Here is a 72089-nt window from a genome sequence, read left to right on the forward strand (position 1 = left end):
TGCAATCACATAAAATAACAAGTTTGTTATTTTGCATTAAACTTCGAGCTTTATGCATCAAAAAGTCATTTAAAAATATCCATAGTTTTTAAAAGGTTCTTTCCTTTTTAAAATGTATTCATTTTGTTACTATTAACGAATGCGGAAAATCTTTATCCACCTTTATATTTTGAAAAGTCTATTATTATTTTCACAATTCATTTGTTATGAAAATAAGAATCTTTTTATTAAAGAAAATATAAGTTTCCTTTGAGTCCCTTCTCATGTTTTTTTTTTTAATTTGGGGGTAGGACATCGTTTGATTTTAATGCTTGCAAGCCTAGTTTTTCAGGCTGTCTGTGACAATCTATCTCTTGGTCTTCTTTTATTTATCCCTTTTTCGTTGAGCCTTAAGAAAAGGGTTTGACACTTTCTTTGGATATAACCGAAGAAGTCGATAGTATATTTAGACTTACAGGATTTTTTGTCAGAATCTGAGTTGATGAACCAACAGTGCTTATGTTGGAGAAAGCCATTAATCTAAAAGGAAAACCTAAGCAATCATTTATGAGATTTCGAGGAATTTGCGGCTTGTCTCTTCTGAATATATTAAAATATATCCTCGTTCGTTACAGTTGAAGGCACAAACCCTCACTTGCAGAAATATTCTCATTAAATGGAACAAAGCTTATAACATTGAATCGCTTCATGATAATATTTGGAATCATAGATTTAAAAAAAAAAGTTCCAGCTAATTTGGCTACATCATATATGATGATTGGTTTACTGCTGTTATCTAAGGTAATCAATTAGTTGTTCATTACCAAGTTGTAATACATTTGGAAGGGACGATATATGCACCTGCAAGCAGTTTTATTCTATGAATAGGTAAGGATGAAATATCAGGATAATAAACCCTTTTTTCCTGTTTGAATAACAGTCATGTGGTTATCACGGAGTAGTGGTGCAGGTGATTCAGGACTTTTTTGAATGTAATCAATAAAGTGATTAAAAAATTAGGAAGTATTTTCATGAAAAAAGTTTCTTAGAATTAGTATATTACACAAGATCTTATATCAAATTATATAATGAAATATGTTTAAAATCTGAAAACATTTCAGACCATTGTTCCATTGCAAAGACAAATGAAAAGAGAATATTTGTTCCTAACATATTTACCTTACCCACTAGGGATTGCAATACCGGACCAAAATTTCAATACCGGTATTCGGTATTTTTTAAATCTTAATATCGGGATACCGGTTTTAATACCGGTATTAGAAATTTTATAAAAAGAAAGAAAACACAGGTGTTTCTTTGTTTTATTTGCTAGTTTTGCTAAAGAGTGTAAATATCACAAAAAATAATTTGTAACTTATAAATTATAACAGTATATAATCACAAAAAAATAAAGAAGCATCTTATTTATTTAAATCACAAAAAAATATAAATGTCACTATTCAGTCCGTGGTACTATTACAAATTTTTGAAATGTGACCTTAAAAAACATAATGCATCAATTGTACTGTCATTAAGCCTGAAAAGTAATTTTGTGCAAAAATTAACAGCTGTCGAAAACGCTCTTTAAGTATCTACGCTAGTAGGCGATACTGCTAGCAATGCGTGATATACTTTTTCCAAGTATGTACAGTACACTCCCGATTATCCGCGGAATTGGGTGGCGCGGTCGCCGCGGATAACAAAAATCACGGATAATCCGAAAAATGCTAAAAACGGGTATAGCAAAAGAGAAAACAGTCATTCCAACTTGGAAAAATCGTTTTATGTACAATAAAACGTAAAATAAATAGCAGGAAAGGTTTAACTAACTCTTAATATTTTAGTATATCACTCAAAACTGACATAAAATGCATTTTGTTAATGAAAACAAAAAAGTGCTTTGTACTTACGAGAGGCGTCAAGGATACACAGAAAAATTAATACATATGTACTGTTTTAATACTGTAATGTATTATGTAATTACAAAAGCATAACTGTAAAACTACACCTTTTTGAAGAAATCAGTCATTTGTGTTTGCTTCTTGCTTTGGAAACATTTTCTCTTTGCTTGGAAGCAAAAAAAAAAAAAAAAAACACTTAGTGCGGCAGGTGCGGATAACCCGCCCACGGATAATCGGGAGTTTACTGTACCTCTAAATCCCTCATCTTCAAATAAATCGATTTCTCGTCGGATGGTTTTAATTATAGCTGATTTCTGTATTGTATTTTGGTTCGTTGAATTTTTTTATTTATCGCTAATTCTAATTTTTGTTTAAGAGACAATTCCTTTTCACTATCGACAGTAGTGACATCATAATCTTCGATAATTGAACCGAATTCTTTTCAATGTGGATAGGATTGTGGGTAAAAAATTTTAAGAAAATTAACTCTAAATTTAATCAGATTTGAATTGGTTATTTTCTTTTCTTCTTTTTCATTTTAATTTTTAAAATCATTATAATTATGTAAATACCAAAAGGCATTTTCTATTTCGGTATGCCTTTCTTCTGTGCGATTTTTCAATGTAATATATAATTCTTCAGATAGTGATATGTGCTGTTCTTTCAGTGACTACAACATGAAACTTATTGTTGCATTAGCTGTTAATAAATTAGAATCTCTTCGACATAATGCCTCAATAGTCAGTTTTATTGGAAATACAGCTGATATAGTTCTGGATATTAAGTCGAATTCACTATCTGAAAAATTAATTTACAGGTTTAAGTCGATTATTGCTTTTTGGATTGTATTTCTCAGTTTCAAAAATCGTTCCATCAATAGGAATAAACTGTTCCAACGTGTTTTAGAATCTAATATTAACATATATTCTGTTTTATTTTCATTTAGTATATATTTTAGTAATATATCCTTTTTATAGGGGAACGTTTAAATATCGTAACAATTTTTCGAACTTTATAAATTATAGGAAGCAATTCTTGATGGGTCAATATTTCATCCTCATTAGCAATATCTTCTTCAACAATTACTGTGTCATTATCTTCATTGTCAAGATCTCTCTTCAAAGTTGGTATCCGAAGTTTCTATGCCCACATCATTTGGATTCGTCTGTTCTTTATTTTTTTGGTATAATACATCTATTACTCCTAATTGAATTCCATGTGCATAGCACAGCTGCTGATTTGCACCAATCAACTTTCCAACTTTTTTCATAATTGTTGCTCCATCAGTCGTTATGGATACAATATTTTCTTTCAGGGATAATTCATGTTTCGCTAATTGAGATATAAGCAATTAATTAGCTGATTCATTTCGCCAGTTATGGAGACATAAAAAAACGTATACTGTTTTGCTATGTTCGCGATACCTGAACATATAGTGGAGACAATTTAAAAAAATTTCTAGTAAATACCGAAAAACCGGTATTTAAGCTTGTGAATACCGGTATTACAAAATTGTACAAATGGCTCAAAATACCGGTATTCGGTATCCCGGTATCCCGGTATTGCAATCCCTACTACCCACCTTATAACTATTTTACAGATTGTAATGGAAAGACCATGCGATAGACCATATGACCGAAGATTGATAGAGTTATTACGCAAATAAAATGTCAACAATCTTGGGATCTGAAAAAAATCATTTTGAATTAACAATTATCTTCATTCAAGATGAGGTTCTTCTTGAAGATTAACCTCCTTTTAAATAAGGAGGATTATTCTTCTAATCTTGTCTAATGGATAAAACATCATGGTGGTCAAATTCACAACATGATACAGCTTCAAATTTAAATATCTATAGCTAATTTTAGGTGATGAACAGAAAATCCAGAGTGTTCACAGGATAAAGTTATAAGTCTGTTCATAGTATGTATACAATAATATCGTATAAAAGATGTTATGAGTCAAAAAGTGATATTTGCAATACTTACTTTTTAGTGGGGAGTATGGCTGTGTCTATTTTCGATTTATTGAAAAAAAATCAATACTTCAGAAGAATGGAATTTTTCGATGTTATTTTTTGAAGAAAATGGTTTATCGATATCACGAAGATAAATCATGGTCCACTAAGAATATTGTGATGCAATAAATCTATATGTGCAATTAATTTCCATTTTCGATGCTTAACAGGTGTTTACTCAGAATTTTTCTCATTTATGCACTTGCGTGATGCCCATCTTTGGAGGATAGAATTTGATGAAAATTGAAAATTCTAATTTATTTCTTTTCATTGATTTGGTCATCGTTTCTCAATTTTTGTTAAGATTTCTATAAAGACACTTTCATATTTTAACATTAAAAATTTCCTGATTTAGTCATATCATTTTGGAATAAATTGATTTCTGTTCCTTAAATTAAATTGTAAGATTCTAGTAGTAGCTGGCAATTTGAATATAATAAAGGAATTGTGTCATTTTTATTTTCAAACATCTTTCAAATTCAACAAATAGATTTAGATTTTGCTGATTTGAAACATCCGAAATATATTCTCAAAACATTGGTAAAAATAGCCTTCGGTTTAATTTTTAATATTTTTATAAATTAAGATAATGACTAAATGCCCTGATGATTGAAATCCAAATGCATTATTTCGGCAATACATACTAAAATTTATTCAATTTTAAATACATTTTGTAGTATTTATCCCATTAGTAGAAGACTTTACTAACAGTGAAAAAATCATCCATTGAAATTTTATACTTAATGCATATTTGCTTAAAGATATATTCAAATGGTGCTTTCATTTTTGAAAAACTTTTCTGTTTAATTCTTTCTACACGAGTTTGTATAAATCTAAGTATTTCAAAAATATTCAAGTGCTTGCATATATAACTTAAAACACAAAATTAGATTCGTCATATAATTCATCTAAAATGAAAATTCTGCATTATTTTTTCAATTTTTCTTTTAGGGACATTTTAAATACTTCGAAAACCCACTATCCAATGCAACATCATAATTTTATTATTTTTATTCTTAAAATACTCATTTAATATCTTTATATTGCTGTTCTAGGCAACTAAAGGAACGGAGGTCCCATTCCAGTATGTAGGTCATCTTTTTTGACAAACTTTAAATTAAAATGAAAGTTCCTTTAATAAAAAATACAAATATTATAGCTCATTGCAAGAGGATAGACTGTTAATAACTAAATATATCTGAGATTTTACAAATGATTATTCCACGAAAAAACAGTTTGCTAAAATTCAATATTACTGATGCCTATCATATTCTGGATTTCAGATGTAAACATTTGTGAAACCAGTAATTCAAAATTGAAATATTTAACAGCGCAAGAAGTTAGTATTTGTATGAAATTGAATGTGATCTTATTCTTTTTGGAACAGAAAATGCAAAAACCTTCAAAATCTTTTAGACCCGACATTAACTAGTAACCATATTTTCTCTTCAAAATCAAAAATCATGAAAAGACCATGAAAATACTTGAATATGCGATAGGTATCAGCACTTTTAACATTGTGGTGGCATTACAATGTAAAAGCTTTAAAGTCAGCCGCAAAGTCATTTCCATATTTGTGATAACATAGATTGTATACTTCTTCTAACATGTGATTTCTACATAAATGATAACAACATATGTGAGTTAATCTATTGTAAGAGAGTGTAAATCTCTTTTTGTGAATGGGAATTTATATCCCTGTCGCTTTAAAGAACGCAGGAATGATCAATGAAAAAATCCCTCGGAAAATGACATTCCTATAGCATTGGTCATATTACAGCTGCTCTTAGAAATTTCCACTCCTTTCAAAGTTCATTCGAGCACATCGAATTTTCAACCATTCAAAAACAATCCCGGTATTATTTACGATTTCATTTCAAGGCAAATTCTTGAATATTAGTGGGTTGTATGCTTATATTTTTTTTCACGTTTTAATCTACATTCCTTTCTGCGGTATACGCTTTTATATTTATAAAAATGTATAGATTTTTCGAGTGTATTTGTCTTTGCAAAGGCTTTTCTCAATTTTATAGTAATTTTTATTGAATTATTTAATTTTGTATTTAGGAGAAATTATTTTTAATAGTAGAACAGTTCACACGTTATTTGATAGATATATAAATTTCGATACTCATCGAATTAGATCAATGAGCATCCAATATTTTTTTTTTCGGACTTGATCGAACTTCCTATTCTGTGTGATCGAATTTTCATTATCATTTAAAATTAATCCTGACATTAACTTTTGATTTGATTTGGAGGCATCGCTTTATAATTTTTTCGGGAAAAATAATATTAGTTAATGAAACGATAGACTTTTATTATTTGGATTTATTTCAAATTATATTATTGGAATACATGTTAGTTTAAGTAAAATTTCAAGTGTTTTATTTTTATTTTCAAATAAGCATCATTTTGAATTCTTGAAATGCATTTAAATTTCTTAATATAATTATTCCACAAAAAATTTCTTTTGTTTTTAAATGAAGATTTTTAATAATGGTTTTTTTAGTCTATAACCATTTCTGATGTAGCCCTTTTCCATATTTTAAATTTCGGTGCTCTAATTCAGGTTCTATAATATACCTAAATCTTTATTTAATAATCGAAAATGGTATTAATATTCAGAAACCTATGCATTTTATTTTAATGTGAATCTGATTTAAATATGTTTAGATTAGTCATAATGTATAAAAGTGTATTTTTATTTTATATTTCCATGTTGTTTCATATTTTTTGGAACAATTTTCAATTGGGAGATCATTAAGGAATTTTATAAAATTCCTTAATGTATTGCATTACTCTCTTAAACGAGTTTGCACTCCATAATATCTTTTATTAATGTTTTATTCATTTCAAAATTGTTATTTTTTAAATCTTTTTTACGATTTCTGAAATTGTAAATTATATTAAAGCCTCTTTAATTGTAACTATCTAATCTACTAATTGCATGGCAAACAATTACTTACATATCTAAATTAAATTTGTCGCTGATAATTTTAAAATTTAAAGGGGTCTGGGACACAAAAATCGTCAAATTTTCGAAATTTTTTTTAGCTGAAAACATTTTGCATGCTTTTCTGCTTAAAATAACATTTAAATCATGTTTCTGTCTTAATTAGAACGAGAGATATCATAATTTTTGTTCACCATTGCTTTGAAATTCCAACTGTCAAAAAGGCGTTGCCATGGCAACTTCATATCTTTAAATGTAAACAGACATTTCCCGGCACTGTTTTAGTTTAATTTTTGATTTTTTTAAAATAAATTTTTAAAGAATTTATTTTAAATCCTAGATTTAGTTTGTATACAACTCAACTCCTTCAATAATGAAGTGAAACGAGGAGATTCAGTGTTTATTAGAACCTCTGTGTTTGCATTTCATGAGACAACGTGCTTTTTAATTTTCTGCTCTAAAGTTTGTTTTCTTAATTGTAAATGTAAAATTAAATTAAAATAAACACTTGTGAGGAAGGGAGGCGTCTCTTATGCATCTGCAAGCTTTTAAATGTATTTAAATAGTTTTAATTCTTATAAATTTTATTTTTAAACTTTAAACGCATTTTTAACCATGTTGCGTTTTTTCATTATTTGTTGTGATCAAATTGATATAAGTCCAGATCATATAAAGATAGAGGTCTGAAATTTGAAACACATACTTTTCAAACTGTTTGCCTTAATTTTGATTCAGAAAATTAAAAAAAAAGTTTTACTTTTCAAGATATGAATTTTTTAAAAAAAAGTACCCAAGATTTTTTCAAAATTTTCATTCAATTTTTTAAAATTTTTTTAAATTAATATTTTTTAAATTGCCGAATCAAAATGAAAGAATATATATTTGTGTTTGATTTAATGAAAAAAATTTGAAAATTGATCAAAAATATTTTGAGTTATATCGATTTAAAACAACGTCACTTTTTTTTTTAAAAAAAATTAAATTTTAAGTTTAAAAAATTTTTTGAAAACTTTTGTGTTGTGATTTTGCTTATTAATAAGATGGTTGATCAGTACAAAAAATTTCAAAATTTTAAATTAATTAATAAAAAAATTTTCAAAATGTGTCCCGGACCCCCATAAAAAAAAAGAAATTTATGTTAATCATGTAATGGAATAATTTAGGCTTTAGATTTCGTTCTTCAGATATGCTAAAAATACTTCATTTTCCTATAAAAGGCATTATCAAGTTGTGTATGTGTGTGTGTGTGTGTGTGTAAGAATAAATGAAACTAGCCTTTTCTAAAGCAATAGTAAAGTATGTGAAATTTTTAAAATCACTCCATTAATGAATAAGCGAGATATGATGATGAATTGTAATATGCAAACATTGTTTTGTCATATACACATTTTACTGAAGCTATTTTAACACAATTATTTTTATTTGAAGCAAAAACACAGATATTTTTGTTATATAAAATGAAATTTCCGAAGATAAAACTGAAATGTCCTTTTATTTTGAGAAGTTTTGACTAGTATGTTAAGCGAGAATATTTATGATTTATAACTGCAATAAATAAATTATAAAATCGTGATTTATCGAGGAATTCGATTTATTTTAGATGACATATCACGATGAATCTGTCCGGTCATCGTTCAGTCCTAGAGGTGAGACAAGCTAAAAAATTTTTTATTCAGCAGTATAAGCATTTCATGCAAACAGCAACAAGCTAAACTAAACAGTTGGTGGACGATCTTTGTTCGAAACACACAAATTCCCAGATTTTATTAGTTATTGCAAGCACAGATTGAAGTGGTAAAAGGTGCAGTCAGTCAAAGAAACAATATTTACAATACACTTTTAAGGGGTGAATAGATTTAAAAAAAAAAAAAAAAAAAAAAAAAAAAAAACATGTTTCAATTTTAGAAAAATGTCACTTCAAGAAGCCCTTCGAGGGATTTTTTTTTATTTATAATTTTTATTTTCTTATGATTCTGTTCATAAAGCAAACCAGAAGGTATTTCCAAAGTTAACCACATTTTTGTGAAAGGATAGGGTAGATATGATTTGGTCTTATGACATAAGGGGCATTTTGGGCATTTTACGCATTTAGTCATATATAACTAAGAGTTTTGGAAGATATTTCCTAAGCTCAGTTTGTGCAATGTTAGTTGATTTTTCAAAATCGGTTTGAAAAAAAAAAAAAAAAAAAAAACATGCAAAAAAGGTAAAAATTTAGGCCCGACAATACCACCCACCTCGAAGATCATCAAAGGATATCAACCACCAGTTCCTGGATAGTTCCAGCTTCGGCGCTTACATTGGTGCAACCGGCTCCTATGCGCTAAAATTCTTCCCCGGGGAGAACCTAAGGGCACTTGATCCTATTGAGCAGAACAACCAAATGGTTGAGATACCAGCCGATTGATATACTGGCAATCCAAATGCAACCCTCGTCATAACCCACGCAGAAAAATAAGTGGAGTTTTGGATATCTATCAGAAGCAAGAAGCAAACAATGCGGAGCTCCCACGCTTCTTGTTTAGAGATGGAAATGAACAGAAAAAAGCAGATGGCATAGGGGAATAAAATCTTAAAGAGAGTAAAGATTCCTAGAAATCTTGGGATTAGGGCACTCGTTAGAAATGACGTTGAGAAAATAATAAGAGGATTAAATAGTTAAAAATCTGCATCTTTTCCTGTCATTGGATTGCCATGTGGTATTAGACGAATGAGAAAACAAGAAAAAAGTACTGTACATTGATAAATATCTAGGTCTCATATTCATACAGCTCCATAGTAGCAATCATTTTTGAACAGCAAAATCTCGGCTGATGTTTGCAAAATGAGCAACACTACTTCGAAATGTCGAAAAAATGTCTTACCATAAATCAAATGGTGGCGTATTTAGAATCACTATCAAATTCTAATTTATCCGATACGGATGCATCTTATTTACCGTTGGATGAATGAGGCAATATCACTGATGAAGAACATATTTTAGAACATGATTTAGAACCTATTTTCTGATTTAGCAACTGATGTGTGCGGAATTATGATTCCACACACACCAGTTTATGTAACTCTTTCTACGTAAACGGATGAAATTTTATTAAAAAAAATGAGGCAAAAACAAAGGTTAAGATTTCTAGTAAATGAAAAAAAAAGAAAGAAAGAAAGTTGCATGATAGAAAGAATCGACTTTTAAAGAACTGATATATATATATTTTTTAATGTTGAAACTCTTCAGAATAAATTTCCAAATTTAGCAGATTTGTCATCCTTAGATTTTTTTTTGAAATTTTATCTCATGCGTATATTGAACGAATAGTACGAATGACATATTTGTCTGTACTTAAAAAGAGAAAAAATATTGAGGTTAGCAATCATGACATATTACATTTTTTTACCATATATTTTGAAGGAATTTCATTTTCCTTTCTTCTAAGGATAAGTATTGGAGCAGCGTGGAAGATGCATCAATATCTATCGAGTCAATATTTATGTTTCGCCATCACTCCCAGAAAATAAAAAATGTATTTGATAGTATGATAATGAATGAAAAAAAGGACAGGAACTTGGAAAAATAGCTCTTATTTTCGAATTATTATTTAAAAACTCTTAATTACTTTAAAAACTCAACAATTCAAATTTTTTGCGACAATTCTGAGCATGGATGAGTGAATGGTTTCATATTATGATCTCTATTTGTGTAAAATATGTAAAAGAAGAAAGTTGCTAAAATTTAGGCTCAAAATGTGGAGGCTATGCTCATCAAATGGATATCCCTATTCCAAAGAAATTTATTGTGGAAAGAAAAAAAAAATTACTTGTCATGCCATTGGGATCCCAAATTTGTGAATGATTTATTATCAGCTTTGCAGCAAAATCTTAAAAATATTTTGAAACATCTTAAGTATTCTTTGAAAATTTTCCCACATTGCACGACTTACATTCCCATTCAGCTACAAAGAGTATAAAATTCAACAGGAACAAACGGTAAATGCCCTGCTGGTCATTGCCCACTGAAATCCAAATCAGTTCTAGCCGAAGGTGGCAGAGGAGAGATTCATTATCGCTCTGATGGATCAGTATAAATGAGTCAACTTTAGCATCAAATTGTCACATGCGTGTGCTTATTGGATTCATAAAATATACAATTTCGTTACAAAAGGAAATACAACCAGTGAGAGGGAGGTTCTTGACAGCCATAACGGAAGCTATAAATTTCATACAAAAAGTAAAAGATAGTGGGGATAACCTGTTTAGAAATGCGCTAAATATTTCAGATATTGCTAGTTGGTTATTCGGAGTCAAAACGACACATTTGGAGTTCTGAAGACCTTAAATAAAACTACTCTTTAAGAAGAAAGGAAAGGTTAGAAAAGACATTGCAGTTATCTCCAAAAAATAATAATAATAATAATCTATTATTTCTAACAAGGAGAGGGCACGGGGTTGAAATCTGAGATTGGGTTGAAATTTAGTATAATAATAGTATACATTTAAAATGTTCATTCATGAAAATATTAAAACGCAATGCCCAGTCAATTTCGAGAAAATGGTCCTCAAACTTTTGGTAAAGCTTATATACTGATAACTTGACTCCCGTCTCAATGATTCCGATTGCATGGTTGTCTAGGTAACCGTCTCGTATGCGGAAGGTGAGGGCTCAAACCTGACAAGGATTTTTTTTTTTCTTTTTTTAATAATTTTTATTCAATTAAAAATTTACAAATACTCTTAATTAATAAATTTTTAATTTTTTTCATCCAAAATAAATATTTGATATCAAAATACATAATAATAAAACTAAAATTTTAAAAGAAAAAAAATATAAATACAGATGCATTTTTTAAACAAAATAAAATAATTTAAATTTAATTAACTACATACAGATAGTTTTAATTAATATGCTACTTATTTTTATGCAAGGATAAATGTTTATTATTTTAATAATTAAATTGTAATTTAATATTTAAAAAATAGTAATAAATATAACATAAATGATGATAATTATTAATTATAAATACGCACATCGTAAAAAAGTTATTCAATACTTCTAAAAAATTATCCTATATACATTTATTTTCGATTATATACAAGAACCAGAAAGGTAACTATAGTAAAAACATTGGAAACAAAATATATTTCGACATCATGCACAACTGATAAATGAGGACTGTCCACAAGAGCAAGGTTTATTTAAGAGATCTATGTGAAAACAAACTTCATTTGCATTTAAAAATATCTCTCTTTCATCAGAAAGTTGGGCAGTATCATATTACAAATTGGTGATGACAATTGATGATGCACAATTGATTGAATTTTTACATTATCTTCCCAATAATTTTTTTTGATCATGTTCGATAAAATAAGTATTTTGTATATGCTTAGTTCGCTTTGAACCATCTGCCTACGCATTCAATAAATTAACACCTGCTCTCTACTATTTCTTTTGATTACTGCAGTTGGGGGATGTTACATATTTAACAAATATGAGCTACTGCCTTCAATTTTTGATATAAATACAGCTTCGTTGAGTTAGAATTGTTAATTTATTATTATTAAAATCCAAGAATTTGAAAAATAAATGTTTGAAAATGATGCAAGCTAGTTAAATTATATGAAGCCATTAATGATATGTTTTAAATTATTTTTCCTTTAAACATTAAATTATAATTTAAGTATTAAAAGAATAAATATTTATCCTTGCATAAAAATAAGTAGCATATTAATGAAAACCATCTGTAAATAGTTAATTAAATTTAAATAATTTTATTATTATGTATTTCGATAATAAATATTTATTTTGGATGAAAAAAATTAAAAACATATTAAATAAGAGTATTTGTAAATTTTTAATTGAATAAAAGTTATTAAAAAAGAAAAAAAGTCCTAGCCAGGTTCGAACCATGACTTTCCGCACACGAGACGGTTACCTAGACAACTATGCCATCGGGATCAACGAGACAGGTGTCAAGTTATCAGTATATAAGTTTTACCAAAAGTTTGTGGACCAAAGTTTGTTTTCTCGAAAAAGTTTTACCAAAAGTTTGTTTTCTCGAAATTGACTGGCCATTGCGTTTTAATATTTTCATGAATGAACATTCTAAATGTATACTATCATTATGCTAAATCTCTCATTTCTATACTATCATTATGCTAAATCTCAGATTTCAACCCCGTACCCTCCCCTTGTAAGACACAAAGATATGGTAAGATATTTAAGTGAGATATAAATAAGAATATTTTCGTTGCTAAAAATGAATTCACTAGAAGTACTTTCTTATCACTATCATTGAAGCCGTCCAAACTTATTCTGCGGATGTTTTAATGCAGCTATGTTTCTAAATTTAGTATAAAACAGATCGATCTTAATTAAAGATATAAATCAAATAAAAGATATAAAGAGAAAAATTATATAAAAAATCACTTAATTTTAATCGATTTTTTAAAAGATTATTCAAAACGCTTTATATTCTAAGAAATGGAACGTAACAAAAAAACAAAGTGATTTTTTGGAAATGTTAGAATTTTTCTATGAATAGCAACTCTAATTAGTTCTTACTCCAATGGATAACTCCTGCCAGATGCAAAGTAATATTCGATAACATATGAGGTAGTTTATTTCTCACCAATTTCTTTAAGAAGGAATAATACAGCAAGTTAGATTTAGTAATATTTCTTTGGAATTTTTATCTTTGTCAATTACGAGGCACATTTAAATAATATCATTTCCCCTCCAAAATGAGTCTCCAATGCATTGTCGTAGGGTCAACATAGACATCAGTTGATCAGCATAAATAACTATAAATTAGTTAGCTTTATATTTTAATAATCACGAAAACTTAATTTTTTGAAAAAAAAAGAAGAATTTGAATCGTTTATGTATGTAATAAAAACATATGAAAGGAAAAGAACCAATTAAACTGAGGCTAACATAATGAAGCTACTTACAGAAGTAACAAATAAATGCCAGTAGTTCGATTATTGCAATCAGGTTTTTTTTCACGCAGGTTCAACAAGTGGAAATATTTGGGTGAACACATCTCCTGAAATAGCATTACGAATATAGCCTCTTCAATCCTGACATCCACATACTCTCAAACTTCTGGACTTCTTTGCTTCATAAAATCCCAGCTACTTAACGTTTTGATATTGTGATTTCATTTCTAAGAACCGAATTCATAACAAAGTGAATATCCGAATACTCTTAGTTTTTCAAAAGAGATATACAAGTAGTAGTAATAGGCACAATGCAAGAAGTAATAGGCAAAATGGGAAAACAAATTGGTTGAGCTGAAGCGACGTTCTGAAATGTTGTAGTAATAACAACAGCAGACATCTAAAAGTTTAACAAGGTAAGGAGATAATCAATTGACTGTCTTGCCTTTTGTACCCGTGGGTGAGATGCGCGCACAAGTAGGTTACATTGTATCACCATATACGAAACCTTTCATAACAGAGGATTTGCATACTTTTCCTTTATCAGTAATTGTTTTGCTTGGCGAATTTTTGCCTTTTTCAATGTACACTGATTTCCATGATGTACTTGTCAATGAAAGACTTAATTTCTCCTGAAATAAAACAGTTATAAGGTTTATGAGGGGCTCATTCGTAAGCAGTTGTTATGGACAAGTTTTTGGTAAATTTGTTAAATTGTAGCTTGCACGGTGTTTTTGGAAGTTAGAATTAAAAATTTTGGCGACACTTCAATTTCGAATTTTGGAACGTTTCGGTGCTTATTACCCAATTTTAAATCTATGTATTTTCATAAAATTAGTTGCTCAAAGGTTTGTAGTGTTCTTTTAGAATATGTGCTTACTTTGCGTGAAGATGTGCCCCCAATTTATTAAATTTGGGTTTTTTCACGATTTTCAGAAAATTTATTTTATATGCTATAGCTTGCAAACGGTTGGAGATGGGACAGGGTTACTTTAGTGTTTTATGATCCAAATGGGCTCTTCTGTCATTCTCATTCGTTTGTCAGAATTGATCAAATTCACCCTGCATATCATTTTAAAACTAAAGAAAAAGTAAAAAAATACATATTTTATATAATTTTTTAAATTATTTTTTGTAAATCTGTATTGGTAATAATTAAAAGGGTTACTATTGTATTTAACATGTTAGAAATTTTAAATTATTTAATTATTTAGAAATTTTCCGATGTTCTACTTTGATGAAATCTGAGGACCGGACATTTGAATTTTAAATTACTTACCTCTTAAGATATCAAATTTGAAAAAGTTCTTTTTCTGCAATCTATGTTGTCACAGTGTTTTTCCAAAAGCCCCGAAAGGATATTTCTGTTCTTGTTCTAATTTCTGGTCTGAAGAGCAAAATATAATAATGAGCTAATATTAGCATGGACAACAAGAAATATTAGATAATTAGAATAAACATCCTGAATGTCGCAAATATTAGAATGACATGTACTGTGCTTAAATACTAGTAATTTGTGCAAAATGTCAATCTCATTACAATATTAACCTGCAGAGGACCAATTCTTAAAAATATCGATAATAATAATAATATACAAAGCAATGTTAATGCGCTATAAATATTTTTATATCGCACCTTTAAAGGGTCCTGTAGCAAAAATTAATATGAATATATTGATATAAAATTAGTCTTGTGATTTTTGATTGATCAAGATAAAAATTTCTTTAGAATTTTTAAAGGAATTATAACTTTATATATAATATGAATATTGTTCTCAAAAATTGCTAATCGGAACATTTAAAACCATAAAAAAGAAAAGTAAATTTAAAGGCACTTTACGTATTTTTATATTTAGATTATTATCATATTAAAGTAGATTTATTAAACAACATCACGTCTTCAGGAAGTGAATGAATAAAAATTGAAAATGCATCATTTTTAGAAACATTCTTTAATTGCGTTGGTTTCTTTGCTTTCCAATTGAATGACATCATCGATTTTAGAAAGATATCATATGAATTTAATTAGAGGTCAAGAAGTTTGTAATTTAGGAATCGAACAATAACATATCTAATTTTAGCTTATTAGTTGAAAATGATGGCTGTTAGATGCGCGAATCCCGTTTGATCACCATAGTTAAGAGATTAAAGAATAAAATCCAGACATTTTTATATGTACATTAAAATTTTCACAATGCACATAGAAAAGAGGGGGGACAAGGGTATCATAATTGAATTTGGTATCATTTAATCAACCCAGTGCAAAAAGTCTCTTGGAATAGAATGCATATCTCCTGGATCTAAAAAGTGCTTCCCGACTGAAACGAAAAAGAGTGAGATTAGATATTATAATCGGGATAAGAATCTCTTTACATATATATTTATTCTAATATTGCAGAAGAAAGAAGCAGAAGGAAATGGGAGTTTATTTAAGTCAATATATTTGTCGTCATTTAAGTTTGATGCCGTCGATTAATGCAGCGGGAGAAATAAACATTCAGCTGCCTTCGTATTTTTCTTAAATCTCTCGCAACTGCATCTGCCTAATGAAGTGTGCGAATGAAATATTAAGTTCCCGAAATAGTATCGGAAGCAAGTAAATATTATTCAAAATAAGGATAGGGAAATGGGAGAGTGGCTTAAAATATCAAGAGACGATTAGATAACACAAATAATATATCCGAGAACAAGAATCCGAGGAGCAAAAATAAACTTGTGATACTCCTTTCTAACTGAGGTGATATTTATGTTGACTCAATAGTTTATTAAGAAAGATAATTTACTCAAATACAAGCCATTTCAATGGTGAATAATTTAAACTCCCGTCACATAAAATCAAGACGTAATTTCTTGAAAAAAGAAAGCAAAGCATAAGAAACTTACAAGATGGTTTGATAAAATTCACTTTTAAGGACTTTTCAGTGCTAATTGTGTCTTTGAAACACCTTATTTTTCAACATTTTATTTCACTTCAGTCGGGTTACACACTTTAAAAAGAGATTTAAAAATTGAGTAAATATGATGTATGTAAATAATATCTTGGCGCAAGATCGTTTCTTGAAATAAATTGCGCCGACCCAATGAGAGGAAACCTATTGACTGTGGCTTCATTCTGAATTGATAAAGACTGAGATATTTCATTAAAAGTTTAGTAAAAGAAAAAAAATTCATTTTGCAATCATTTTGAGAGTCTGAAACCTCTTTATGAGTATATTAATAAAAAGGATTTCTACTGATTATTTTGTTAATATATACTGCTGAGTATATTAACAAAAAGTAAACAAATTAAAAGTTCGGGAAAGACGAAAATTTAACTTTTGATTGGAAGCTGTCTATCTAATATTATGTTTAAAATGTAGAATGTCTAATAGGCATTATTTTTTCAGAATTGCTGTGAATTATTTTTTGAATAATTGCGAATTTTTCTGCACATGGAAGAAATCATAATGAAGATTTACATACATAAAACTGTAGTTTATAATACGATTTGATTAGCGACATATAAAGTCTTGCCAAATGAAGATTCACCTGAATGCTAACACACGATCCATTGAAAAGATTTAAAGTCGAATTCTTTTTTTTTCAAAAGTCTATCTTATACTCTTGGATGATTTGTAAAATGCAATTGCATCTGTATAGACACTTATAATCTTTCCTATACATAAGCTAATGAAACGCAGCTCTTATATGCAAGTTAATAAACACGAATTTTTGCGACTCAATCATTAATTTGTCATAGTATTCATTTATTTAAGCCTGATCATCATTGTAATCCATAGTTATGTGCCTAATTCCTAGGTAAATCAACAACCAGAATAAATACCCATCATTCGTACATATGAGATATCGTAGAATTCGACGGTGGTCAGCTGAATGTGACAGATTTGAAGATCATTCATTTGACTAAATCAACATTTGCTCGATGATTTGCCGCTTCTGAAAATTAAATATCAACCATTAAAACATTTTTTAGGATTGTATATGTGGTTTTCGAGTCATGTAGGAAAATCGTGAAAACTCTTCTATTTCACTCTATGGTTTGTCATCTAGAAGTCGAAAATCACCTTTTAGCAGTGAATAAAGTTAGGGCAGCCATATTGGACCCTTACTGAAGTGAGTATTAGGGGACAACATTTCAGCCCCAAATTTTTCCAATTTAAAATCCCTCAACATCGATTTATCTCCAGATTGCAGAAATACAATATGTTTTTTTAGGGGAGAGGGGGTTCCACCATGGAAAATGGAGAAGAGTATAGCAGAATGTCGAGGACTTTTATCATTTGAAATGGTATATATATACTAACTGAAAACAAAATTTTGGCGTAAAATATTTCCGAAGAAAATTGATTGGACTATAAGTCTTTATTCGTACATACTGTTATCGCCCTTCCCAGATACTCCTTATTTCCATTACCCTAAATGCCACTATACACATTTATTACAAAAAATGGTTCACACAAATTACAATATATATATATATATATATATATATATATATATATATATATATATATATATATATATATATATATATAATAGAAAAAAATGAAAAACAAAAAACCTGATTTTTTGCTAAAAAATAAGGTTATATTTTTCTGTCTTTTTACTCAGCTACATGTTTAATTTATTACATTCATGACAACAAGTGAATACTGAAACCAGCACAAGAAATTGCTTAAATACCCATAAAATGAAGTGCTTATATTTTCTTAGTCACTCTCCTTTCTAATTCGACTTTCAATAATTTAAGCAGTTCTTAATAATCTTGATTAATTTAGAGCGATCTCTTCAAAATAATTAGGAAAAATAATGAACATTTTGTAGAAGTAGTTTATCTAATTGATCTCTGCACACTCATTTATATACCATAATTTCATAGCTTCATTGGAGATAAATAATTTCCTAATTTTGTTCACTGGCCAAAAAAGGCATTTTTTCTTACAAATGAAATAATAAATAAAAGGTAAAAAAGAAGTTTAAAATTTAATTTAGTTTGAAAGCGTAAGTGCAGTAAAAATGATACAGAGTGTCAATGACATAATACTTTCGACTCTATCCTTTTGTCTTTGCACTTAAAACTTATTTTATTTTCTTCTAACTTTTTTTAAATGGATCTTTAAAATATAGTATTTCTTTTAATTTTACATAATCAGCGTACACACTGCGTGTAACCTCAGAGTTTTTTACTCTCGTGCATAAAGAATTCTGAGGAATTCTTAATGGCTTAACTCGGACAATAGTAAAAATAATCAATCTTTATGTAAAATGGAAATGATCAATCTTTATGACATCTGGGGAATTTTTAGACTGTACCACGAATGGTTTCAATTTTCCCAGAGTCTTGAAAATAATTTTAGCGATATAATGGAGAATATGGGAAATTTATAAGAAAAATGAAAGTGCAACAAACATTTTTAAAAAAATGTTTTGTCTGTTTTAAGAGCAACACTAACGTTATAAAAAGGGACATTGAAATTATACGGAAGAAGGTAAGAACTGATGTACGTTAAATCCATAATATTTGTATAGCATATTGCTCAAGAACACAGACTACGTGAACTCAGAAAATGTGGCATGAATTCATCTCTATTCTGAAGCAACAGACAATGCAAAAGATTGTGCCTCACTGCTATTGATAGAGCGCAACGGCAGATCGCAAGAATGCTTCATGTATGAAAGTATTTCACTTTCTTCCATGAGCGAGCCTTCATTTCTCTTACAGAAGTGATAAGAGAAGTCAACTTAATACAGAATCATTAGTAAAAGTAATGCTGTCCAGCGAAACTCGTTTTAGTGCGATTTTGTAAGCTTATCAAAAAGCCAAGTATTGACCCTAGAATTTCTTAAGATTTGTCAGCGCAACTCAAAGTTTAAGTAGAATATTTTTACGCTGCAGAACCTTTTAAACATTGATAGACACAAAAAACGTCCTATGAAAAGTGCATGATAAACGTAGCTTTCATGACATCAGATTCTGCAGTATTTTACTGTTCGATGTTATGCAGAATCAAATATGATAAAAATAAAGCAACTAAAATTTAAAATTTCAAATAAATAATTTATTAAATTTGGAAGGGTTTTTATTCCAATAGCTAAGAAGCTCCATTTTTAAAAATAAAATCTTTTTTATGAGATAAAGGAATTTTACTCCCTTTATCTTACAACTAGGGATTGCAATACCGGGATACCGAATACCGGTATTTTGAGCCATTTGTACAATTTTGTAGTACCGGTATTCACAAGTTTAAATACCGGTTTTTCGGTATTTACTAGAAATTTTTTTAAATTGTCTCCACTATATGTTCAGGTATCGTGAACATAGCAAAACAGTATACGTTTTTTTATGTCTCCATAACTGGCGAAATGAATCAGCTAATTAATTACTTATATCTCAATTAGCGAAACATGAATTATCCCTGAAAGAAAATATTGTATCCATAACGACTGATGGAGCAACAATTATGAAAAAAGTTGGAAAGTTGATTGGTGCAAATCAGCAGCTGTGCTATGCACATGGAATTCAATTAGGAGTAATAGATGTATTATACCAAAAAAATAAAGAACAGACGAATCCAAATGATGTGGGCATAGAAACTTCGGATACCAACTTTGAATAGAGTAAGGGTGTGAGTGATCTTGACAATGAAGATAATGACACAGTAATTGTTGAAGAAGATATTGCTAATGAGGATGAAATATTGACCCATCAAGAATTGCTTCCTATAATTTATAAAGTTCGAAAAATTGTTACGATATTTAAACGTTCACCTATAAAAAAATGACATATTACTAAAATATATACTAACTGAAAATAAAACAGAATATATGTTAATATTAGATTCTAAAACACGTTGGAACAGTTTACTCCTATTGATGGTACGATTTTTGAAACTGAGAAATACAATCCAAAAAGCAATAATCGACTTAAACCTGTAAATTAATTTTTCAGATAGTGAATTCGACTTAATATCCAGAACTATATCAGCTGTACTTCCAATAAAACTGACTATTGAGGCATTATGTTGAAGAGATTCTAATTTATTAACAGCTAATGCAACAAAAAATTTCATGTTGTTGTCACTGAAAGAACAGCACACATCACTATCTGAAGAATTATATATTACATTGAAAAATAGCACAGAATAAAGGCATACCGAAATAGAAAATGCCTTTTGGTATTTACATAATTATAATGATTTTAAAAATTAAAATGAAAAAGAAGAAAAGAAAATAACCAATTCAAATCTGATTAAATTTAGAGTTAATTTTCTTAAAATTTTTTACCCACAAACCTATTCACATTGAGAAGAATTCGGTTCAATTATCGAAGATTATGATGTCACTACTGTCGATAGTGAAAAGGAATTGTCTCTTAAACAAAAATTAGAATTAGCGATAAATAAAAAAAATTCAACGAACCAAAATACAATACAGAAATCAGCTATAATTAAATATACCGACGAGAAATCGATTTATTTGAAGATGAGGGATTTTAGACTCCCGATTATCCGCGGGCGGGTTATCCGCACCTGCCGCACTAAGTGTTTTTTTTTTTTTTTTTTTTGCTTCCAAGAAAAGAGAAAATGCTTCCAAAGCAAGAAGCAAACACAAATGACTGACTTCTTCAAAAAGGTGTAGTTTTACAGTTATTCTTTTGTAATTACATAATACATTACAGTACTACAGAAATACTACAGAAAATTTAACGAAAAATAATAACAATCAAGATATTAGTAGGGATGAATAAAATGAACAATATTTTTTTGTTAGAAACACATCGATTGACATAGATGCAAACGATTTCCAACTTGAATATATTCAACATTACTATTGTTGAAATATTTGATAAAAAATACAAGAATTATTAAAAATTTATCTTTAATTCTAATAACGTACAAACAGAAACTTCAATTGTAATTGTTTACTACCATAGATATTAATTATTTTGCACGATATAAGCATACGTCCTTCATAAGTTAACTACCTTTAATCCTTTACACCAGAAACATGAAAAAGTAAATTCTGAGATTTTTTTTTTTTTTAATCTGAACTAATGGCTTGATGTAGGGAAAACCAGAGTACTCTGACTAGCTAGAAAAGTTTAAGAATATGTTTGTTTCTATTCACATTACCTAAATTTCACTACTTTATGGTTATTGTTAACTCGTCTCATTAAAAATTCGCACAGTAAAGTCACTGTCACCAGTTCTTTGCTTGTTAAAGATGGGAGTTAATTTTAACAGTGTGATCATAAGTCATTGACGTATGATCTCACTGACTAGCAGAGATATAAGTGGCCATTGTTTGACTATGTAGATAATGAACTTTTTATAATCATTATTTATTTATATTTAATTCTTTTTAATCTTTTTCACTCGCGTTGCAGCAACGAAGTAAATTGTGACCGAGAGTTACCTCTCCAGGCAAAGGATTAATTCTGTCAAAGAAATCAAAGCCTTTTAACATTTTAATTGCGAATAGATGTCAAAGATAAATTAGCGAACTCGTTATCTTACTTCAATTGTTTCTTATTGTTTTATATTTCAAGTTTATATGCTTTTATTACTTATTTTGGCAATTTTCTTGAAGAAAAGGATTTGCAGACTGTTCCAAACCATATTGTAAGTCGCATCGACCTACAGGTAAAGTTTTAACAGCTTCATTCGTGGAAGATAGGCTAGTTCGAAAGGAAACACTTTAGGCACGACCGAAACATTCAATCCTTAACTGGGGACGTGCGGTCTGTGAGACCACCAGCGATGGATTTTCGGTCACCCTTATTCTAGTTTTAGCTCATTTGAAAGGAATGACCTTGTAGCTTCCTGTTTAGTGACCTTCAATACACGTAAACGTTTTCAATGGATTTCGGTAGATGCCTTTTAAAATAATTCAGTTATTTATTTAAGCACGGTCTCTAAGACCGCACCTCCCTGTTAGCGTCGCAATGATAAACAAGGCTTAGCAGATGGCGCTAAAACTAGGGCAACGAAATATCATCCAATTTACTGATCCTATTATGAAACAGTGCTTTAGACACTTTTAAATGAAGCAGAAAGTGATTTTAGTGATAAGGATAATTGTACAGACGGGTTTTTCGATGAAAGTTCGCATTCAACTTATTCTGATTTGTATGTTCAAACATAATTAATTTTTCTAGCAATAATGTATTTTGAAAAATTTATAAAATATATTAATATACCATGATATATATATATACAGAATTTATAGGTTGGTTTTTATACTAGTTCTTAAACTATATGTTTAAAATGCCCTAGAAAACTGTGCTATGAAAATCACACAAGCCGATAAAAAACTGGCCAATTTACCCATTGTAATTTTTTTTTTCATATAATTGTTGAATTTTACATTACATTGTCTTCTATATACCTTCATATACTATAAAAATAAATATGATTTAAAAAGTAAAAAGTAATATGTTTTTTCAAGAATATTATTTATTGTAACATGTAATTTGAGAAGAAAATGTTTGTTGCAACGTATTTCTTTTTCCAATGATATTATATTTTGAGAAATTTATAAAACATATCTACATATCTAGAAAAATATTTCCAAAATATATTTGCAGTTTTTTATACTAATACAATCATTAGAAAATTTTAATTTTAGTGTAAATGAAATGTGGTCTCGTAGACCGCAGCTCCCCAGTTAAGTCCTAAAATTTCACCTCCCCAGTTAAGGGTTAAAGTAAGAAAAGCAAGAGGCTCAGGATGCAAAAAAAAAAAGAAGTTGTTATTAAAAAACTATTCTTTCCCGACACTTGTGACACAAGTTGAAACTTTCTAAGAAAAGATTATGTAGTTCCTCATTTATTTGTGTCATGTTTCTAATACTTAAAAAAAAAAAAAAAAAAAAAAAAAAAAACGATATTGAGTTATATTAATTTCCTTTGAGCTGTGTTTGAAAACACAATAACCCTTTCATCCCATACCTTTACCATAAACGTAAGTAACAATATTTAATTAATTATTTATATCTATTAGGAATAAAATGATATTTAACTTTCATCAGAATTGTCTTCTTACCCCGGGGTCAAAACTCCTCTCACTAATATCAGGACACAATGACGTGTTTGCTTTATCTTTCTCAAATAGCAAAACAATATTGATTATTTTGCAATAAAAAATAGCCAGCTAATAAAAAAACATGAAAATTCCATTCTAATAATACGTTTCTATAAAAGGGTCTCGTTTCTTCATAAACTAAACTTATCTAAGCAAGCCTTTTTAAATCAATGAAGTTTAATTATAGTTATTTGCAATTTATTTAAAAACAAAAAAAATCGATGATGTGTAAAAGTGTAGCTCATCTGACCTAAAATACTTAAAAGAATCTATAGAGAAAATACCATTTAATGTATATTTCAAAAAGAACTACTTCAAAAATAGCAAGTTCTTTAATCAAAGGAATCATTTGTGATGTTGTCAGAATCTATTGACATGTGATCAGTTATATAGGATTTTACGCGCGAATTCCAATTTCCCATTTTTCTTCTTGAAATCATTCTTAGAATGACTTTCAAACTGAAGAAAAGGTGCTATTTACAAAGCGAAATAATCCATTTTTTATGTCTCATACATGTTAGTAAAAGTATCGATACTGCCTCTTTCAGTGGTGGCGGGCTCTACATAAGAAGTGTGATTTGGAAGATATTCAAACATACTACAAGGATTTCGCCCCATTATTTATAACCTTTATTTTTCATTTTATAAGTAGGTACAGCCATTGTCGCCTCTTCTGCAAGTCTCAAAATATTCAGATTCTCATTTCAACGCATCACTTCAATGGCATCAAGTCATGGCTCCAATAAAACCCATTCTCTCACAAAGATTTTACAAACTGGAACCTTACCAATAATAAAATGAATAATATTCACTTATTTGAATTTTTGAGATGGGTTCGATATGCTCAAACTGTGTAAGTATTGTTTGTAAGATTCTATTTACTAGTATCATAGAAAGTGTTTTTTAGACCTTAGAATATTTTTTTAACCTTTTCATTATAAAAGCATTAAATATAAATTCAGAAAATAAAAAGGTTAATACGTTAAAATAGAAAGTCAGGGAAAATTCATATCCATTTAAAAGTTTAATGGAAATCTGCCAAGACAGCCAAAATCTGCGAAGAAATAATCATTTCACAGGTAAAAATCCGAAAAAATTTCGTTCTGCCTTCGAAACGTGTTCGCTCACCCATTTTCTCCGGCACACTTCTATGTGACGTATTCACTATAAGTCTTTTTATTTAAGGTAGGTTGAAAATAAAAACGCCATGTTCTGATTCATAAAATAAAAAAAAACCATAAGATTCATGAAAGAAGCTTTTATCATCATAGCAGACACTTAGTTAAATGTCTAAACAGGATAAAGCGCTTTAAGAAATGAAAGTTCCTTTTCGACAATTCTCTTTCATAGCAGCTTAGAACAGTTTATTCGAAGTAAGCTTCCGAAGAACTCATGTCTGTACATTTCTAAATCACAATATATTTCATTTGATTCTGCAGGAGTAATAACTCTACCACATTCAATGATAATTTTTTGATTTATAATGATAGTTAGATGCTTCAAGACTGGTTAATTACTTTTATTGCATTAAACTTTGTATTTATTTTCATTTTTCTAACTAAAAGCATTTAAAGAACGCATTTATCATTGACCTATTATTACGTAAAATTGTTGTTTTAAAAATAGATTAAGAGATTCATCATTTTTCACATAAGCAATTTTATAAAATAATTAAAATTTTTCACCTATTTACAACAAAAAATTTTGAAATACACTCGCATATTTTCTCAGTATTGATTTTTATCGATTCATTTACATCTTGTTACGATATCTTTTAGTTGCCTTTTTCATTATTCTTTAAAATGTTTCAGATGTAAGTTTTTCAAAAACTGCATCCTTATTTCGGTAACATGCCATAAACCTTCTGATAAAATGGATGCTCTTTCAAATGATAACATTTAATCCTTTCTAAAATTATTCGCAGAAGTTTTTATATGAAAATTCAAAAGGGTATAAAAATGCACAGCTGATTGAAAATTTTAGAGATTTCTGTTGGAGTCTCGGTGAAATTCATCAACAAAAATGGTCATTTTGCTACTCTTATTTTACATAAAAAGGAATACCAATGACAGAGATTCTGAAATTCCATCCTCTTATTAAGGCTATGGTGACGTCATATCAGATAACGGAATAAAACCGAATTGAGATCCGCAAAATATATGATTGGTATGCTGTTTCTGAAATTTGCATCCACTTTGATTTAATACGGGAATGATATTGCAGCCTTAGAAATTGAATGAGCTCTAATGAGTGCTACAAGACACATATAACAGAACAATTAATTTCATTTAACAAATCATTTTCATTATAAATAAATTACCTAGATTTAATTTGGATAGATATTAAATAAATATTTTTTATTTTGCATATTATTACTGACACCATTCAATATTAAAGTGTAGGTTGTGATTAATTAATAATTATCCTTAAAAAATCTAATAAAGGGTCAAGGTACTTTCTTAAGCATGCAGTTTAGAAATGAAATTTTGCATCGGACCAATAAAAAGAAATTATTTGTAATTAAATTGATTCCTATGCATGAAAAGCTTTTCAGTACACAAGATTTTGAAATGACATCGATCGTTTCAAACTTGGCCTAATCTCTATCAAACTTCCCTAAATGTCCGATCAACCGTGACTGTGTGATCTTTCTAATACAGTCTCAGGAACCATGGTCACTTAATACTACTTAATCTCTAAATCCTTAGATTCACAGAATATTAAAATCTTAGGGTATATTCAGCTTTAAACGGATCGGAATCATGGCGGAAATTGCTTTGTTCTTTAGGGAATTTCTAGGATAAGAAGTAGTTACTGCTCTTTTGAGAATTTCGCTGTTGCAAGTTTTAAGAAGGATTGGTAAAGAACCGACAAATAAATAGGAAAAAAAGGGAAAACTTAGTTATCCTTTCTGTTACTTTAAATTTAGACCCTCTTTCTGGTCATCTTGATTTTAGAATGAGTTAAATTATGAAAATACTACAAATACGCACTTTTACTGAACGGTAAAGTAAAAATGAATTCTTTTCTGAAATTCTTTTTGCAATAAAACCGCTTTCATAATTATTCAGTAAATCACTATACATTAATAAAATGTACAAAAATAGAAATTACCTTACGGCAAATTTTGGTGCATCCATATACAAGCAATTTGACTTATTAAACTGAGGAAATAGGAAAAATGTTAAAATATGTAAATTTTAGTTTTTAAAGGTCAGTGTTTTACCAAGTGAGTTAACTTTCACGCAACTGAATCAAAGGAATCCATATAGAGAATTTCATTATACTTTAGTATTTCAAAAGTGAGTGTTTATCTCAGAATATAACTGAAGTTTAAAAATCTCAAAAGACGATATATATATATATATATATATATATATATATATATATATATATATATATATATATATATATATATATATATATTAAAAATTGTCTCCTAAAATATTTACTACGTATATAAAGTAACAATAATGGATTATAGGTGCAAATTAAATCAAACTTTGAAAAAACTGATTCACAAGCCATGAAGTAATGGATTAATTAATGACATTACTGGTATATAACAATTTAGGAATGAATTTCGAAGCACAAAAGTATTTCGCTGTTCTATATTTTTCTTATTTCATGAATTTAAAAAAAAATGAACTATATGAAAAAATAAAGGATAAGATATGATCACACGAAAGGCAGATAAAAGATCACATATGAGAGTTTTGCAGAGGAAAATTTTATTAACAATAATAAAAATTTATCATCTGTTTAAAGCACACTGAAGAACCAGAAATGCTGATACATCTGATTAATGACGTGTTGTATCCCACGAACACTCAGTAGTGCCACAACATGACGTATCATAGTCTATTAATGCTTGAAGATAACCTGGAGGCAACTCAAGACGCGAATCCCGCAGGTCAATCCCCAAAACATTATGACTGAAAAGTGGCAAAGATCTCTTCTGAACAGCATGTTGCACAACAACCTAAGTACGTGTAATAATGTTCATGTTTGGTTATTTGAGTATCTATTGGAAGTGTGTAAAGTTAGAAATGCGTTTCTAGTGCCTTTTGGCAGCAACTCTCGACGTGGGAGATGTCACACTGTTCTTCTGAAAATGAACATGAGATGATGTATGTACAAAATACTTATATATCTTTGGTTTTTTAGGATAATTTCTGTAAGCATTGGGGTCAAATGTCAAGTCAACTGTACGCCCCAACAATCGCAAAAGCTCCATCAGACTGGACAGTCCCCCGTTGACATGTAGGGTCCATGGATTCATGGAGTAGTTTCCATACACACTCATATCCATCTGTCCCATACAATGTTAAACGGAAAATAGCCAGCCGGTTTTCTGTCATGAAATGTCTAATGCAGAAGATAAAGCGTAATTCTTTGTGCAGTACAGGCAACAACGATACACGAGTAGATTTTCGGTTCCGAAATTCCGTATCATAGATGGTTTCTTGAACAGTTTGCAATCTGATGCTTGTTGATGCTACAGTACAGAAGTCTGCAGAAATTTGAAGCTGTCACTTCTGTCTCTTTTAAACATACTTCTCAGACTTTCAACTGTTCTATTCTTTCAGTCTCTTTCAGATTGTATCGATATCTGAAATTTTATCGAATACCCAATACTGACGGTACACTCGTGACAACTGTAAGCAAAAATCCAAATTTCATCATTGCTTCAGAGATACTGTGTTCCATCTCTCGTGTGGCCCTATATTACCCTGTTCAAAGTCACTTACATTTTCATAACTTGCCATTGTAGCAGCATGAATTGACCTAATAATTTTACTAGAACCCTGTTGTCTTAAACGCTACCGAACTCATCTCGTTACGTTGGTTTTTTGAAACATCGTTTTTTGTATACATTCCTATACTAGTTTTTCCTAGCTATTCTGTGAGTTAGGCTTACTAAGCTACGATTTAATCATTTTTTTGATAAAAATAACTAAAATTTATATCTGAAATGTCTATAATTTTAATGAAAAACAGTTTAAGCTCAAAAGATTAATCAAAATGGATTTTCGTTGCATCTGATGGGAACTAAATCATTATTTTATACAATTTCGTTTTCGGGATTCGAGGGGAAACTCTTGGCCCTCGAATTTAAAATCGTCTTATTTGTATCATGAGTTAAAAGGAAAAAAAAATCGTTTAATTTATTACAAAGGCGAACTCTATTGCTCTGTAATTACAAAGTACGAAATCCCAGCAACAAGAACCGAAGCAAATATAGTTCGCTTATAATGACAGCACCCTCTCATTACATAGTTCGTGACTGAATGATATTGCCAGATTTTCTTCCATACCTGAAATAAAGTAAGAAATGGAAATATACCTCCAGCATTCATTTACAGAGGGTAAGGCGCTGAGGGGATTTTGAAATAGGAAATACCTAATCTGATACATAATGCCAAGAAAAGGGCATTCCTCGGTGGCTGGGCCTTAGTACTTATTCTATTTATTTAAAAAATAATCATGATTTCTCAGTTTTACTTTCATCTTTTAGTACAAAGTCTTTGCATGTTGAAGATATTCAAATTTATTTCTAGAGAAGAATTCTGAAATTTATTGAGAAGCAAATACAAATTTCACTTTATTAATATGGTAGTTTGGTTAAATAAAAATGTTTGACATTTTCTATATATAAAATTTTTGGTGCTCATTTCAGCAGCAGATTTTTGTATCCAGATCCTGAATTTCTTTATAATACACGTGAAAACATGGTAAATAAATATAAATTGCTTAAAGTTTTCTTTAATTTAAGATTGGCATTTCTTCGCCATATTGCTTATTTTAGGCATATCTCTAATCTCTGAACATTCTATGGATTATCTAAAACATCTGACAATGTTTGCTTGCTTCGTATTTAATAGAGTCTAATATGTTCAAAATAAGATTTTGGATGGGGTACTTCAACTATCTTCATAACTACAATGACTAAATAATGCTTATTACTCAGCTTTAAGTCTTGCTCTGGTCACATGCTCAATCATGGAAATTTGGAACTATCTTCTGATGGAAAAACAATCATTTTGTATTTATTTTCTAGTTTTATCTATAGAAAATTAGCCATTAAGAGAACTAATTTTGAATTACAGCATGAACAGAATGTCTAAGAACGTGTTATGTACTTATGTGTGTACCAAGAATGTGTTATAATACTTACTAGTAGTATGTATTCTACTTTGAGATTGGGTAATTTCCAATAAACTCCAGATTCTTACTATCTAAAATAGCATTTTAATTTTGATTTCCCTTGAATATACCTAACCCCCACTATACCTAAACAATGAATGAATTTCTCTAGACCAGAGACTTGCAATAATATATTTAGATATATTTTATTTAAACGTAAATACCTTGTCATTGATTAAAAATATATTTATTGAGATGACTCTAAATTTAATATTTGCATTTTTTTTACTCTCATTTGTGAGAGTGGCATCACAAGGCGCGGGCTTCATGATTTTATGTCATATTTCACAACTAAATTTACAATACCTTTCAAAGAATGAAAGGACCCTATGAAAGGTATTTTAAGATCTGTTAAATAGCTCATTTTGATATATTAAGTATGTTGCAATTCTAAATAGCAGAGATAATTATCACAAACTTGTCAATGACATTCCATTGCATAAGACAGGGCTTGAATTTCATTCTCAAGGATTCCGGCCGATGTCGGTATAAAGTGTAATTAGCAGAAAGGCATTAAAACTAAATCTGCTGCTACGTATAATTTTCTATCTCTCTTCTACTGATATCAAGGGCTTTCTTTTCAAATGGATGCTAAATATGTAGAAAAATTATTAGTATCAGACAAAGGATATTCAACTGCATATGTAAAATATTTTCTACCCAATAAAATTTACCATTTAGGTGGCAATATGATGCAATTTAACTCGAGTTCACATGGGTCCTATATGTTTGAAACTTGGATGTTTGCCGCCATTCTGTAAATATCCACCAATATTCAATCCATATAATGTTTTTCTGATCATACATTACGTTTTAATTCATTGTTCTTATTTTAAGAATTCTTTTTAATTTTTTGCAAGATTCTGACTTGTCTTTAATAAACAAAGAGAATGTCCTCATGCTAATTTATCTTGGCATTTTCATTGAAATTGAAGTTTACAATTTTATTTTTGTTCTATTTTCAACAAAATATTATTAGTCTTAATATTCGACTTATTTCAGACATAGTTTTGGAGCAGTATATCTCAGAAAAATTCCTGCATCAGACAAAATATTCACATTTATCTATTCATCATAGGAAGAAAATCTTACTACATTTAATAAACCTGGTAGCCTTATTTTAAGCTTCTTCTGAAAATTCATTAATATTCGAAAGTAAGAACTGCGATACTTGATTATTAACATACACATTACTTTTAACGCGCTCTTGGAAATGACTTCTGAAATCACACGAACATCAGCAGAATCGACCGTTTCAGATTTCCATTCATGTTTTGTGCTTAAAATTATTTATTTACCTTGGAAACGAATAACTTAGAGACTGTGTCGATACTCAATACATGTAATAATCGTTTTCCAAATATTGTGTTTGTTAACTACTAAAGGAAATTATAAAGGAAGTAATTTGGGGAATGTAAGATTCTATTGAAGAAACAAAAAGTGTTATGTTTTTAAATTAATTCGAAAAGATTTCGGTTTTACGGTGATTTATTTTTACAGATGATTTGTTTCAAATCAAATCTGCAGATTTACTTTTTTTCATTGTCATTTATTTTTATTTGAGCAAAATGAGATTATTTTGCTCAAAATATTATTATACATTATTATTATTACTCATTATTATTATATATCATCATTATTATTATTTTGATTATTATTATACATTATTTTGTTTGTGCATCGTTTAAGTGGATAAATAGTTTTAAACATTCATGCACTGAAAGCACTGATATTTATTTGCTTGCAGTTTTATAAAAAAAATATCATTTTGCCACTTAGGGTGATAATAATGAAGCTATTTATAAAATGATATGTAAAATATTTAATTAATGTAATTAATTAACTAAATTTTGAACCAGATTCAAATTATTAATGCAAAATTTAAATAATGATACAGAGCAAATGTCTCCTCTTTGTTTCCAAATTAATTTTCTATTATAAAAATCCTTAGAAAAGCGTATCACAAACTCCTATCTTATTTGTCATCCAATTTTAATAAATTTAATTTTTTGAAGTAATTTTGAATGCAATGTAAAGTTAATAGCTGATCAAAATATTTTGAGTGAAAGAATTTACCCTGAAAGATTATTCGGAAAGTAAAAGAATTGAAAATCTCATGCCATTTTCAATAATCAAAAATCAACAGTAAAAAGTCAAGAAAAGCAGTCTAAGCAATGTCTTAAGTTTTAAATAATGTAAAAATAGAATGAAGAACCTAATTTGTCGCGAAAATTGTAGCAAAAATATTAACTAACTATTGAATCTTACATAAAAAAGAAACATCTACTAGGTTCAAACTTTATAGAAGTCTGAACTAATGTATAGATTCGATTTAAATTTTGCTCCCGAAAGTTATGAATCATACAGAAAGTTTTAATAAAATTTCGACACAGTGTAAAAAATTTATCATTAATGCTAGATTTTTGCAGAGAAATGGCACCCTAGAGAATTTAATTACAATTTCTTGTAATAATGTAAATCATTTATTTTGTAATTAAATATATATGTTAAGTATAATAGTTTTCAAATTTGTTGTCCCAGCATGGGTGCATTTTTTTTTTTGATGCTACGGGCTTTACGATTCCAAGTTACCCTAGTATTTGGTCTCCTTTCAGTTTACCTCCCCTCCGTCTTCTGTTTTTGCCTTTTGTTTTTCCTTCCCTCATGGGAAGCGAGGGAGCTCGCCAAGAGAAGCTGTTGCCTCTCTGTTTGTTAATGCTTCTCATGGACAGTAAGTACCACCATGTGTTGGCCGGGTATCGTACATTTTGCTCTCCGTTTTATCAATCGACCGATACCCCAGCCATTTGGCAAGAGCAGCAAGCGAAGGAGTCTCTCCATGAGTTTGGTGTTAAGGGTGGTCATCGTCTCACGGGAGGAGAGGGGAGGGGAAAGTTATTACAGTGCAGAGGCAAGGAATTTCTATTGGTGGTAACTACCAACCGTTGTTGGGCTCCATGGTGGATGATACCGACAAGCTTGAATCTTTCTAAATATCGCATGCGTTATTCTGAACAATACAGTAATGCTTATTCAAAATATTTATAGTTTATTCTGAAAGAAAAAATGATTTGAAGAACATTTCCCCTATACTGATTCATAATCGAATCGTTGTGCTTGATGAAAAAGTAAAATAAATTTAAAAAATGAAGAATGGGAAATTACTAATAACAAATCATGAATATAAAACAATCGAAAAACATACTGAAACTTGTAAAAATCGTCTTTAAAGACATTCCTCATCATAAACTCAATAATTCTACAAATGCCATTTTGAAAATGGAGTTTCAGAAAAATTTGGAAGAAGATATACTTGGACATCGAAAAAAAAAGCAAACAAAAAGTGATAGCAATCTTCCGAATCACAATTAAATGAAATGCTCAAAACTTCGCTACAATACATCTGATTCCTACAATTGACTTACCAGTACTACAAAAATCCGTTCAAATAGCTTACATAAATCTTCGAATTAAAATTTCATACTTAATTGACTAAGCTGCTTAAAATGTCAAAAGTTTGGGCACACACTAATGGTTTATGACGACAAACAAATTTGTGCTCAGCGTTCTCTTCCTAATCTTGAAAATAACACCTGCTCATCAAACACAACAAAATGTTCTAACTTCAATAGCAGTCATCTATATTATATCACATCACGCCCATGTTATAAACACCAGAATTAAAATCTGACAATTAAAATAATAAAAAATCTCTCTTTCCCAGATTATCAAAAATACTTAAAGACAGGATGACAAAACCAAGTCACCCTTGTTTATCAATACTTAATTCAGCCATTTTCTCTCCAGAACAAACATTTTCTGTAATAAATAATATTCCTACAACAGCTACAGTAGCAAATCCTCCATTTGAAGACGACATAATAACAATTTTAAAAAGTGATTAGCTGGCACTTCTTTCGGTTAAAAGTTTTTGGGAGGGCACCTCATCCTCTACATCCATATTACAAACTAATACCAGTTCAGCTCTTATACAAGCGATTCAACCAAGTCTACCTTAACCCATCATCAGCAATAGAGAAGAAACAATTGCATCTACAATTCCCTCAAATATAAAAATCGCATTAAATAAGTTCTCCAACTTATCTAATCAACCTATGCTTGGGAAAACAAAAAAAAAAAAAAAATAACTGATGAAGAAGACGAATGATATGTAGAAAGTGAAGGAGTTAAATGTATCAAACGTGCTTGCCTACTTGCCAATAAAGAGATCAAAATATCGTAAATACTCCTGCAAACCAATCCCCTTCCAGACAAAAAAAAACCAGACTTGAAAAATTCTTTAAAGACAAACATTAATGATGATGATGATAGCGATTCCTTTTTTAAGGTTCATCCATCTAAAGACGATATGTCAGTCAGTGAGGGTGATGAACTTTCGCCTTCATCATAGTCTTCAGTTTTTTCTTTTCTTTGTTTTTCCCCCTTTTTGGTTTCTTTCAATTGATGGCTACATTTATTACTTGGAAATGTAGAGAAATTTATGAGAAAGTCTGCAGAACTGAGCGATAATATCACCCAACCTGTATTGCACTCGAAGAGACATATCAAATAGATAAGAATAATATTCGTAAGACCGAGTTTCTTACAAGCAATTTATACAAAATAGGGCTTCTAGTGGCTGTGCAATTTTTACAGTGAGTAATATCCCGTCTGTACCTTTAATTCTGAGCTCTAATCAAGCAGTGATTATCGGCATTCAGATGCAATCCTTGTTAAACATTGGCAGGTCTCTACTTGTCTCCCAACAAAACAGTCAATCAGACAGAGATTAACATTTTGATTTGACATTTCTCCTTTCCGTTCATTATTTTATGTTAGATGTCTTGTAAATAACGATGAAAAAACACTTTTTTTCAGTTGCCAGCATGAACTTTTCATTCAGTTGATCTTGCGATTGGTTTTCCGGCACTTTTGTCTTTTCTAAACTTCACATTTGATAATGATCTGTATAATAATGATAATTTTCTTTCAATTTTAACAGATAGTACACAATATCACTGGCTCATCCCATCGTCTTAAATAAGTTTTAAATGCAGCAAATTTGCAAAATTTCACCTCTCTGGCTCATTCTCATATAATTAAATCATCAACTAACGAGGAAGCATTAAATCATATTGTTAAAACCATAATCGAAGCAGCAGCAAATTTTATTCCAATGACGTTTGGTAATCGGAGAAAGCAAAACAAGCACTGGTGGAATACCGATTGACAACAACTGATGTAGGAATTCTGGGTAACAAGGAAGCAGACAAGACTGCCAAATGGGTGAGTATTGCTTTGATTATATTTATCCTTGTGACGACTTATATCATACTAAAATGCTTCTTTATTCCAAATGGCAGACTAAGTGGGACCTTGACCTTGAAATGTATAATAAATTTCATGTTTTCACACATCTTGCTTAAGCAAAGCTTGTTTAAACATCTCGATGCTTAAACAGACCGTTTAAGCATCGAGTACTAGATTCACTCATCTTCACTCGTTACTAAGTGAAAGACCACACTGTATTAGCAATGTGACTTTCAACTGCCTGTCCAACATATACTGTCAGAATGCCCAAATTTCAATTCTCAGAGTTTGTATTTTTTTTTTTCAAAAGTTTAACATTTTATTATCTTTCTTACTTAATAAGACACCCCATGTCCAAATTTTTGCAGTTCTCATTGTATAATTGTTGTGTTTGCAGAATTCCTAAAAACCTGCGCTTTGTGTAAACAATTCGCTGTTGGATGCCATTACTCATGGTCCGTTATTGGACATTGCCCTTTTCGTGTTTGTACACTATATAAAAAATACAACTCTCATGTGTGAGTTAAATAATTTTAGCACTCATGGGTGTTGCCTTGTCGAAGGTACGTAATTTTAAGTGAGGGGAGTGTAAAAACAACATTATTTTGGAATATACAAGAATCATTGATCGGGGGATCACTCCCGCTAGTTAATAATTTATCCCTGATCTAAAGAAAATTTCATCACCTTTTAAACCTCATTGTATAGGTCTATCTACAACTTTGAGCTTTTCCTCTGGGATTAATACTTTTTGATTTTTAAACTCGAAAAACCGATGTTAAAACTTCCAATTCCTTCTCCCTTTATCCGGAAACAAATGCGGACAAACATAAAAATCTGTTTTGGATAGTCACTACAACTTTTTAAGCCATTAAAATTGTCATTATTTATTTTTGCTATTTTTCATAACACTTTAATTAGATTGTCCCACAGAATGAAGACTCAGCTAATCCATTTAAATCAAAACTCAGAACTTAGAGTTAAAAGGCATTAGAAAGAGTTTAGTGAAGGCTCCTTAACGATTCGTTAAATATATATATTATTAATTTTCGATGTAATGAACTTGCTTTGAGGTAATTCAAACATTGCTCTTGCGACCTTTTAACGGAGAACTGATTTCAGCTTTCAACAAGAGAATAATACTCAATTTTTGTAAACGTATTTCGCTTCTTGTTATTTAGGATAAATTTCCTGATTATAAATATCATTTAGAGTTTTTTTTAATATTTCAGAGACAGTTGAAATTGTTTCTCCAGAATTTTTTGTATTATATTTCTAAAATGTTCCTCGTGTTTGTTTTGATCAAAATCATTGAATTTAAGATTAAAATAAGAATCCATTTCAAAAAGATTTTGTAAGCTTAAATTTTTAGCTATTAAAATGATGATAAAGTAACATTGCAGAACTTATTATCTATACTATCTTTTAATACTTTTTTTTTTCTGTTGAGACAAGTTTATATGTTTTTAATACTTCGGGGGGGGGGTTGTAGTAAGAAAAAAAACACATTTAATAAGTGACATTCGGGGAAAAGTGACTCGTTAAAATTTATTATTCAAACAGTTAACACATTTTTATCAATTTTTTAAAAAGTTAGTATACCCAATTGCATATTTCAGAAAAATACTTTTTGTAAGAAACAGTTTTAATGATACTTATTCTGAGAAAGAATATTATTGATAATGAATCTTTAAAAAGATATTACAGTCATCAAAGAACAAATCAAAAATTTTTTTACAAGTAAACGTAGGAATTTCGTCCAAATGCGAGTGTAACATACTCTTATCAACAAAAATGAATCAAAATTTTGAGAAATATTTTATTTAATGATGTCCATCATAATTGGAATCAAACATAAAATTAGAGATTAATTTTTTCAGCTATATATAATTAAGTTGTACCTCGTGAATAAATGTAGAGATTAAATCAATAATATTGTAATGTCTTGATCTAGACTGATCATATAATGAAGCAGAATTTCCAGACAATTCTTTATTTTACAGCCCTATATATACAAAAGAACAACTTGTTCTAATCTTGGTAAAATAAATAGTTATTTACACCTGTAGTAGGAGACATAACAGTCGAAGTCGAAGGTTTATCTTGAAAACTCAGTTCTCCCTCACTACGGAGAAACAACACCACAGGGAACTCACAGGTTGTTAGGAAATACGACCACTCCAGGGGTAGTTGTCGGACTCCGAACTCGTGGGCGTAGTCCAACAGTCTACCTGCAATTCATTTCTTCTCCTCTCCCTAAAAAAAAATAATCTCCGCACTTTATTTCGGCGGCAATCTCCGCCTCTTAATTTACATTGGTCATTTGAGCTCTCTTTCGGTCAATTGGGGTTCAGCAATATGCTCCCTCAGCGGATCCAGTGGGTCGTGGGAAGGTCGTTTTAGTGATGCATCTTTCATAACTGACTATTTTGGAACACGGAGTTATCATAGTCCTTTCACAATGAGAAACATTTAGCATCCAGATGTTTGGACACCCCTTTCTCTTTGTAGGTACTCTTAATATATCTTGGACGAGGAATTCCCACATGTGGTCTTTTACTGTAGTCGCTAATGAACAGACGCGCGACCACCCATATGAAATGATCCACCATCTCACTATCTCGAGGAGTTTAGTAATTAACAGCGACGACACAGCTGGCTATAAATGTCTTATCAGTACTGGGAAACGGGGAATGTTACAATATAAAGAAGTCATTTAAAATATGGAGGATATCAAAAACACAAAAGCAAAATAAAAATGAAATTTTCAATGGAAAATTCATTATTAATATAGCTTACCTCAAAGTATCTGGAGAAGTTACAGTCTTTGAAGTATACAATATCAATGCTTACAATCAAAAGTAAATTCGCTGTAAATACATCAGAAAATAGCCATTAGAATTTGATAATAAGATATTTTTGATTGTTTTTATCATTGTAATGTCTAAAAGGTTTTCAAGGTGGTGGTTTCGTATCTATGTATTTAGTGGGATCTGAAGAGTATCGTGTGGCATGAATTTCTAAAATCAGCTGTATCAATGAATATCGGTTAAAATCTTTAACTAATGTTTAAATCATGTATTAATCGAAAAGAATCCAGACTGGGCTGCAAAACACAAAATATTGATTTTGCAGCAAGAAAATGCCTCATCCCACACAACAAAAGATGTCAGAGACACCATTTCTGCCAATGGATGGGTACTCTTGCTCCCCCCTCTGTACTCAGCATAGTTGACATCTTCGAACTACCACTTCTTGTCATCGATGTTTCAATACTTTCCCAGCAAAACTTCAACAATTACAAAGATTTCGAAAACTCGCATGCTGACTTCAGCTTGCTTGCTTTTTGTTTTGCATGGGAAGCCAAAATCTCCCTGTGCTGGCCATGCGTGGAGACCCAGTAGACGGGTGGTACATTTTGGTCTCCGGTGTATCAATTGGCCAGCATCTCAGTCACTTGGCTGGTCTGTTCAAGGGGATCAGGCGAAAGTGGGCAACTTCTGAGGCTTGGCGTTAAAGGTAATCAACGCTCCTGGAAATTGTAGCGTATAGGTTTCTAAGGTAGATGCACCGGTAATTGCTTTCCGTGTTGGGCTCCACGGTGGGCGGCGTCGTCGGGGCCCGAAACCTTGCGTTTCTTGCATGGGTTTTCGATGCATGTTCAGATTCGATTACTAACACTGATTTACATTTTCGACCCGTCCAATTTCTAATCCTTTCAGTACAAGACATAAGTATCAAAATTTTCTCAATTTGTTAAAGAAAAAACGCTTAAAAGCATTGGCGGTAGTTCTAAAACTGTAAAAAAATAAAATCCGATGATTTACACATTGAAATAGAATCGCCTATTGAAACGATCATTTCTATTAGCAAAAAAATTCATGGATCATGCTCTAAGTGTAACACTTCACAGAGGTCTCGAGAGGTTAGTCGAGGGGTATTTCGGAAAACGAATTATTTTGTTCCTCCGAGGCTAAAATATTGAAAGGCATTTCTTCGCAAAGTGTTATAGCCGTCCGACGAATAAATGCCAAGAGAGATGGAAAAAATAATTCCGACCAAACACGGAATTCTCACCATCAAAACCAACAGCATTTCCATCTAGCAGGTTTTCTAAACTGTCCCGTAAAGCCCTACATTCCAAATCCCTTTTGCTGATTTAAATGTAAGAGATTTGGACGCTCAAAAACTGTTTGTCATAGTAAACTCACATGTTTCAAGTGCTCCACAATCAGTGATTCTGTTAATGAATGCAATTCCGAACCAAAATGTAGAAATTGCTCTCAGTCACATATTGTTGATTCACAATTATGAACAAAATTCAAAATTGAAAAGAAAATTAAGGAAATATTCCTATTATGAAACTAAAAAATTAATTCCAAACACTATTCAGAAAATTTTGTAACTTATGCAAAAACTATGAAAATTTGTTTTTCCCAAAATGTACAAACAGACCATGACGTAACTAAAATTCATTGTCTTATCTGTTGCACATGTAAATCTCATAATAGTGCAGTATAAATGGCTTTATTATCTCGGCATCAGAACTGCTGCTATTTATTTTTGCCTAAAAAGTAATCTTCATTTTGACCCTGATCTCAAGCTGAATAATCAACAATTCCATTTGTGGACGACATTCAATTCTTTGGGGATCACTTTTGATAAAAACACTCATTCTTCCCTCACATAAAATTATTAAGAAAAAAATGTGAAAAATCCTTAAATATTCTGAAGGTTTTATCCACTACGGCTTTGGAGGCAGATAGACCTTCAATGCTAAAAGTGTATAAGACCACAATTCTCTCCAAGATCGACTATAGTTTCTTTACTTATGATTTCTCTAGACAACATATTCTCAAAAAGTTGAATACAATTCAACATACAGCTCTTAGCCTCTTGTCTGTAGCTTTTAGAAAATCCCCAGTTAAAAGTCTCCATGTGGAGCGTTTTCAACCTTCACTTTGCTTAAGAAGAGAGATGCTATGAATAAGCTATTATATAAGAATTAAATCAAATGTACACTACTCTTTCCATAATTTTAAACATCGCCAATTTCTTGTTCGACTAGAGGAAACTAGAAAATTCTCCAATCCAGCATTTTTCTCAAGAATCAGTAACACTCTAAAAGATCTAAACCTTCTATATATACAACCAGCTCGACAGCCAATGAATAATTCTGCTCCATGGAAAATTACGAGCCTACATATCTTAAATCCATTTCAAAATTTTAACAAATCTAATACAGCAGTCACTATTTATCAACAAATTTTCAATGAACATGGAAATTAATATCATATGTTTGTCCCCATTTGCACAGATGAATCCAAATCAGCTGATCAAGTTTCCTTTGCAGTTGTTTTCCCGAGCAACATATTTTCTTTTCGATTCCATGTATCTCATTCCATTTTTACTGCAGAAATCTCTGCTGTCTGGTGCGCTTTGGAACACATTTTACAAATAATTTAAAAAATATTTCGTTATTTATTCAGATACCTCAAGAGTTTTAAATACTCTTAAAACATCTCATGATCATAGCCATCCTATTGTTTTGAGGATTCACATCATTTAAAAAAACTGACTTCTAAGAATTTTGTAATACTTTTTTGTTCAGTACCTTCCAACATTGGAATAATTGGTGATCAGTTGGATAGCAAGGCATCACACATCTCCACTGACAACTGCTGTTCCTATTTATGAAATAAGGATGTACGTTAAACTACAGCTTTATTCTATATGGCAAGAGCAATAGAATTAGAGATGGGAAGAAAATTCCACATAATCAAGTCTTCTATACAATTCTAGCCCACTCTAATTAATAAAAAAGCTGACTCTTTTTAACTAGATTACATCTAGGGTATACTTGACTTACCCACTGTCATTTGCTGCTTGGGAAGCAAGCATCAATATGTCAGCAACGTGATTGTGATTTGTCTGTCTTCTATATATTTCAGAATGCTTGAATTTTAATTCCTAATGTTATGCTTTTTCAAGCCAAATGCAGTTTTATTATCGGAATGACATGAGAAAACTCCTCACGTTCATCTCTGAAACTTTTTGAAATACGTTGGGTTCGACTCTTTAATTAAAACATTATTCGGTTTTAATTGAAAGTTTCATGTCATTTTTTATTTGATAATACCCTGATTTTATCATTTAGTCTGGCACAGCATAGTCAAAAAATGGCTTTTGAGCCAAAACTCCCAACAAAAGAAACTCTCACTGAAAAGTACTTTTTGAAATAATTATCTATTAACATTCTTTGCAATTTTCCTATACCTTAGTATTTGCATGCAAATTTTGAGATACTTCTTATAATATTACTTGTTAAATCACTTGTTATATGACGTGATGATAGAAATTGCATCAAAATGCACAGGCGGAAAGTCCCTAAATAGTTAGGAATATAAATTATTGAATTACTCCGTATCATAAGGAAGGCTATATTATGTAAAAACTATGTTCCTATATATAGGAAAAAATTGTTTTTCATTAATACTGCAACTTTCATATCATCCTGTACAAAATATTAATAACTCAAAGCAAAATTATATTTAGGCGGTACTGATCAAACGATATTCGCGTTTTAAGAAAAAAAGTTTCAAATTTTAAAAGATTTTATGTATTACAATATTTTATACAAATGTTCTTTTTACCTGAAAAATATTAGACAAAAATTTATTCTAATACTGAACAGCGCAGTATAAATAAACTAGCAGAAAATGAAAGTATAGATATTTCAGTTTTCCGCCTGAAAGATAATGTTCAAAATAATCATAAGAACATCTTCTTCATTAAAATTGAGAAAGAAAAACCAAAGATCCTCAAATTTATTTAAAATATTCTGATTGAAATAAACCTTGAAATATATTGACTCGATTACAAATGATGACTCAAAACCACTCACATAAGGCGCAGAATCATAATTTATTCACTTTCGAAATGATAAATCGGTGATACATCTTAAATTCGATTCATCACATGAATGGCGATGCTTATTTAAACGTCTTAGACCTTTCATGTTCGACTATCAATCAAAATGTTCGAACATCCTCTAATTTATTACTTACCTTTGCGATCTGCATCAAGTTGTTCGGTGCAATTCAAGAATTTGGAAGTCGGTATCATATTTTAGTCAGAAAAGGACTTAGTTTGTTTCTGTAGAAGATTATTTTAGCAAGTATTTTTTTCTCACATGAAGATGAAAATGATCCACCGACGTTAAAATAAATTGAAGTATTTCTTTATATTCCTATTAGTACAAAATGCCCGGATATGATATCTTCACGATATTGGCCAGGATTCAGCATATTGAACCATATCGTGGAGATGTCTTGTGCTAATAAGGATCCAGACCAAGAAATTAAGGAGGAAAAATATGTTCAATCAGAAAAGATTTCATTCAGATATAAGTTTTAGACAGGTTCTGCATTTCTGAATGCAAAAGGATGTTTAATAGTAAGCTTCTTACTTTAAGCGCACGATGTGTTAAGCGAAAAGATAGAAATATTTTGAAATGAGGCACAATTCTTGATTTATTATGTCATTAAATCTCGTTAGTGAATGGATTCAGAATAAAATGATCTGTCCACAAAAAACTGTCATTATTCACAGTAAGTGTATGATACATTATACTTCGTTTGTAAAAGCAAAAATTAGAATGAAACGCTGAATTTCAGCTAAAACACTAAAATGTGTTTAAATAGTTTTAAAAATTATATTACGTTATTTCGATAATCACTTGAGATTCTTATAATAATCTTATAATATATATTATCCTTCTAATATACAATCCTGAGAAATAATGGTAAACAATAGATTCTATTCATTTTTACTCCGAAACATCATGAACGATGTAAATATATGTATAAGACCCATTAAGATAATTACAAAGTAATGTTTTCAGTTAATTCACAATATTCTCACACATTACAAACACACTCTCTCTCTCAATTTATGCATTTTTGAATAATGACTGTAAGGGAAGACAATTATAAGTGTGACTAAATGCCTTATATGAAAACAAAAGAAAAAATATTTTCTTACCATATGAATTTCAAATATATCAGCATAAAACGACTGGCAAATGACACTAGAGAGGTTTGAAGTAATGTTAAGGATACAGTTGTGCATAATGATACACAAGCTGGATATTTCTCAAGATTCAGGATACATTTTATAAAACCATCTCAACGAAAAATCTTTTTTCAGAGCAAAGAATAAAGGAAAATCTAATTTTTCTCTGAATATTTTTTTCTGCATTAAGTCTGTTCTTTATATTTCATTTCACTCAATAGAAAATCATGCATGTTCTATCATTTTTTATTATTAAACAAAACTTTTTGATGGAAATGTTTTTATTAATGTTATATAAGATAAAAAATAAAAAGAGGTCAAAAATAATCTTTCCTAAATCTAGCCAGGAAAATAAGTACAAATATAACTTAAATGATTATATTAAGTGTAAGAAAGGGTTCTCATATTACATTATTGTGTTATTATTTTGGTTCTTATATTACATTCAAGAACCAGAATAGTAATTTGCATTAAAACATTGGAAAGAAGATAGGTGTATTTTGCACTGTTGATAAATAATGATTATCAATCAGAGAGATCTGAAAGAGATTGATTGGAAAAAAAAGGCATTTACCTTCAACAATTGTTTGCCTTTCTTCGGAACATCGGGCAAAGGACAGGATACAAAATTTTGAAACTTCTGCCGATGAATTACAGAACTTCAAACCTTCTTTCTAATTTTTCTTTACGATTATTAATATTTAGAATTATTAATTTCAGCTGCTCTCTTTAATTTCTGATATAAATACAGCTTCGTTGAGTTATAACAAATTATTTGCCGTTATTAAAATCCAAAAATTTAATTTTTTAAATAATTTTAAGATAAAAATAGATACTTAAATCTTTTTTCCTTAAAATTATATTTATAATTCAGGAATCGTATGGATGAAGTTAATTATTTTCTTTCGAAAATTAAATTATAACTTACCTATTAAAAGACAAAATATTAATTTTTGCATACAAAAATGAATAATACATCAATTAAAACCATTTTTAAATTATTAATTTATTATATGAAATGTTAACAACTTTTTAGAAAAATGCATGCGAATTTATTTTTTTATAAAAATAAATTATATTTCAAGAATTAAGAAAATAAACATATATCTTCGCATAGAAAATGAAAAGAAAAAAATGATTAAAACTATAATTTCAAATTAATAGTTAAATGAATTTGAAATAATCTTAAAAGAAAAAAAATAAACACTAGCTCAGGATTGAAGTCGAGTCTCCTGAAAGTTAAGCCTGCACTTTATCCACTGTGCAGTTCGGGTACTCGTACATTCTGAAATGGAGGGTCCTAAATTAATTAACTGAACAATTGTTCGTATAACGACATATCATTTTGAAATAATATTCATGAGTTTTCAAATTTTTGTAAAATTAACGGTATAAAGAAATGAGTTGCTATTGATTTTCAAACAATTAAAAAGTTACGAATGTCAAATTAAAATGGAAAATGGGTTAACGCGCAACAAATTAAATATTTAATGACGTGTCTCTATTTTTCTAAGTACAAATTGAAATTTACAATAACACTATTTAAAGAAACTCTTAAGAAAGATAAAATATTTTGTTCTGTACACCTAAAATGTTGATTTATTGTGTTATCAAAACTGATTTTGCCTATATATTATATTTTGAAGTTTTTTTGAATTTACAAATATTCAAAACATAGAATATATTGCCTTTTCTTTTGAAGGTTGTACACTAGCCAACTTTTAAATTTGTAATATATCTTGCGAAACTATTATTTAAAGAAATACTTTTGTCAATTTAAAATGAACACATATTTAACGATGAAATTTTTTCGAAAGTCTTTCCATCTCTCTGATTGTGCAACTTCTGCAACTTTTTTAAAAATTTATTTTTGTATTGTAAACTTGTAGGCAAGTAAATGCATTAAATATTTATATGATCAAAATGTCGACAAGCGTATAAATGCACACAGATTAAAACCGTTTCAAATATTTCCAGTGAGTCAGACGAGGCAAAGAAGAAAATAATTTGTGTGTGTGCGTTTTTTTTTTTTTTTTTTTTTTTTTTAAATTTTATGTGTTCAAATTCATGCATGAACCCTAGTTGCAATTTCAATTATATATTTTCCATGACATGCTATCAGTAACGAACATTGACTGAATAGATCAACTGCGTCTAAATGTTCAACTCATTACATATAGTACCGAACAAAATGGAAAACTTTCAAGCCCCTGGCAGTGCATTTAGGTTCCGTAATATGCAACACATATTACGGAAGCAGTACAAAACGTTATAACTCTTTAATTAACACCACTAATAAAACCTTCACAAATGCTTGCCTCCCAAAAATAAAACGACACTCGCACTTTCTACAAATATTTTATTTTAAAATAATGTATCAAGTTCCATTCAAAGTAATAATCATATATATTTGTACAAAGAGTAAATTAAAGAGTTTTGAGAATTCTGAGTGTGAAAGTTATAGTTCGAAAGCCGGACAATTTAAGAAGTGCCAATTAAGACTGATTATCGATGAAATTTGTGTTTATATATATGCGGCTCCATGAGATTCAGCAATAAGTTATTTCCAACACTCGCCATTCCAATAAAAAGAAAAAAAATCCTTGATTGCAGTTTTAATACAACAATGTGTAATAGAAGCTAAACACATCCGATTTAGCGATAGTATCATAGATTTATTGCATTGTCCTGTCTCAAAAATTCAGTGCGTGCACTATCTTATATTTAATAAGGAAATGAAATAGGTTCTAAATTTACAAAATCAATATTATAATTTAATAAGAATATTAAATAATCCTAAATTTATAAAATTTGTGGGAAATGCATAAACAAGCAAATAATTATTTCAGACTGTATTCAAAGTATAAAAAAAGTATGTTCTAAATTTATAAAATTCAAATTTGAAGGAAAACATTGCTTTCTAAATATAAAACTTTCATGTATATTTTTATTGAATTTTATAAAGTATCTCTTTAAGCGCATGAACAATTAAGGCTTCAAAATATTACGTAGAATATTTCGTATGTTTCATTCAATAAATATCTGTATTTAAGTCAAAGAATTTTAGTGACTTTATCATGATTATTTTAGATAATAAAATACAGAATATTAAATCATTTTATAAAATTTCACTCAACGTAAATGAAATCTGTAAATATTACTGATTTGTCCAAAACTTTGAAAAAATAGTAAATAGATTCCCCATAGTACCTTTATTTTTTCACAGAAGATATGTTTAATAATAGGATTCTCTTTTAATGGTATATTAGGATGAGATGTGTACCAAATATCATTCTCTTAGCTTTGCATGAAATACAGTAAATAAATATCCAATGACACTTGACTCGTAAATGATTTGACTCATACCAACTTTTTGTTCACTGTTATTATTTTCTGTAAAAAAGATAAGACATTTTAAAAATACTTAATTTCTCTTTAAGCACTCAAACTGTTATGAATTAAATCAAATAACCAAACAAGTATGAATTTATACCATCTTCTTAAAAATCATTAATTATGATGCATGGCAAATTTTTTCTTTATCACCTGTAAGACACCGGTTTTAAAACTTCCCAAATTTGAGTACAAACTTCTCTACACACGCATTTAATGAGTAAAGGTTGAAAAACAGAACAAGTTTTTATCGAATAGATTTCTATTTTTTTAGAAAATATGAAAAAAATAATTATAACTTTTTTGTAAACAGGTCATGTTGCTAAAAATAAAAAATTGATTATATGCATATACTTATCTATTGACAAAATCTATGGATTGATTCTTCAAAAATATGAATATTGAAAGCAAGTTCATTAGCAAATTTTCTATTACTTGATTTCATCCCATTTTCAAAATTGCATTTGCCGAGAAAGTTAATCATCCGAGATGTCTGCAGATGTATTTCTTAAGTACTTTTTACCTTTTTTTTTCATTTGCGTATCCTCTTTACATTTATTTCCTTCATCTATTTGCATTTTTTACTTAAGTTAATCTTTAAAATCTCAGTTTGTATTTCACCTTCCGTGGCTAATTCTCAAAACTTCCGATGACGCATCGATAAGAAATTTAATGAAGGACATTATTAGAATCTCTCTGTACGCGCATCCTTGCAATAAACATGAAAATCTCCCCTTTCTTCCTGGAGATTTAAAGGAAGAGAGACAATTTTTTTCTAACTTCTCCTAAGAAAGTTTTGTATTTAATGGGTAATTATAATAATGAATTTAAAACTGATAGTGAGTATCAGGAAATGACCTGGAAAATAAAAGAATAGACTTGCATTTTGAGGATAGTTGCTTCAAGATTTGATTTCATATCTTTGCTGGTTAACTCAAAATATATTATTTAATCATAAGAATTAAAATGTTGTCGATTCCTGTTTTTTTTATAATAGTACTCTGGCTATAAATTTATATTCAAATTTTTGTTTTCTAAGACATAACTGTTCAAGTTACGATTTTGCTGAATATTAACCGCTTTTGTGAAACTAGTGCGCAATGTTTTTTCTTGGAGTATACAATTTCTCGTTTCAGTGTGTTTTGAAAGTTCGAAGTATATGGTACTGGTGATTTAATTAAGTATATAAACGAATTAGGTGCAGAATCATCAATTAGAATCAGATATAAATACTAAATGGATAATATAAAAAATAAATGATTGACCCATCTCGTTCAAATCTCGTATTCAGGGCTACGATTCATTGGTTCGGACATACGAAAGATTAGATGTTGAAATATTTACAATACACTGAAAAGACATCTGGCATATGGCCATGATATCAGACATTATCATGCTCATATTCAGAATGCTCCTGCTTTCATTGAAATGCCCAAGAATAACAAAGTCTTTCAATAAAAAGAAAAAAAAGTAGCTCAGATTTGCGTTATATCTTTTAAAGCTCCATTTGTTGGCATTTAGGCGAATCACCATCTTCTGGTTCTCGGAATGTCGATACCGGCAGTGCGATGAGTCTATTAATGGCTCTTCTTGTATGTCCAGATTGAGTGCAAAGAAAGACAACTCTAGGGATGCCATCTGCCCCGGGGATTATCCCTGGGATACGAGCTAGTGACCAGAAGAGTGAAGACAAATTTTCGGCTTGAATGATAATGAGATCTCCGACACGTAAGGGAGGACAGCGTTGATACCGCTTTAGTCGGGTTTGCAAATGGTGAAAGAAGTCCCTTATCCATCTATTCTAAAATTGGTGTTTCAACTAAAGAGTCTTTTCCATCTTCAAGACATATATTGATAAAAGACATTGTTTCTTGAGTAAGCTCAATAACGGGTTCGCCGATTAGGAAATGAATGTTCCCCGGAGATGAGGGACCTGCAGTCGACAGTATCATTGGAGAGTGGTTTCAGTTACTCTTGAATTGGCACAGCCCTCTATCTAATATAAGAAAGAGAACAGTTTTTTTAAAAAATTAAACAAATATTTTATGTAGGTCTTGAAAAGATGTGTTTTGATGAACATGATGAAAAACTCCTAAACTTTGTCGAAATTGAGAGCATATAGGAGTATGAATTTCCAACTGATGTTTCTCACAGTTAGGAAATATTGTATGTTAGGAAAATTTGATTGACTGCTTTATATAATTATATGAACCTTCGAAGTTCAATCCGTTGTCTGACTAGATGTCTGTAGGATGACCGAAGTGCAGTTAGAACGACTTCAACTGAGATATTGGATACGAATTCGAGATAAATAAGGTAAGATTTCAATTAGGTAGCTTCTTTTGAGGTGCCTTCATTTTGTGACTAATGATCCAGAGTAATTCCCAACTCTTTCAAAAGGATGGGATTTTGTTAGTCGTATACTTGATAAGTTTCTCATCCTAGGGTTTAAAGTTTTAACATTCAATCGATGACAAACGAGAAAACATTTGATTTCATAACGAACAACCATCTGGAACCCAGAAATTTTGACAAATGAGGGATAAAACCAGTTATAGTCTAGCATGAAGATTAAGTCGATAAAAATGCCGAATTATAAAAGGGTTTAGTTGATACTTTTTGTAATGATTATAAGAAATTGTAATCATAGGGGAAAAGAGGATGTTCTGATAACCGACCTCCGACTATATTTATCAACTTTCTCCATAAATAAATATAATGAAAGTAATTTACTAGATTTGTGAATGGAGAATCCCATCTTTACCCATAGATACATTTAATGGAAGTAGTTTACTAGATTTGGGTATGGGCGTTTTTCAATTTCAAACATTTAATTTCTTGATAGAATTCAATTTGCAGAATAAGTTTGACTATATTTTAATCGAAAACTGCTTGAAGAGGCCCTTTTGATTTAGAGTTTGAATGAGTAAATTTTCAGTTTTGAAAGAAATGTTTAATCCATGTAAATGCTCTTATCAGTTGAGTGTAGGACGAAAATTTGAGCAGCACGTCGTTCAGAGTATTATGTCTATATTTAAGGGAGTAGCTTATGACACTAAATCTGGCTCGCCTGAATTGGTAGTTAGAATTTCTAAAAATGATATAAGAGGAAGGTATCTTGTCTGAACCAGTCAGGACTATTCCAACAATAAGATGCAATTTTGAGCTGCTCTGGAAAAATTCCTCGAGTAGTAGAATCAACTGGTTTGAGTTTACCACAAATGTGACACCAGTCAGAAGTTGAAGTTAAATTTAAGATATTGTTAAACTGATTTTAAATGAAAATGATAACTTTACTGGGGGGTTTATTTATTTACTTAATAAGATAGTTGAATCTGTCCATAAATGTCGCTATTTTGTTGTAAAAGACATTCACTTTCGGTTGACATTCACTAGTTCAGAGAGTAGAATAGCTCTACACAGTTCCAATTTTCCGATAGTATGTTGTTTTATAAGAGCAACCAGAGTTTTGAAGTTTATGGTTGATACATGATTTTATAATGATTTTAAATGTACAACGACAACATACGCTTTTGTAGATATGTCGAAGGAAATTGTAATTAGACTAACTAGTATTAATGTCAACTCTCATGAGACGAAGAAATTTAGGTTATAGCTTCCTTATTTGAATTTAGATCAGATTTTCAGATTAGTAAACGGAACAGGATCATTCAAGTAATTTTAGATTCCCATGGTTCTTGAAGTATAATTTTTATTGTAATTTCAGATGGCAGTAACAGACCCAGCAGATCAAATACTTTAACAACTGCGGACATAATGTGTATCTATGTACTAACGATTTTTTTTATCAGCAACTCTAACTTGAGTCCAATCTGGTAGAAGATTCGACAAATTTCGTAATACACAACGTTTTGATTCTTCATCGCCTATCAAATATATAGATTTTGTGGTTACTAAGGATATATCATTTATGACTATTAGACAATTTTAGAAGATTAAATCCTCTTGATTTCATTAATTTTGGAATTTTTACAATGACTGTCTTAGCTTCTTCCTCAGTGTCAGCGTCTGTCGGCAAGAAGTCCACATTAAAATTATTTTTAGAATAGTATGTGGCAATTGGAAAGGTTGTTTCCTTATCCACTAGCAATGCCAGAAGAGCGGCACATGATAAGTTATAGTTTGACGCTGGAAAGAGGTTCAGGGATCGTATGGAGCTGATCTCCAAACGACTCTTTGATATTTACAGTCATCATCGACAATTAAAATTTTACGATACATATTTCCAATGTCAGCTGCGAAAGTTACATGATAGGATTTGAAACTGATTACGTGAGAGATAAAGTCAGTTTGTAGTCAGGGTTTACAGAATCAGAAAGCCATTTAACGACTTACCTTCAGAACGTATCATCAGACTTTCATTTAACGACTCCCCATTCCTAGTTTTAGATGACGCATTAAACAACAACACAACATTTCGTGATACCATAACTTGAATTTTGAATCATATGATATGGTATAAAAAGGTGTTTCTCTACTCAATCACCTTAATATGGCCGAAGAAAAGATATTTATTCATAAATTGTGGTTTTCTAATGCAGAAGATCGATGCTAGTTCTTGTTTTGCTTTCACCAAGGATTTTATCCTCTTACAATGGACGGCTGACAATCATTCTGTTTTCATTATTTCAAAGAACGGTTTGTTGGTAGAATTGCTTACAAGGATAGCTTCTTTTTTTTCTTTTATGCCTTTTGGAAGAACCTCTTCGATAGTCCAACATTTATTTAGCTGATTACACGAAGTCGAATGAATATTTCAGGAACTCGATTGACAGCAAGCGCTTTAACCCTCTAAGGGTTCCACACGTATTTCGACGTAGCCCCATAGATGTCTTTAAAGTGCACTGCACGGATTTTAACGTAGGGTAACGAACGATGCAAATTCGTTTTACACTGAAAATCACGTAGGGGTGTTACTGCACCGCAGATGGTGTCGACGTATTTTAACGTATTTCTTTCCCCCTACCAGTTTCGACATCTTGATGAATTGGAGGGGAGACAACACAATGAAGTTTTACGGCCATTTAAGGAAGTCACAGGATCTGAGAGCCCGAAGATTCCTTTAGGCATAGGGCATTGTGATGGTGCCGGCGTTATGGAGGAATGAGGGGTGAAAAAGGAAAGGGCTCGCCCAAGAAAAGAGGAACAGGAATTTTTCCCCAATTGTGTCTCCCATAATGGCTCTATGTGGACTTAAATTTAAATTGCATTTTGTTTCAATAGTTTTTGTTTGATATCGATAGGGATATGATTTCTTTGATCTAAGAGTTGCCTCAAAGTTCCATTGAGTTATTTTTTCTTAATGCAGTTTTATGCTTACTTGTGATTAAACATCACATTGAAGTACTAGCAACTCGAAAGGGATATATTTGAAAAATTGCCATCAATATATAGTTAAAATATTAAATATATTTTTCATTCTTAGTTCAACTGTTATTATGATTCAAATTTATATTTTTATGCTAATCTATACCTCTAATTATTTTTCACGAAGTAAACAGATGCAAATGAATTTTGCGTTTTTAAGCAGTCTAAATTTCACAGAATATAATAAAATATATTATTATATTGTTTCTCTTATCTTGTAAAAATTTGGAATAATGTGTCGTTTTTTATAATGCGACTCCTTTTCAAAGTTTTTTTTTAAAGAACTGAATAGAATAATTTCATTCAAATTCATAAAAGAAACAAGAACATTTTTTTAAGAATTATGTCTATTCAGAAAATTATTAATATTTAGTCTTAATATACCTTGATGTAGATAAAAGCAAATAGTAAAATAAATTTAATTCAGAGTTTGATTTATTTTGTTAGGAATATTAAGAAACGAATCGCATTGTAAAAGTCTTAACATTGTAAACTATCTGAAGATATTTTTTCAACAGTTTATCAAAGAAGATATATTTCTTAGATAAAATTATAGATCTCTAAAACACTTCTAAAAAAATAAGTAGGTAGTTCAAAAATTCTGTTCTTATTTTACAGGTCTTTGAAGCAGTATTTTTTTTTTTTTTTTTTTTTTTTTTTGTAGATAAGTTAATGAGCATTCTTCAATATAGAATAAAATCTGAGTTGATAAATGAGATAACTTTTGGTGAATCTTGTGCTAAGTACAGAATGAGTTTTAACTATACGTTTTTAAGAATGTTCTAATACAAAATGGTGCAGATAAATTCCTGAATGGTGCATGGATAATAAATTATTTTTGAATATTCAAAAGCTTAGCATTCATAGTTATGCCTTGAAATCACAACCTGCTATTTTCTCCTATCAAATAAATGACTTTGCATTACTTTATTCAGATTTTGTTACTGATGCTGGTGTTACTTATGGAAGAAAACTTCATAAACTGTACACTAATGCAGGATCGACCTTAAAGGTTGTTGGGCCCAAACAGGAAAACAATTATTATTAAAAGCAATCCAAGGTTTACAATCAAGGTAAAGATCAATGGTAGCATCAGCATTCTTACTTTTTCCTATTCATCTGCTTATGCAGTGTAGCGCTATCCATATTTCTTAGCACATTTTGAATAGAATCAAGTATGAATTTGGTGCGTCTTCCTATCCTTTCAGACTGGAGCAAAAATTCGACACATTCGCAATAACGATATCAAACCAACTTACCAAACTTCATTTATCTATTTTGTATGTGTGCGTGTGATTTCAAATAATTATTTAAACACTCATGTGTAATAAATCCTTTGTCAGAATACATTTAAAAAAATTAATACAAATCTACATTTTGATAAAATTGTATGATACATTTAATTTATCTCGATGCTTCCATTTTGGGATATCATGTACATGCATACATGACTTTTACATACAGATTTCTCATCAGTCAGTTTATCTAATATTTGAAGATAAGATTACATATAAATTAATTACAATTAATTATAGAAAGGTTGCTATATGTTGATTTACGATAAAGAAAGAAATCGTTTCTCAAATTCTTTGACTGGAATGATTCCTAGTGAATGCTCAGCCTTTTTAACCCAAGCTATTGAATGGGGAGGTTAAAAAAAAGTTAATAAAGAGTTTTAAAGGGTTGAAAAAAGGGATTAAGCCATATCCAGTATGCTATATTAAACTGAAATTTGAGAAACAATTGTTTATTTTTTAAACCAATTATATAAATAATATTGTCAATCATATATTAATTTTCTTTTTATATGAGGGCTAATGACTATTGATATATCATCAATGATCACCTATTATATATATATATATATATATATATATATATATATATATATATATATATATAAAATATCTTCTCAGTATATTCAGTTGATACGTCTATGGCGGAATTACTTCCAAAACCTTTTGGTATTCTACTTGCCCCAGTCATTCGACTAAATCTGTCAATTTATATTTCATAATGAAACCATTGGCCATTAGATATATCATCAATGATCGTCTGCTCTATATAATTTTTCAATTTCGAAAGAAGAAAAAAACGCTTTTTTTTAATGTATTTTCATTTTGAAATAAATAAATTCTTTCTTTACACTATTTGGCTGCATGATTCATCAACAATTCAATCAAGTTTATTAATTTTTTCTACCGCTTGGAGATATATTTGATAAATTATAAAAATAAAGTATCAAGCGTTGTGGATGGGTACAATTTGTTTCAAACATTTTTTTTTTTTTGTAACCATGTTTCTCTGCGCGCTGGGGAACGTGAATACAGAATTTCTGCGAAACATGCGAATAACTTTGTATAATAAATTTTACGAAAACCAGTTCTGTGATACTTGAAGTTTATAAATATTTTACTGAAGCAGATATGTATTGTAATGCTTAAAACTAGTTAAATGAATATTATAATTCGGTATAACTATACTGCATAATATTTTAATTATTCTAATAATTTATATATTAAAAATTTTCTGTTCTTTATATAATATATATTATAAAGTGACAAAAGAAAGCGACAGGATTTTGAGGTTGAGTTTTGAGGTTGAAATGGATTTCTCTTCATGATTCCTCTATGAGCTTATACTGCGGCCATGAATTTATACTTTTGTTCCTTTTGCTTGGCTCCTTTTTAGTATTGGTTTCTATATATGTATTTCCTCTTTAAAAAATTAAAATTACTGAATTTGTGTATTTTAGTAATGCGTTTATTATTCTTGTTGTCACGTGAAGTATTTCCTTTTAAAATATTTTCATTCTATTACTTTTTTTAATGGATTTTGCTGTTGAATTCTGTTCATAATTGTCCTTATTGTGAGGATATAGAAACAACGCAAGAATAAGCAACACATTGAAAATATTTAAAAAGTATATCAACTTTTTTTTTATTGAAATGGCTGTTATTTAATTATATAAAGTTTTTATAAAGTAAAATGCGTCTTCCTGTATTAAATCCAACATCCTACACAACTGTGAAAAAGATTTCAATTTTTGGTTAGTTCTTTTGGAAGTTATCAAGAAGTACAGTAAGTAAAATGTTCTGTTGAGTAAAATGTTGAGTTGAGTAAAATGTTCGGTCTCTAGAAAAACGGCGGTCCAAACTCATAGCGACACGGGTGGCATTTGAATCCGTATAGTGTGAGACGAGCCTTAGGGCCACGCGGATGGTTAATCGCGAGATGGTCTTTCTGATTTAAAGGGGGGGGGATCCATAAATCAATGGAATAGCTTACAAATTAGAAAGTAACTGCTTTATAAAGGCTTTTTTTTATCAAGATTTAATTTGATAAGTTTGTGAAATTAAGTCAGTAGATGTAATCGTTTAAACACTATTATTAATTTTCGACAAAAAATATGATTAAAAACTAAAATCAACTTTTGATAATAATATGACGTGATGTTCTAAGACTGGGCATATTTTGTAAGTATCAAATTTCGAGAATCTGTGAATTATTCTTTTCAATAACGAAATACAAAGAGTGATTATTTAGTTATGGTAAAAGATAGCTTCATACTTAATGAACTAAGGTATGCGATTAATGTATTCCTTCTAATATTGAATGTGTTTATTTACTAAATGCGATCTTCAGATTTATTTTGAATTGCTCTGAATAATCATATCATAAATCACCATAGCACTCATGACATAAATCATCATAAAACAGATTTCAAAACAAACATCATAATATTGATTTATTTAGAGGAAAGAACAGGAGATGTAAATGTTATTTATGATTTTCAGGTATGTTAATTGTTGTAATATAATTTAGAATACGGTTTATTAAGTTATAATCAAAATAAGAAGTGTTTACGTCCTACGCGCAACTACTAAACCTTTTTTTACTAATTAAAAAAAAAGAAAGAAAAGAAAAAAACTTTATTTTTGTGTATTTCAAAACCGATTCAAGGCTAATGTCAATGATTCTGGATACAACAAGGCTACTTTCATAAATGAAAGTAATTGCTTACACCGGTAATTACTTCTAAATAAGGAACCAGTTACCTCTTACGCTGGTTTTCGAGAGTTTTCAAACTATGCTGTCAAATATTTGTAAAATTTATACATCCCAATTTCACTGAAATACGAATATCACTATTTCTTCACTAAATCCATTTACTTATATAGTTTGATATTTTTACAATGTCTATGGAGGTAATCAACAAAAGTAAAAACTTTTCTAGTAAGCAATTAAAACTTCCAAACTTTGTTTCAAATACAGTTCTAAGACATAAAATTTCTTAATTCAATTGTGGAATTGTTGTGGTTCCTACCAAAGCAAGACGCTTATTCTTTTATTGAATCCATCGTCATGAATTATTGTTAAAAAAATGTTTTCGGTGATTGTTATCTTCACTCCTAGCGATCATTAGAAAGAGAAAGAAAATGGAATGTTGCAAAGATACGTTGATGCAACATATGCTTTACAAGTTTAATTTTACATATTTAAATCATCAATTACTTTTCTACAGTAAATTTTATAAAAATATGTAAGCACAATTGAAACTTTTGTCATTTAAATTTTTTATTGATAAAACTAGCAGAAATAGCAATGAATAAATAGTGTTTTTTTTTTTTTGTTTTTTTTAGAATGCACGAAAATTAGAAAATTATTACGTCCATTGTATTTTTTTAAAGAACATCATAAATGTATCGAAATTTACGACGAATGAAATACTCCTGTATAATATTTTAAAAGAATCATTTGTTTGTTCCTTTGAATATTTTTGAAGATAGCAATTTCTTTGAATATGCACACAAAATAGTGAAAAAAGGTGGGAAAAAAATAGCAAAAAAAAGTCGATAATTTTAATAAATTTCTAAAACATTTTAAAATCAATAGAACAGTCTATAATTTCAAAAATAAATTTTAAATAAGGTCATTTAATCTGCATTTACCCTGATATATTTGATGAGGTTTTAATTGAAATTTTCATTATTTTGAAACATTTAAAAGCGAATATGCCATTATTTTTCAATAAAAAAATTATTAAAAAAGTATTGAACTTTAAAAAAATTGATGTGATATATTTTAGAGCCTGGGTCATTAATACATAAGTAGCAAATCACATGGCTCTAGATTTGTATATTTTTTAAGCTACTCAATCAATTTGCTGATTTGCATATTTTATTATAATAGAAGATAATGCTATTTTAATGATAAATCGGTTATATATTGTTATTTATACACATCTGATTGACATAACTATTTGTGATTAGCCCTAATTTTAGACAAATGCTATTCAAATATTGATTACTCAGTAAAAAATATTACAATGATTTATTTGAAAGAATAATAAAGGAATATGAATGGAATTTGAATCCTCATTAATTACTTATTTTATATATATATAGTGAGACCGATGAGAGTTTCTGTGCTTAAAATACCTAGCAAAAATTAAGAGAAAACCCTTCTGTTTATATTTGCTCTGTACAACTTTTTACAGAGCGATATTATCTACTATCGGGGTTAAAAAGCAACAAAACTGGATCCCCATACACTATTCCTAGAAACCATCTGACTTTTCTAGCCATAAACGAAAGCTATAAGATCTGACATGAATGAGCGGTAATTTGCGCATACCCCAGGGTGTGTAGACCACCCGTGAAGAAGAAGAGGGGAAAGAAAAAAGTGCTCGCGCTTGCTGTACATTTCTTTAGGAAAACCGAAACGATTGTGAGAGAGAATACTAGTCAAGTTTTGTTCCCTTTTTAGAGGTTTCAGACGTAGAATGAAAACGCTCAGAGGGTTAAGATGAAATAATTTAGACGAAAATGGGCTGTGTGTGTATGAGTGATCTGACAAGCTATGTAATGAAGTGTGTGGACTTATCCTATTAATACCAGTTTATTTATGATTTTTATTCTTTAACGGTAAATATAATTTATCCGATATCTTTTTTTTTAAAAAATTAAGGTGTTAATAATTATAAATCATTATCAACTAAGGCTTTGCTTTCAATAAATTCTCTTGAGTTAATTTGAAGAATAGAATTATTTTTCTAATTCGCTTGAAATTTAATTCCAATCGAAACAGTTACAACATTCGGATTACTTTCGCTCTCAGTTGGAAGATTTACTTTATATATTTATATGAAGTGATAAAATGCCGCTTTTTATAATCCTTGAATCCGATACTTATTTTACAATTATTCAAAGTATATATTTTGCTAAGACAGTTCTCAAAACAAATTCTTTCTTCTGCTTTCAGGACACTTATGAAGTGGTGCCTTAAATTTTCCTGACATAAAAAAAAAAAAACCTAGAAAAAAGATTCACTTTCCTCCTTATTTACATCATGAATTATCGCATTTTTTGTTTGGGCTGCATTTCTTCGACTAAACCGATTCCCGCTTTCAACCTGAAAGGTGGGGAAAAGTTAAAATCTAAATTCTTTCAATACGCCATCTTTTAGCGTTCAGGCAAACCGCGGATTCAGCTTTTATACACTTATTTTCATTCCAGTTTTTAGCTTTCTATTATTTTGTTTTGTATATAAACCGAACAATACTTTTGATTGTTATTTGTATATAATAACATTCAAAATAATTAGATTTTATTACGTAATTCTAAATATTTTTGAGGAAGTGAATAACTATTCATATTTAAGATTGTGGCAGCATAGCCCCATATTATATGGAATAATCGAGAAGAGATTTCAATATTTCCCTAGGCAAAACACTTAAATCAGAATACATTTTTTTTTTGATAAATTTTGTAACTAAGAGCTTTACTACTTTTAAAGGGATTTGCATTGCTTTGAAACAAATGTAAACAAAATTTAAATTGTTTAAAAGGCCTTAAAGAACCATTGATATAAAAGACGTTTTTTTATGAAATCGAACTTGCTAACTAACTTTTTAACTCATTTCATTTAAAAGAAAATTCTATAATTTCTATCCAACCAATATAATCTCAACTCATTTTTTCTTTTGGAAATATTTAAATTTCAACAATCTCAAATGAAAAGTCTGAGATCAATTTCCTTTCTAAAATAATAATGATAAGTCTATCAATTAGGTAATTATCTATAGAAATCATGTACATTAATTGAATTAAAAATTGAAAAGTCAATTAAATAATTCATGCAATATCCTTTTTTTAACAGTAAATATTTCATAAGACATAAAAATTTAAATTAATATTTTGTAGTTTCCTTCATAAAAGTTTGTTTATTGAATAATACTTATTTACGGAATGCTGAATTAAGTATTAAATGTCTTTATTTAATTATATCGTCAATAGTATTTTATCATCTTAAGTGTTATTTACAAAATACTATGATAAAATTATTAACATTTGAAAAAATATGTTTAATGAATTATGACACGTTTCCAAAAAATGTTTATACTGAGAAAAATAATTTGTAAAAGCTATTTAAAATATTTTTAATAGTCATTAAAATTATAAAAGAATGTCTGTTAAGAGATGTGTTTTTACGAATCAAAAAACTTAACAAGACATTTCCGTCGAATTTTTTTTAACGAATGATGCGATAATTGGAGAATACTTCCATAGGAATATAGCGAAAAAATAAGTGATATTAAAATGGATATTATGTTCCTTATACCTGGAGAATGTCCATCAAAGCTGTCAATAGTCTAATCCTGAAAAAGTTTTAGTATATTGGTTGCTAATGACTTTGCCTTCAACTATTAAATCGTCTTATATTTTCTACATAAAGCCACTTTAATTATATTTGGACGAGTCAACTACGAGATGGTGAAATTAGAGTACACATCTTCTATTATTATGTCGTCAAAAGTCGCTAAAATGCAAACTCATATCTGAGAAATGATAAAATCTTTAAATAACATAAAGACAGAAAAAAAAAAGTGAGATTTTCTTGCAATTATATAGGTGTGCTAGTTAATCGCAGCAGGTTCCAAGCGAGTGGGTGTCAACCAAGACTAAGCACGCTTTCAAAATAACTCCTTAATGGGTGAAGCGTGATGAGGAGGGCCAACAAATACACTTAGAAACGTCAGTCTTCTGCCGAAACTTCAACGGACGATAAAATACTCCGGGAGATAAAAAGCACTTCTTTTACTCTTATCTTTTTTCTTCCACTTCCACTGGTTGTTTTCTTGTTCTGGCTTGTTGCGAAGAGAACACTCTCGAAATGCACTTGTTTATCCTGTTCGGTCATATATAAAATTTAAGCATGTTTAAAGGTTTCAGAATTTTTGACAAAAATGTTTAGTTTTTATTCAATTTACTTTTATGTTTGGGAAAAATGTCTTTTTACTATAATTTGAAAATAATTTTGGGATACTAAATTTTCCAGCCAATGCCAGCAATAAAATTTTGTGATGCACATAAATGAAAATTACGAAACTAAATCTGCAGAGCAGATGAAGGAAAAAGAAGAACATTTAGAGAAGTCTGAAGCTTATGTGTTAAGAGTTGTGGGATGGTTTAAAAGAATTTTCAAAAGAAAGTAAATGAAACATTTTTTTTTCTAATCTTGTTTTTAAAATCTATTTGTATTAAAAGATAAATTTCGAATGAAACATGGCTTTTCAACCACTTTTCTTATAATGCATTTTTATGGAGAATTAACATTCAATGTGTTTTAAAAAACTTCATTTTATGTTATAAGTATAATTTGAATACAAGCATTCAAGTCATAAGAATATTTCGTTATTTCATGAACATAAAGATAATACATAAAAGAAAATCGAAACTTTTCTTTCCAAATCTCTATTGATTGCAGTTTCTAACTTCTTTTTGCCAAAAAGAACATACCATACAAAGTTTTTAGTACCAAATAAAATCTAATTTACAGTTAAAAATACTTCAATTAAATTTGCTTGGAAAACAATCTCTCTCATTTTTACAAAAAATATTTATTGTCGCTTAAAAGAACGAAATAAAGAAACATTTTTCTCAGAAAATATCCTATCGTTATTAAAACTAGGAAAGAAAGAGCATTAAAATGCAGAATATATTTAGAGTTAAAATTCTTCCCTCTACCAGGAAACAACGATAATTGAATTCACTTTCTTTCAAAGTAAGTGAAAACCTTGTATGACTTTTCACTAATACATTCTGTTAGCTTACTTTTGTGGAGGAAAACTGTAAGTTAGAAGACATTTCATTCCCTTCCACTCACTTTTGTTTTAGCCAAGCTGATTTTCAAAGAGGTATATTGGAAAGAAATTCGCCTTAATGATTTTATTTCAAATAAATGTACGGTACTCAGTAAAATATATTATTTTTTTATGTTTACTTTTAAAGATTTTTTTAATTCAGGGGAAAAATCTCACTATTCGTGTTGCTTCTCAGCATATCCAGTATAACGCGTTTCATTAGCTTTGTTTATTTACGGAGAACCAACACATTCCTTATTCCTCTTGATATTTACACTCAATGATATTATACAATTGCTCATTCTATTTGCTTTACGCTTCCAAAAATATTCACTTCTGTGTTATTTGTTAATGTGATGATTTTCTAGGTAAAATAAAAATCAAATAAGCAGGATATTCAAAGATGTAGATAATTAATTATATTTTAAATTTATGTCATTTATTTAAATTAACAACTTAAATATATTTTTTCTGTTAAATGGCTATTAAATAATATATATGAAAATGTAATCTTATGACGAGTAATTCAAAATAATATTTTGAATTTCGGCATATCGAGAAATGTTGAAATTCTATCCATTACAAGAAAAACTTTTCAAAAGCAAGATTATTTCAGTTCATCATGTCGTTTCATTCTTTCCAATTCACAAAAATGTTACTATTTCTTTCAAAAAGTTATTTTCTACAGTGTTATGGAATATAGTTATATGAATAAATTTCTTTACTGTGTAGCTGCATAATTAATGATAAGATAGCAAGCTTGTTTATTAAGAATTAAGTATCCTCAGCCGTAAAGCTTGTTTATTAAGAATTAAGTATCCTCAGCCGTAATTAGAAACATCTACTTTTGCATATCTATTCATTTTTCTCCAGAGTGTCCAGCGGGTATCGAAATGAACTGATTTCTTGTTATAAAATTTAGTATCATGAAAAGTACAATCCTTTTTTTAACTATCAAAATAAACTTTCAATATTCCAAGCTTTCCCTTTGGCTGTTTCAGAAACTGTAGTTTTGAGGTATAATCTTATAAGTGGGATAAATCGGACAGTTTATGAAAATACCCTGTTTAGTAACTTTATATCTTTTTTTTATTTTAGACATCAAATAAATTACAAAATTGTTATCCTTTATATGAGCAAAAGTGGACTTCCTACCAATTCCATATATTGCATCACGTGATATATTTTCTCAATAGATGGTAAATAAGTTCTGTAGATTGAAATATTCAGAATGATAAGACATTTTATGTAACAATTTTAACATAATTTTTACGGAGCATAGCAGAATACTTCACAAGAGCCATCGCTTGTAATTCACTATGACTTCAGAAACTTTAACAAAAGTAAATAAAGTGCAATTTTGTAATTATTTTTATATTTAAAAAAGTATATTTTATTATATTAGAAACGGAAAGTCTCTTAAATTAGCGTAAATAGTTTCTCAAAATATCTGCTAAATAAATTCTATAAAACATAAATACCACCAAAACGCATCAGAACATTTATATATGTTCTGGTGTTTCTCAAATTTTTCTAACTAAAAGTAATTGATGCTGTATGATAGTATAAACTGATTTATGATAGTCATGTATTTATGATATGATTATGATTACTGAGTCATGTATTTATGATATGATTATGATTACTGAGTCATGTATTTATGATACAGATTTGATAAATTCACCAGAACCTTTAAGTGTTATATAAGAAAGAATATAATACTCTTGATGTGGGACCTAATTTTCAAAAATGGATTGCAGTACTTAAATCCTTCATTGCTGTTCATGAAATATAATTGCATAATCGTTTTTTATTAATAAATTGTCCTAATAAATAAGTTTATACATGTAAACATTCAATAAATTTTAAGATTTAAGAGGAAAAAATGCTTCGTAATAACTTTTCCTGGATTATTGTATTGATTTGTATCTCAAAACTCAGCGTGAAAGTTTGAAATGTTTACGATGTATTAGTTCATGATTAGAGCAACAGATAACTGAAGTATATAAAAAAAGACCAAAAGAATTCATCAACTGCAAAATGGAGATAAAAATGCTTGAAAATCTAATTGCATACAAAATTGTATCACCTTAACACATGCCCCCAATAACTGCAATTTCTGTATCGTCTGTCTTCATTTTTTTAAACTATGATTTCAAATTCAATTTTATTTTATTCTCATCGATATCAGAAGACTACACATTTATTTACTATCAAAACCTAGTATTGAAAATACAGAATGAAAATGCTTCTTTCAAAATTATATGAAATACTACAGCCTTTTCTTTTTAAAATAAATTTGTGTCGGTATTTCTCTTCTTGCGTTGCGTCCTTCAAATGTAAAAACTTTCATCCAAACTCTTTTAGTGAATATAGAGTAGAAAAGAAACAATTTAGAAGAAATGCATTTCTTGACATGGATTGCTTTTATTTCTCAACAAAAAGTTCGACAGCATTACAATCATCTTTCTAAAACAATTGAAAAGATTATTGCGCTTATGTGAAGGCCGTCGTTAGTTGAAAAGTGTCAAATATATTAGGTCTTTCTCTTTTGAGCATAGAAACTCGCCAAAAGAAAATAAATCAGGTGCATATTCTGCATCTCACACACTACTTCATTATTCATCCAAAAACAAATATTACATACAAATGGGATTTTAAGGCCTCTTTTTGCATTTATAAAGAAGGAAATTCCTCCAGCAACACCTAGTTTATGATCAAGTAACAATCATCAAAAGGGATTGGTCTCTTTTCGCATACCAACTGCCAATTTAAAACGATGAGAATCTCTAGCATTTTGAAGTCATTTCTAAAAGCATCACGTTTATAGGATACGATTATTACCACACGCGGGAGGTGGCTGGGTGTGAACAATTTCTTTTAAACAGAAACCGTTTTCCCCAAGCCTCTCTTATTCGCCTAAAGTAGTACAATAAAGCACGTAATACAGAAACAAAGTTATTTTCGCTTATAAGGGGAGATATTTCCCGGCTAGAATCATCATCAAAGCTGCCGCAACTAAATTCTTTCCCTCCAGTCGGAGGAAACCAGCATTAAAATTCTGAAATTGTCTTTCGTTAGCAACTTGCCACTCGGATTTAGTCATGCAAAAAAGAGTCACTCTGACCAGCTTAATACCGAACGGATGAAAGTCATAACAATTTTTTGCAGGTTTAAGATAATTTCCTTCAAAAAGATATTTAGGAGAGCGCCGAGAATCTCAACTGTTGATGAGAAAGAGGTAGAGCCTTTGTTTTCCAAAGGAATGCAACTATTATATTAATGGGTGCGTTGGGTCTTTATGACGAAACCCAGAGAAGCTAACTCACTCAGCTTTAATAACACTCACCTTTCAATAAAGAAAGCGAGAAAAATGAAAAGAGGGTGAAAGGCTTTTTTGTGGGTTTAACTGAATCATCTGTGTGGCTGAGTACAACTACCAAACATGAGAAGGATTTAACCTAAGAACAATTGATCAACTACAATTTATTCTGATGAAATTTATTAGCATTGAAAGAGTTTTCTTATGAAAATGAAATTATGAAATGGATTTTAAATGTATCCCCAGAAACATCGACAGCAAATTATTATCAGTTAATTATTGTTTAATTTATATACTCAAACTGAAATGGATAATCATTTTAAAATCTATTATTTTCAACAGAGATGGAATAATTAAAATGTTTTCCTTTTGTTTAGAGAAAACTTATTGACTGAAATGTGAAGAAACCTATTAATCTAACCTTGTTTTGTTACCAAAATTATGCTTGAAATAGCCTAAATTATCGAATGACTATGAGATGTCTCATAAAAAGCAATGTTTTTTTCGTTTGAATATTTATATTGGTGAAATATATCGAAACTCAGATAGAGATTGTTCATATATAATCTGCATCAATTTTCATCATAATTTGATTGAATGCAATAAAAAGCTGAAGATGGGTTTTCAATCGCTTACAACAATGTAAGCGATTCAAAACTTAAAGATAAGCAGTTTCGAGAATAAGTTAATGAATAATGTCGAATGATAAATCATGAAAAATAATGCGCCAATGGGGATTACATGTTCCTTTTCTTGCCTCAAATCATTCACCACGTTTGTAGGTAATATTGTACCTTTTGTTCAGTAAATTGCTATATAACATGGCTTAATTTACTTCTGATACCTCCTATTATATTAAAATCATTGTTGTAAACACGGTATTTAATATTACAATATAAATTAACATCAAGGTTAAATTGTCCACATTTAAATGAATTTCAAATTGACAGCTTATTCCATTTAATTTATGTTTTTACGTCCTATTTATATCTTCTTATGCATTGTCCTGAACTGGCAAGATCGTTGAAAAGACTTACAACCTTGCCATTGAATCAAATAAAATGTATAAAATTATAGGAAACGTCTTAAGAATGCAATACTGCTAAAAAACTAATGTTTCGGAAATTTAAAAATAAAAAAACCCTTAATATAAGTATGCTGCCTTTTCTTGCACTACAAATCATTACAGGCACTACATGCATTATTTAATATAAGGACTATCGGTTATAACTCTTACTTAACATACCTTATTAAATATGGGTAGCATTATATAATAAAAATATTTAAGTAAAAGAACATGGTGATATTTCTCTGTACCATTAATATTCTGTATAACATTGATATTCTGTATACCATTTATTCTAAAATTGTCATATGAAATTGACATTTTATAAAGAATAATTTAGTAATTTAGTTCATCTAAGTTAGCCCTTTGAGCACAAGCTACTTTTGTGGAGCTTTTGGGAAGGGTTGGCGCACCTTGTTGTTCGCTTATTCACTTATACACAGTTTTATTTTTTATGATAAAATAAGATAAATGTGGATAAATGAAACATGCGCACGTAAAGAAACATTCCTAAAATACATCAAACTCAGAAAAAAGCTTAAAATCTTTCATAATAAAAATTGGGACTTAAATTTAAAGTCATATCCTTAAAAAACTGAATATGGTCTGGAGAAAAATTTGTTTTCGTCCGAATACAAGAGATTTTGCACAACTGTGATTCCAATATTCAAAAGAATATAATACCTGACCATTAGTCATTTATATATTCTATATTAAGGCCTCGTGCAGCTTTCACCGAGTTGGTTTCCGATATTAACTTCTACTTTAACCCTTAACTGGGGAGGTGAAATTTTAGGACTCAACTGGGGAGGTGCGGTCTACGAGACCGCATTTCATTTACACTCAAATTAATTTTTCTAATGAATGTATTAGTATGAAAAAAAATCAAATAAATTTTGCAGATATTTTTCTTGATATATAGATATGTTTTAGAAATTTTTCAAAATATATTATCAGTGAAAAAAGTAAATGTGTTGGAACATACATTTTCTTCTCAAATTGCATGTTGCAATAAATAATATTCATGAAAAATCATATTATTTTTTACTTTTTAAATTATATTTATTTTTACGGTATATGAAGGTATATAGAAGACAATATAATATAAAATTCAACAATTATATGTAAAATAAAAAAAAAATGACAATCGGTAAAATTGGCCCTTTTTTTATCGGCTTGTGTGACTTTCATAGCATGGTGTTCTAGGACATTTTAAACATACAGGTTAATAACTAGTATAAAACTCCACCTATAAATTCTGCATATATATATCTTGGTATATTAATATATTTTATAAATTTTTCAAAATATATTATCATTAGAAAAATTAATTATGTTTGCACATACATATCAGAATCAGTTGAATGCGAACTTTCATCAAAAAACACTTCCGTACGATTATCATTATCACTAAAATCCCTTTCTGCTTCATTTAAGAGCGTCTGGAACACTGCTACATAACAGGATGAGTAAATTAGATGATATTTCGGGGCCCAAGTTTTAGCGCCATCTGCTAAGCCTTGTTTATGACTGGGACAGCAACAGGGAGGTGCGGTCTTAGAGACCGCGCTTAAATAAATAACTGAATTATTTTTAAAAGCATCCGCTGAAATCGGTTGAAAAAGTACACGTGTATTGAAGGTCACAAAACAGGAAGCTATAGGGTCAATCCATTCAAGTGAGCTAAAAATAGAATAGGGGTGACCAAAAATCCCTCGCTCGCGGTCTCACAGACCGCAAGTCCCCAGTTAATGGTTAATCCACACTAATATCTAGTTTTTGAGTCTGTGCATCGATTTTGATGTCATCCTGACTTAGAATTATGAGTACAACACCCTTGTGCTTTGGTGAGTCACGTAAGAAACTAATAACTTTATAAGCTTTAGATAAATCCGTTCTCTGAAATACCAAAAATATTTTAATATTATTTTACTAAAAATGACCTTTAAACGGTAGCCATTTGTATATCACTCTGGAGGAATAATTTTTTGATATTTTATGATTCATGATAGGCAGGTTGACAAACGGAATGCTCCATAGGGTCAATGGGAACTATTGTAACGAGAGAATACTAGTTACAGGTTAGAGAGTTTATGGACTTTCCATATACGCTGGAACTTCAGCAATATATAAACACAGACGTACTCTGTGAACTCTTGAACGCAAAAGGTTATTGTGTCACGTTGAAGTTAGACTTGGTTTCTTTAGAGACAAATCTCGTATGTTAAATAGTGGTAAAATAATGAAAATATCTTTTAAGCAAAATCCCCTGTTACCAATTGACACAAATCTTCAAAGGGATAGTGGTTGACACCGAAGTGTACTTATACCTATTTCAGGTATATTAGGGTGGAGTGAAGAAACAATCTTATTGAAGAATCAAATTTCTTTGTAATATGTATGATGCAAAAACATTATTTTTAAGTTTCTATTTAGTATTGCAGCGTTATTTGAGGATAAGATTGCAGCATTACTAAAGGATTACAGCATTATTTGAGTGAGTAAAATGAATGCTTTAACGTAATAAACATTAAATTACTTTTAGCTTCTAGAATAGTTTTAACTAGCATTAATTTTATCAAAATTTCATAATCACTTCTTACAATTACCAATGCAACTTTTGAAATTTCATAAGTAGAAGCTGTTCTAATGATCAATGTGAAACTTTTATGAAGATGCTAATGGCATTTTAATTCTTTTATTTTTTGTTAGGTTCTGATTGGCTTGACGGTCATTAAGAAAAATAAGTGATTAAAGCTATTATTTTGAAGCTGTAGCTGAATAAAATTGAAAAGAATTTAAGCCTTGCAGTTCCTGCTCTCATTTACTTTTGTTCAAGATTTACTGATAACCAATAATCACGAAGTTTCTCATGAAAAGATATTTCTTTTCCTTATAAGTTGTTTTTAATTCTATTTGTCATCCAGCTGCTTTATGAAAGATATTATTTTTTGTTCTTATTCTGGGACCAATTCATGTAATTTAAATAGTACAAGTTATTATTGTTTCAATCCTTAGTAGAAAATAATTTAAATCATATACAAATAAAAATAAAGCAGCTATAAAGCCAGTACAGGTACACATAAATATCAAGCAAAGCACAACGTAATCCGCCACATGTGCTTCTCAGGAATATTGAGATAAAATTACTGCATTTGTATATATCGCTCGAATATACAAATGCAATTTATGCAAATGTATATATCGCTCAAATGATTTTATGGCATTTCCATTATTATTTAAGGTAAAATGAATTCACAACAATTACAAATGAATAAGCAAATGATTTTACTTTTAACATACGAAAATACTGCTTTCGATATTCAAAGCAAAAGTTTTAATGAAGTACAAATAACTAATGAGGAATAATAAGAATTTTCGTTGTTTTTATGTGCATATTATTTCATATAACTAAGCATTTGTAATGTCCCTTCTGCGGAAAAGATGTATCGGAACTTCACAAAACAACATCAGCTTAACAGTTTTTATTTCCACTTTTTTAGAATAAAACCCTTTTTGTTCATATCGTTCACTTCATGTTCTTCTAAGTTTACATGACGCTTTTATTTATGCAGCATTATTGAATGTCACCTATCATATTTAATAATATTTTTTAGGCTTATAAATATGTGGAAGCAGCTAATCTAACAGTTCTTTTACTCTGTATGGGGCATGATGCGTCACTGATTACGTCGTGATTATCACGTGATTGTTTCGGGCCTAAATTGGCAGACGAAAGTTTAAGGATAAGGCATGCGGCTCATATTAATTTGCCTTTCTTATATGTTTTTATGTTAGTTAAGTAATATTTTGTACCCATATTAACTTATGTCGTTTCTTAATGAATATATATTCAGTATTAATGCTGGTCGTTGCCTTTCCCCACATTTATGGAGGCTCGACCTTTCCTGCGAATACCCATAGCAAACACTGCCAAATTATTGAAAAATCTCGAATGGACTAATTTGGAATCGTTGTTAATGAACTCATTGATAATTTTTCCGTCGTTATTACAATAATTTATTTAATAAACGTTAAATTGACGCTTCAACACATAGGTCACAGACGATAAAATTTTCATCAGAGTAGATTCTTGCATTGGACGCTTGTAGATGCTTTTGGGATTGATATAACTCAACGTGAAATGTATTTTCAAGGTGCATGGATTTATCATTTAACTTCGTATTTTTGTCCGACTGTGATGACATACCCTGTTTGTTTTAAATTAGAAGCAACTTCCTGTTCGACATTTCTGTACATTTTAAAAAAAGAAATCGCATTCCTCGAAAAATACCAGTTTAATTGATAGGTGGAATCTATAATCTGGAAATGGAATATCGCCATGGAATGTTTCTATAGAAAAATTTAATTATTTGGGAATGGGTAAATTATTTAGAATTGAATAAGCCCATATGTAACTTCGACTTTGTACATTTCCTTGCTCCTAACTAGGATGGCTAAATTTTTATTTTTTTTCCCTCTCTATAAAGGTGGCCTCTCGATAAAATAACTTTTGTAATTCAAAATACGTTATTTTATTTTAATATCTTCCATTCAATTTTTATCCCAATTGAATGCGCTTATTGTATATTAATTCTATTTTAATTTATTAAAATGTCTCTAAAATTAGGCGATATTCCATTAATCACAAATACACTTAAATATGCTAAAACTAATATAGTAAAATTGCTTCACTCTGCGACAGGTTAAAATAATTTTGACCATTCTTCTCGAAAAAGAATGTAGAATTTGGAACGATTTGAAAATTTAGATATAGAGATACATGGACGAGAATTATTAAAGAACTTTTCTTTAACTGATATTATCTCCGTTTCTAATTTATTAAACTCAGAAGTAATTGGGAGCGACAAAGATGCTTTGCATTATAATATTTTTAAAGACCTAACCAATTTAATTGAATTTCAGAACTCTCTAGGCATCCATTTTTTATCAGAAACAGAAGATAGACTTTTGTGTCCTTAACAGATGTCGCAAACGGAAACCCAAAGCTCATCTATTAACGCCCATAGCATTTCTTCCTTCCCCCTCTCCGTTGCTTCAGATGAAACAAATGTAAATAACAGCCAGACATTAATTACTGGCTCTAGAAGGGAATCACTCGAAAATTGCTCTTTGAATAACTAAACGATGAATGAAATAGATCTTCAATTCTGCATTTTATTACTCGATCTCTGTTCAGTTGCAGAAATTTCACAGAAAATGATTCATATTTTTTAAAATTTTATTTATTTATTTATTATTATTATTATTTTTGTGATATTCAAGAGAATTTTTCGCTTTTACGTTCTTTAAGTTAACAAGAAAAAATTAATTTTTGTAAAGCGGCTAGTTTAAATGGCAGCTAAATCGTTTTCATTTCCTCAGATATATATAAATTTGTATCATGCTTTTAAAACTGAAATAATTAATGAATTTTCGATAAAGTAACTTCTATTGAAGTACATAAACAACTAGAAAGATGTTAAATGCGTTCGAATGAAACTTTTATGCAGTATTTTATTGTTATGCGTGAAATTGCGAATTATCCTGAAAACATTCTAGATGAATGCTCTGTTATTCAATACACAATAAATGAAATACAAGGTGCCTTTTCTCATAAAATTATTTTTTACGGTGCAAAATATTATTCAGAGTTCAAAGAAAAGTTACAAATCTCCGAAACAATCGTTAGAACAATGAACGCAAACAGTTAAAAGACGTCGCGCGCTAGATATGCGAATGACGACGTGGTACAACTCACAAAATTCCTGTCCAACAAGGCGAATCAAATCTTAGTAATCCGACTAATAGTATGACGCGTTGTTTTAACTGTAAGAATTTTTGACATACCTAAAAGTCTTGCCCTCTTTCTCTCCATTTTTCCTCAAAATTTTCGCGTGGTCCTAAATTTCTTTCTTGTAATCTTTTCGGACATAAATCTTCCGATTGTTACCGTACAACTAGGGGCCGACCTTGCCTACTACGACATTTCTACCCCACATGATAATGCTAACATCGTACATGTATTGTCTTCTCCGTCAAATATGTGTTAAGAAGTTATTATTTGTAATAATATACTTATAACAGGTAGTTTTTATATATAGTCGATACAGTAGTTATTCGACGTTTCTCAAATATTCTGCTTGGAATAAACTAGGATTGCCGCCATTGACAAGAAAACACTAACTGGTTTCTGTTTTTCATGAACTAAAATCATAGATTCTTTTTAATTCTGAAATTATTATTGATAAATAATTTTTTTTTTTTTTTGGTTTCTATTTCTGTGGTGCCAAACAACTGTACTACTTATGATCCCATATTGAA

This window comes from Argiope bruennichi, chromosome X2, assembly GCF_947563725.1.
Source record: "Argiope bruennichi chromosome X2, qqArgBrue1.1, whole genome shotgun sequence".
Classification (NCBI taxonomy): Eukaryota; Metazoa; Arthropoda; class Arachnida; order Araneae; family Araneidae; genus Argiope; species Argiope bruennichi.